Source organism: Mobula birostris, chromosome 9 (genome assembly GCF_030028105.1).
Source record: "Mobula birostris isolate sMobBir1 chromosome 9, sMobBir1.hap1, whole genome shotgun sequence".
NCBI classification, from domain to species: Eukaryota; Metazoa; Chordata; class Chondrichthyes; order Myliobatiformes; family Myliobatidae; genus Mobula; species Mobula birostris.
This window is the reverse complement of record NC_092378.1, coordinates 12,197,322-12,269,410: the sequence shown is the minus strand read 5'-3', so window position 1 is coordinate 12,269,410 and position 72,089 is coordinate 12,197,322. Positions and strand designations below refer to the sequence as shown.

The following is a 72,089-nucleotide window of genomic DNA, read 5'->3' as shown; positions in this document are numbered from 1 at the left end:
TATATGTTAGAGAGGGTATCACAATGAAGTTAAGGATGGTAGCTAACTTAACAGGCTCCAAAAGCAAGTCAGAGACTAAAACGGAAGGTGATTGAAAATATATGCAGAAATTATAATGTGGGTTTGACTCTAGCCTATCACTTCCAATTCCTGACCATTTGCAAGATGTCCGTGTGCTCGGTTCAAGGCTTCAGCAGGTGTTCAGATTTCTGAGTGGCTGGTACCACATAAAATGTACTTATACCATTTTAAACCTGCTCTCTTAACAGTGTTAGAGTGTTTTCTGGGCAGGCACATGCGGTATAGCAAATAATTTCAGCAACTGACTTCAGTCACTTGTCTTTAGATTTGAATATGAACTGTGGATTAAATTCTAAAATGTAGGTCTGAACAATGTAGTCCTAAAACCGTGAACCACAATTAACTGGAAGATCAGACACTGGCTACTTAAATTTGTTATTTGGGTGTCCGTAGTGTGGGTGCAAAGAGTGGGTGTGAAGGTGGTATGTAGTTTAAAGGAAGCATAGTAAATATGGAATTGTCCTTTGATCTTTAGCTTATAAAATGTTGGGTCAAGCAGATCTCTCTGTTGTTCTCTCTCCATCTTCTCTCGCTGTCTTTCTGTCTCTGTCTTTCTCTCTCTCTTTCATTAAGTGTGTATTGACAGATAGACTACACTGCAGATATTAGACAAGAAAGTAAACTAGTTTTTGAAAGTAGGATGATACATTGAGAGTACCTGTAAATCCTATATCTGATAGGGTGTAAGATCTCCTTTTGACCCTGTAAGGCTTTGCCATCAGGGAACCCAATACCATCACTGTGAAGTCCTGAGGAATTCCTGCTACAGCACACTGCATGAAGATCCCTAATATACCAGGCTTCTGCCTCACATTGATCTGCCACACAAAGCAAAGAATCACAACAATCGTACAATACATCAAGGATTAGTTTTGCAGAAATGCTTGTGCTTACGTGTTGAAACTCACTTTTTTGATTCACAGAGAAAATACAATTAAGTAGCTGGAACACGATTGGTGCTTCCCAGCATGAGTCCTGACTTCCAGGAAAAACACGTTAAAACATGAAGGTGAAAGGAGAAGCTAAATGTAAATCAAAACGCTGCTTACCGAGAGCATTAATCACATCTTGCAGGGCATTTTTTAAATGTTTCTGATCAAAGGAAGTTATCACAGTGTGAAATGTTTTGCTGAAGAAAACAAAATGCTCCTGGCATTATATAATTGGTTACATGAAACAGAACTGCCCTTTGTTACTCGGTTAATGGCTCATGCTATCTTGGTGTAAACAGGAGGGAATTAGCTCAAGGAATAAATTTAATTTTAGAATATTAACGATGAGTCATTAAAAATTGACCGCAGGATAAGTTATTATTACGTTAGAAAATTAGCTCCAATTTACTGAAGTAGAAAAGGGGTTGAATAATGACCAAAATAGTATGGATTAAAAATTAAGTTTGAAGATCGGAATATTTATTTTATTCTAAGGAAAAATTTTCAATTTTTTTTAGAAACAATACATTGTAATAGTGGAACACTGTGACAGCAAGGTGGTGATATTATAAAATGTATTTTTTTGCATGTCTAAATGAGATTGATTTCTTTGGTTACAGAATAGGTTAGTGAATCAGTTGATCGTAGAGGGATCAGAAGTGGAAAGGGTGAGCAATTTCAAATTCCTGGGTATCAACATCTCTGAGGATCTGTCCTGGACCCAACATATCGATGCAGTTATAAAGATGGCACAACAGCAGCTATATTTCATTAGGAGTTTAGGAGTTTGAGGAGATTTGTATGTCACCAAAGACATGCACAAATTTCTTCAGATGTAGTGTGGAGAGCATTCTAACTGGCTGCATCACTGTCTGGTGGTGTGGAGGAGGTGGGAGTGGGAGGGGGCACTGCACAGGATCAAAATAAGCTGCAGAACATTGTAAACTCAGTCAGCTCCATCAGGGGCATTAGCTTCCCCAACATCCTGGACACCTTCAAGGAGCGATGCCTCAAATCGGCAGCATCCATCATTAAGGACCCCATCACCCAGGGCATACCCTCTTCTCGTACCATCAGGGAGGAGATACAGGAGCCTGAGGCAAGTACTCAATGATTCAGAAATAGCTTCTTCTCCTCTGCTATCCGAATGGACATTAAACCCATGAACACTACCTCACTAACAAGAGAAAATCTGCAGATGCTAGAAATCCGAGCAACACACACAAAATGCTGGAGGAACTCAGCAGGTCAGGCAGCATCTATGGAAAAAAATACAGTCGAAGTTTCAAGCCAAAACTACATTCTTTGCAGTACTTATTTAATTTAACTTTTCATATATACAGTATAAATACTAAAAGTTAAATTTACAGTTTTTAGCATTTAGTATTGCAATGTGCTGTGGTCACATGGCAACAAATTTCATGACATATGATGGTAATATTAAACCTGATTCTGGATCATTGGATGGACTATCAAAGAGATAATGATACAACACTTTGGTCAGAATTTTTTTTAGAGCTTTAGAATTGTTCTTATCAATCATTAGCGGAGATAATCCAGACACCAAAATGAACTTTTGACTCCTCTCTAATAGCGTTCTTCGCACTAGGACATAAATTGAATCCAAACCAGTTAACTGGCTTTGGTCAGGTCAGGTCAGGTCACAGCATGGTTAGTAACCCCATTAAGACCTATTAAAACAGAACTCTGGAAAAATTGGCTGCAGAATCCTATTTTCACACTTGAAAGTCCAACCTTTTAGATTAATAACTGCTTGCTGTCAATTCTTCTGTCCCCAGTCTAAATGTTCATCCATCAGAGGCTATACGTTTCCAACATTAGGAAGAAAACAGTTACTAAAGTAGTTCGAATGTAAACAATTACGCTTATTAATAAGGGAGAGAGGCTATGACATAACTGTGCACAATATCATATTTTTGCACACATATTGCAATCTTTGAATCTAAAATCTGTGTTAGGGAAGCAAGTTTTTGACAAAATCAATAGTACACCAATACTATTCCTTTGCTGTCTGCCATCATCCTTCCAGCAATGAATGGAACTGATGGGAGCTTTGGGAAAATCAAATTTCCATCTGTTTCAGTTAAAACCAGGAATGTTAAATACTGATCCAGCTGCTACTAGTTCTTGAACACTCACTCTTCAGAACAACGTAGCGCGCATAGAAAACATTACGCACACTTGTACTTTTACATTTACAGGCTACAATAAAACATCAATCATAGCAAGGCTGTTTTTCTGCTCCTTTCTCACCAGCAGCCATTCCCATTACACACACTTATTTCTGCTTCGTATTTAATCAGAAACAGGGAACATAAGCTCAGACTGTGACGTACAGAAATTTATTGTGTTTCTTGCGTGAGGAAAGATATGCCTGCCATATGTGATCCATGGAGAACCTATTGCTCTGCTCTTCTATAACTGTGGTGTCCTTATGCTCTTAAGACCGCAGGAGGATTTTGAAGTAGGGGTGAGTTGATGAGATGATTGTGGACTTAATAAAGGGTAAGACACACCAATCTTCACAGAGGGATCAGAAGCGGAAAGTGTGAGCAATTTTAATATGTCAGTATCTCTGCGGATTTATCCTGGGCCCAACGGATGCTCTTGGCAGTGTGGAGGATCAGAGGGATTTTGGGGTCCATGTCCAAAGGACACTCAAAGCTGCTGCGCAGGTTTACAGTGTTTGTTAAGAAAACGTATGGTATGTTGGCCTTCATCAACCATGGGACTGAGTTCAAAAGCCATGAGGTAATGTTAGAGCTATACAAGATCTTAGTTAGACCCCACTTGGAGTTCTGTGTTCAGTTCTGATCACTTCATTACAGAAAGAATGTGTATATTATAGGGAGAGTGCAGAGAAGATTTACAAGAATGTTGCCTGGATTGGGGGAGCATGCCTTATGAGGACAGGTTGAGTGAACTTGGCCTTTTCTCCTCGGAGCAACGGAGGATGAGAGGTGATCTGATCGAGATGTATAAGATGATGAGAGGCATTGATTGTGTGGATAGCCAAAAGCTTTTTCCCAGTGCTGAAATGGCTAACATGAGGGGATATAGTTTTAAGGTACTAGGAAGTAGGTACAAGGGGGATGTCAGAGGCAGGTTTTTCACACAGAGAGTGGTGGGTGCGTGGAATGCACTGCTAGCGAAGGTGGTGGAGGTAGATACGATAGGGTATTTTAAGAGTCTCTTGGATAGGTACATGGAACTCAGAAGATAGAGAGCTATGTGGTAGGGAAATTCAAGGCAGCTTCTAGAGTAGGTTACATGGTCGGCACAACATTGTAGGCCAAAGGGCCTGTAATGTGCTGTAGATTTCTATGTTCTTTAACGATGCAGTTAAAAGAAGGTGCAACAGTGACGATATTTGATTAGGAGTTTAGGGAGATTTGGTCTGTCACCAAAGACACTCGCAAATTTCGACAGAGTATTCTAATAGGCTGCATCACTGTCTGTTATGGCAGGGTATGAAGGGGGTTATGGAGGGGCTACTTCACAGGATCAAACTGAGCTGCAGAGAATTGTAGACGTAATCAGCTCCATCATGGCCACTAGCCTCCATGGCATCCAGGACATCTTCAAAGAGCAGTGCCTAAAAAAGGTGGCATCTATCATTAAGGACCCCCATCACCCAGAACATGCCCTCTTCTCATTGTTACCATCAGGAAGGAGGGAGAGAAGCCTGAAGACACACACTCAATGATTCAGGAACAGCTTCTTCCCCTCTGCTATCACATTTCTGAATGGTCGTTGAACCCATGAATGCTACCTCACTACTAGATTGGGGAAAATCTCATCCAGCTCACTAATGTCTTTGAGGAACAGAATTTTGCAGTCTGTGTTGTGTTCTGTCCTCTAAGTGATCTCACACAATCACTCCTAATTGAGCTCCTGTACCTTCGTTGTGATGGCAGCTTGTTTCTGATCCTTTCATTGTGAGACTTCTCCATCTATGATGATTGTGGTACTGGGGGAATGTTGGTTTTGGAATTCTGGGACTGCAACCCCCACCATGAACTAAAATATTATTTACCTTTGACAGAATGACACGAGTTGGGGTAAAGGTGCACCTGACGGCATACACATGGTGTCAGGCTTTCCTAGTGGTAGATTTCATGGAGAGGGAGGTGCTGGGACAAGTAACTCTGTGAATTTGCTACTCTACCTATTTTATAAATATCTCCTGTCTGCAGCAACCACGGTGCAACTGTGGGGGGACCGCTTCGTCGAGCACCTCTGCACCACCTGCCACAAGTGGAACTTCCTGATGACCAAATATTTTAATTCCCATTCCCATTCCTGTTCCGGCATGTCAATCCATGTCCTCCTCTTGTGCCAAGATGAGGCCTCCCTCAGGGTGGAAGAGCAGCACCTTATATTCCATCTAGGTACCCTCCAATCCGATGCTGTGTATATCAACTTCCTCCGGTGAACATAATTCACCACCCCCTTCCTCTATTCCCCACTCTGACCTTTCATATCTTCTCACCTGCCTATTACTTCCTCCCAGGTTCCCTCCTCCTTCCATTTCTCCTATTGTCCACTCTTCTGTCTTATCAGATTCTTTCTTCTTCAGCCCTTGACCTTTCCCACCCATCTGGCTTCACCTATCACCTTCCAGCTAGCCTCTTTCCCCCTCCCCCCACCTTTTGATTCAGGCACCCCCCCTTCCTTCTATGCATGAAACGTTGACTGCTTACTCTTTTCCATAGATCCTGCCTGACCTGCTGAGCTCCTCCAGCATTTTGTGGATGGTGCAACATGATTTTTAATCCATCAGCAGGGTACAACTATGTAGCCAACTCTCCAGAAACTTTCCAAATTCCTTTCAAGTTTGCACCAAGACGATGGAAGAGAAGTTGTTTCATTCTGTTTTGATAGCCTTCAAGATGGTGGGTAGGTTTTAATGGGTCAGACGATGGGCTTTTCAGCAAAGCTAGCTGAAAACTAGCTCACATGTTTTCACGTTTTTTCTGTTGGTGCAGAACTTTGCATTATATGTGCTCTTGGATAGTCAGAGAACACTTGGGCAGAATTGTAACATAGTGGTTAGCACAATGCTTTACAGTAGAGGTGACTTTGGTTCAATTCCCGCTTCTGCCTATAAGGAGTATGTACGTTCTCCGATGAATGTGTGGGTTTCCTTCGGGTGCTCCAATATCCTCCCACAGTCCAAAGATATACCAATTGGCAGGTTAATTGGCCATTGTAAATTGTCCTTTGATTAGGCAAGGATTAAATAAGGGGGATTGCTGAATAGCATAGTTTGAAGGGCCGGAAGGGCCTATTCCAAGCTGCACCCCAATAAATAAATAAATAAATAAATAAATACTGGCCCGTTTTATGTCAAGTAATAATTAAAACCTTTTAAAACCAAATTTTCATTGCATCATATTTCCCCATTTTTTGTCTTCATGACTGAAAGGAACAGAAGTCACTTTTTGGGAAGATGTTTTAACACGACCGTAACTTATTCTTCAAATCATAACTAATCTAAGATTTAAATGTCATTGTCTCTGGAACCATATAAACTGGTAATAAACATCTGAAATTTTCACTTCAGGAATCCTTACCTTGTAAGTGAGCCAGTTCACAATAAGTCTACTAACGTTTGACCTTTCCTTTACTATTGTGGTTCCTTCTCCCATTTACTACCAAAACTGAACACAAATATTTCAGTCTGGTTTGAATACTCATGCAACTTCTGACACAGAGCTTTTAATGGAAACATCTGGGTGATTGTCTCACTTTTATTGGCACTTCAGAAAATTATTTGGCAAATATCCACTTTAAAAAATTTTGGGCACTCTCTAAAATGCCAAAACAGACGTATTAGCTTGGCCCTAAAAGGAAACAGTTTCTTGGACAGAGCAAGAATTTGTCCAAGTGGTTATAATCACAGTGACAGTTCTTCAAGACAAAGATGCTTTATCATTTGGTGGATAAAGGAAATCTGGAAAGGAGGAATAGGGCTGTTTTCATCAGCTATAAAAATCATAGATTATTGATGGTTACTAATCTTGTAGTGCAAATATTTCTTTTACTTTTCAGCTTTGATTGCAGATTCTAATGTAACTAAAGATGATCAATTTTGTGAACACGAGATTCTGCCGATGTTGAAAATCCAGAGTAACACACATAAAATGCTGGATGAACTCAGCAAGTCAGGCAGCATTTATGGAGGAGAATAAAGAGCTGACGTTTTGGGCCGAGGCCTTTTATCAGGACTGGAAAGGAAGGGAGAAGAAGTTCAAGCAATGCACACTAAATGCTGGAGGAACTCAGCAGGCCAGGCAGCATCAATGGAAAAGAGTACAGATGACATTTCAGGCTGAGACAGTCCTGTTGACGGGTCTCGGCCCAAAACATCGACTGTACACTTTTCCATAGATACTGCCTGGCCTGCTGAGTTCCTCCAGTATTTTGTGTGTGTTGCTTGGATTTCCAGCATCTGCAGATTTTCTCTTGCTTGGGAGAAGAACCTCCAATGTTTTGTGCGTGTGATCAGTTTGGCAAATTCGTATTGTCATTGCGCGCTGCAAGGAAGAGTATTCTGCAGTGCATAAACATTACCACAAGTAGTTTATTATGAATATGCTGGAACAAGCTGTCTTATTAATTTGCATTTCTTAAATTCCGATACATATAGAATTTGTTCCTCTCTGTGCCTTGTGGCGCATCGGGCAGCAACTTTGCCGTTTCTTTAGCATTTCGCTGTTTTTTACAAGGCTGAATTGCTAGCTTAACCCTCAGCCTAGCACAGATGGAAAGCGTTCAAGGAGCCTGCTAGAAACCGTCCAGATTCAAACCCAGGACCGCTCTCCTTGAAGTCTAGTGTGGATGCCTCTACACCCCCGGCTGGCTATACATGGAGAATAATGAGGTGTTAATACTGACCCAGTTCAGCCAAGTTCTTTAAAGACTATCCAAGATCAAAGTGGGACTATTAACCTTAAGGGAAGTTTCCAGGCAGATATCCCGTTTAATAATCGAATTATTAAGAGAAAATAAGATTAGTGTATCACCTGATCTTTATGGTTCGCTATTGAAGTTTGAGCACCACTGTCAGAGATATTGTTAGAGAAACTGACTAATATGAGGTTCTGAGTCCGATCATGTCTGTAACCTGAATTAACCTATACTATTTAAAAGTTTGAGATTTCACAGATCATGTTGTTTTGATAATTTGTTTTAATTTAGTTTTCTCACACATTCAGAAATGATGAATTAATTCAGTCACTTAATAAAAGGTCCAAGGAAAAATATGTTAAAAAAATTCACTTGAAGTCTGAACATGTAAAAGGAAACATGTTAACACTTCAGGTGAAGACAGTGATGTATAACAGTTCACGGTCTAAAAGGCTGTTTATTTCTAATACAGTAATATTATTAGTAAATTGAGTAAATTTAACTGTTACAATTAAACATTAAACATTGGGTAAATTGAATGTCATTCCAATGTGTTGCCATGGTAATATCCTGAAGTCACCTCTATTTATTATAAGATTGTTTGAAGATATATACTGTGTAGATTTGCTTCAAAGGTGATCCCAGAGTCTATTAACTGGAAAGAGGTGGCAGTGCAGATAAAATCTGTAGCCATGACAAAGATAGAACATCAGTAATTGCCCAGACAAAGGGGAGAAGCTCACAACTTGCAGATCTCTAATATGGAATGCTGAACTCTCCCGTACTCCTTGGCAACTCAGCAAGAACACATTTGATGCTTGTGTCAAGCACAGGAATTGGGTGATTACTGCCAGAGACAATAGTCAGAAGATTTATCTTTAAATTGTTTGTCAGTTCATAATCAAGACCTGTAGCTTGGGGTTCTGTGCACCTGATGTAAGATATAGCTGAGAATAAGCATGAACAGAATGGAAAACATTTACTTAGTAGAACATTAATTTTTAAGTGCTTTCTGCCTGCAAGGAAAGGTGAGCTGTGATAGTTTTGAATTTGGGCATATTTACTACTGCTCTGTCTGTTACTAAATCAACGTTAAGATGTGCTCCAAAGAACTGATCATATTGTGCAGTGGATAAAAAAAATTATATAAGTAGGCCATTAAGCATGAGGTGACTGAACCTCTGTGCCTGTGTAATGAACTTGCATTGACATTGTAATTGTGGATTATAGTCAGACCACTTCAGTGATAACCTTGTGTATCTCAGAGAAGGTCACCTCTTGTCTCAGTTCTCAGTTCTAGTAACGCTATACATTTAAGCTCCCTCCCAACTGCTATAGCTTTTGTGCTGTCCTTTCTTATAGATGTTAAACACCACTGACTTCCTTCAGAACATATGCTTTGATTCTTAATGTCATTTCCAAAATTTGATAAAATCACGATACTGTGCTTAGGTACTTTAAAGTAAAAGAAAATGACATAAAAATTTGAAAATGCCGAACCTCTTTTGTGCTTGTCGATTTAAATTTATTAATATTTGCTTCTATTCTCTTTCTGTCATATGTTTTTCTATATTCCTCTTGTGTCTGTCCATGCCAATTATCTGAAGTGCTCCATGTGGTAGTAAAATCCAGAGATTTACCTCTTTCTAGGTATGTCACCATTAAAACATTGGGTAAACATTAATCCCCATATCAAACTCTGCTCCTCGGGCACTTCCTACACTCATCTCCTGTCACCTGAACAGAAACTCGATGATCCCAAAATAACCTGCAGTGTAGGTGTCTACCACATTATTATGACTGCTTCCTTCATAACATTTCCCAGCTCTGCCTCTATCTTGCGTTGTAGTGTGAATAAAATCATCAGAGACACTGAAGCCAGTGGATATTGAAGTATTTTATTCAACAAAAGTGAGCCACAGGCATCTTATTGAGACCCTCTTGTAGGAAAAGGCTTCCTGACCCAATATTCCATTACATTCTTAAATGCTAATGATCAAAGGTAACAGCAGGACAATTCTATTGTTACAATGTATCTGCAATGCTTCCTTTGAATTACATATAGTTTTCACATAACCCCTTCATCGCACCCACACTCCAGACACCCAAAATGAATGTTAATCAGTAATGTCTGGTTTACAATTAACTCCAGTCCACAGCTCCAGGAAAACTATTGTTCAGGGCTGCACTTTAAATTCAATATACAATTGACATTCACGTCTGAATATTGGTTGCTGATGAAGTTAATATTTGCTACACACACAAAAATTGCTGGTGAACGCTGCAGGCCAGGCAGCATCTATAGGAAGAGGTACAGTCGACATTTCGGGCCGGGACCCTTCGTCTGCTGCATTCACCAGCATTTTTTGTGTGTGTTGCTTGAATTTCCAGCATCTGCAGATTTCCTCGTGTCTGCATTTTTAATATTTGCTGAATACCCTAACTCCAGAATATGGCCTAACTGTAAACATGAATCCCCATATGAATCTATTCCCTTGGCACTTACTACACTCATCTTCCTGTCATCTGAGCAGTAACTTGATGATCTGCAGTTTAGGTGTCTCCAACATGATTATGGCTACTTCCTCCATAACATTGCCCAGCTCTGCTCTATCTCAGCTCACCTGTTGCTTACACCCTCTGGCATGCCATTGTTTACTCCAGACAGAACTGTTCCAATGCACTTCTGGCTTAAATTTATGCCTCAGGTTTTCTCTTCCTAACATGTGGAAATGTTCTTTCCATGAACTCTTTCATTAAAATGTCTACGAGACATCACTTCCATTGCAATTCTGTTAAAAGAGCAAAAGAAGAATCCTCAGACTATGTATCCTGTCCAGACATTTCTAGTACCATCCTTTAAATTGTTTCTGCAAAATTTCGCAGATTATATCCCTTCTCATTATATCTAGATCTTTACACATTACCCAGAATCAGAATTAGGAGTTTGAAGAGATTTGGTATGTCAACAAAAACACTCAAAAAGCTCTATAGATGTACTGTGGAGAGCATCCTTACAGGCTGCATCACTCTCTGGTATGGGGGTGGGGGAGGTGCTACTGCACAGGACTGAAAGAATCTGCAGAGGGTCATAAATTTTGTTGGCTCCATCTTTGGTACTAGCTTACAAGGTAATCCCAGGACATCTTCAAGGAGCGGTGTCTCCAAAAGCAGCATCCATTATTAAGGACCCTGAGCACCCAGGGCATGTCCTTTTCTCACTGTTACCATCAGGTAGGAGATACAAAAGCTTTAAGGCACACACTCAGTGATTCAGGAACAGCTTCCTTCCCTCTGCCATCTGATTCCTAAATGGACATTGAAACCTTGAACACTACCTCGTATTTTAATATAAATTATTTGTTTTTTTACTATTTTAATCTATTCAATATATGTATACTGTAATTGATTTATTATTATTTTGTTTTTTTTCTTCTATATTATACATTACATTGAACTGCTGCTGCTAAGTTAACAACTTTCATGATACATGCCGGTGATAATAAACCTGATTTCAATTCTGATTCTAATATCACCAGAATATGTCATGAAATTTGTTGTCTTTGTGACTGCATGCCAATGCAATACATAATTATAATAGAGGAAAAAAATGTGAATTACAGTAAGTATATATAGATCCATTTGCTGCATCTAAATATTATGCTTCCTCTGAATTCAGTGGTCCCTGCAACTTTACAAATCTAATATCTAAATTATTAAAATAATTTCTGGAAAAGGATATTCTCTGATTAAACTCTTCTCAGTCTTCCAGCCAGGTACAGGTATCAGATATAACCGATGTTTTGATGAAAAACTCTGCCTTCTTCAGGATTATTTGTAAAATCCAGAGAAGTTATCATTGGTAACACACTGTCTGTTACCAATTCCAATAATTCAGTGAGTTAATCGTGCAAGACCAACTTTACTGAATTACCTGTTTATTTAATCATTTGACTTAAATATTCATTTTTTTTATTTCTACTCTATGGATATTTTCTGTTTTCATCTTTACTAGAAATATCATAATACATGTTTTTGTTAATATTGGTTATGAACTAATTAATGTACTAAATCCAGATATAACATAGGCTATACATGAAACATCTGTACCTAAATATTGTTTGAATGAATTATTCTTCCCTTCCCTGTTTCTTTTAAACATGTGGCAAAGTGATTGGTCCTGTCAGGATTTCTATCTCTTTGAGTGTGAAAACGTTATGCACCTCTTCCATTTCCAATTCAATCATCTCAGTTCTAATCTCATCACCTCATAGCTGATTTGGTGTGAGATGAATGTGTGAGATAAGTATGTGTCTATCTAAGATATATAATGGAGAACGGAGGGATATGGGTGATATACTGTTCAGGCAGAAGAGATTTAGGGTTTAATTTAGGTAGTGCAGGCGTAATGGGCCAAATGACCTGTTCTACGTTTTATGTTATAAATGCAATATTCTACGTTTAATTCCCAGTTCTGATTTTTTTATATTGTTCTGATTTTTTTTATATAACCTTGTTCCAATAAATGAACCATACCTATTTCCTCCCATTGCTCCAGTTTCTCTATTATGGATATAGAGTGCATTGCTGAGCAGACAGTTAAGTCAACTCCTTTCCTGTTCCCTTTTCATATCTATTTACATCTGGCCACTTATCCCTTCCTTTAATCCATCCCAGGCGCTCCCTTTTGCTGTCTCATTACAATGCATTTGTTTCAATGTCTGTAAACAATTCTGATTGTTCTCCCCATACCCTCCATGCTTGGAGCCCAATTAATAGAGAGGGAACAGACTAGGGAGCATCTCTGAGTATTTGCCTTGGAATGAAGAGATACATTATCCCAGCAGATGAAAAGGGCTGTGAATCAGTACGATGATCCACATTGAAGCAGACTGCTGAAAAGTCTACGTGCCAAACCATCCAAGCTGCTGCAGGATAAATAATGCAACACACTCTCCAAGGGAGGAAATTCGATGCTGGAAAAGAAAAATTTTCTTTTATGAAAATATTATTTTAATAAAATGATAAATCCAAACTGTCATTTAAATAGTGTGTAAAAATGCCACAGTTCATAAAGTTAAGTAGTGGAAAGATCCAACTGCAGCCTATAGTGGCTGTCATCCCAGCATTGTCTGTCATTCAAATCCAGTTGTCTCAATTAAAGACACCGTGCCAGATTTTGCCTCAGTCACAGTCCAAGATTTTAGAATCATGATGCCTTCTGTCTCTGTGGAGGAAAAACCTGAAGATATCTGGATTAGTAGTTTAATGACTAATAACGATGTGGATTGCGGGCAGAGGTGGGATAATTGTATTGGCATAGACAGCGAAGCTCACTAGTACATTAGTAATAAATTATTTATGATGGTTTGTCACAAGTAGTTTACCTTCTGTAATCTATCATGCCCAAGCTGCAGCTGCAATTAATGTCATTATTTCGAACAATAATACTATACTAACTCAGGCTTTAAAAATCAATTAGCAATGGTCCTGTAAAGCAAAATCTGACCATGCATGGTCAAATATCTTGAAAAGTTCTGCTATTACTGGGTACTTTGTGATGTTCTAGATATCTAAAGAATTCCTTGGAACAAATTTGTAGAGTGAAAGAAAAATAAATAGTCCAAAAAGAAATGAATAATTCAGGAAAGAAAGAAAACAACCAAAATGCCTTATTATTATGTTTGAGGGATTTTTCTTTTTGTTCGGCCGTGTGGTATTCAGACCCAGGTGCATGGGTCACAGTTGGTGGCAGCAAATCTTCAAGCAAGGAGGTCACAGTGAGAAATGTTACTTGTTAACAGTGGCGGGGCATGGCTTGTTCAAGCTCTTTAGTTTCCCCATCTAGTATAATATTTTATCATACTGAATTAAAGTTTGCCAACTGAGCCATTTTTCCCGCCATATACTCGTTTACAACCAGTTAGGCTTCTCTGACCAATCATAAACACCTGTCTTTGGATTAGCGTCCCTGCTGTGGTACAAAATTGAACATGGTGATGTCAATATCAAAGATTAAAATGTAAAGGCAAATACAGATCTTGCTGAGAAGACTGGAAGTACAATCTTTAATTTATGCTCAGTGCAGGAGAATCTGCTCAATATATAATAATTTTATCGTCCATTTGCAGAAAAAAAATCAAATGACTAAATCACCGGGCAAAATTGACTTGGTCTCCTTGAGATCCCCTTCAAGTTGCTGTCTCAAGCATTAACTCAGCCATAGAGCTTATGTCTCAGGTGAATAGGCATTAATCAAACTGACACCCGGTTAATTAAATGCATGCAGTAAGGTGACTAAATTTAGTTTTTATTGCATTGCAAATTTATTTGGTAAAATTTGAGAGGATTTGCCTTGATAGATATACAGTTAATCTGATTATACACGCATTTGATGGGATGGTCTGCAAGGCATACAGTAACCATAGGGCTGTATAGTTGATAATGATTGCGAATGTGGCTTGAAAATCATATAACTATGATTAGCAGTCTACTAAATACTTCCATGGTCTATTATCCAAGGATATTCTGATACCCTGACCTATGATAATTAGCAGTGCTGTTTATCTAGTGGTTCTCCCACATGATTAGAACTGTAGATTCTGTTTGCCAGAGTAACATTATAGCAGATGCTTGCCTAGAAATCATTAAACACTGTAGATGATAATAGCAACTATAGAATCAGATTTCTGAAGTAGAGTGTAACCCACTCTTTCCTCAGTCTAGCTGTTTAGTGCTATTGACAACAATTGAATTTCCAGACCATGAGATAATTCAGTCAACAAAAGATGAACAAGTATATGCAAACATGTGGATTATAATCAGTTATAGCCTCACCCACCTCTTAGTCTCTTCTTCTATGTAATGCAGTTATATCTGATTTGATTAAAATTCAATTTTGCATTCTGCACTGGCTACAGTAGAAAGAAAGATTTTGCTTCCTGAATAATTTTGGGTATATCTTATGGATTTTGAGCTGCTAATCATGAAAATCACCATGAAATTTCCCTCTCATGCACCATTTTATGAAGTCACCAATATTTTTGTTTCAATTTATATTTCAAGTTAGAATAACTGATGCCAAGATTGAGGAGGCAGTAGTGTTAGTCCACAAATCAAACAGGTCAATAATGACGAGCAATTTGAAGAACTTCTCATGGGACTGGAGAAAATCGCATGGAAAGCATTCAAGGATATTGTTTAAATATTATTTTGGCAACGACAGAGCACTAAACTACATGCAGCTGGTTGACAACATGCTTCCAGCATACAAACCCATGAAGTGCAACATGTCACTAATGATTCATCTTCTGCATTCCCATATAGACTTCTTCCCTGTTGTCAGTGACAAGCATGGTGAAAGGACAACTGGAATCCATCAATGTTGGCTGATTATTGTTGGACACTTAAGCCAGAAGCCTCAGAAACTGAGTGCAAATGAAAATCATCAACAAAAAACATTTTTAGCTTAGTTGAACTATTGCAAAGTGCCAGGACCATTATATAATTAAACATTGTATTCAATGAAAGGTATTTTCTTGTTTCTCCAAATTCCTATGTGATACAAGTAGTATGAAATTATATTTGTATTAAGCTTCAAGTGGTCTATCATAAACATTTCTGAGGAAGCAGCACTTTTGAAAAGATTTGTTGTCTGGTACTATCGATGGCAATCTTTTACCCTTTGTTCAGCAAATATCTATTCACTCTTGCCTGAAAATATTAATAGACTCTTCTCAATCACCCTGAGAAAGAGGGTTTGAAACTCACTACTTTCTGAGCAAATAAATAAAGCTTAATTTTCATCTCAAGTGGGTAACCCCATATTTCTAAAATGTGACCTTATTCCACATCCACCCTGTTAAAACCCTACAGGAACATGCGGTGTATGTGTGTATTGTCATAGTCATAGTCATACTTTATTAATCCCGGGGGAAATTGGTTTTCAGTACAGTTGCTCCATAAATAATGAATAGTAATAGAACCATAAATAGCTAATAGTAAAATGTAAATTGTGCTTGTAAATTATGAAATAAGCCCAGGACCAGCCTATTGGCTCAGGTTGTTCTCCGCTTTTCCGCATTAATTCTCCGCTTGTTCTTCTGAACCGTAGTGAATACAAGTTAAGCTCTTTCAACACAAGAGATTCTGCAGCTGCTGGAAACCTAGAGTAACACAGATAAAATACTGGAGGAACTCAGCAGAGGAGGCAGCATCCATGGAAAGGAGTAAGGAGTTGATGTTTCAGGCGGAGATCCTTATGAGGTGCAGTATGTGGCTAGGCTGCATTAGCTTTTCAGTTCAAGAAAAGCAATTTTTCTGCCATGTAACTCTTCACAATGTATCATGAATAGATTTATATATACCTCCTTTCTTTTTTTTTTGTCCTTACATGAAAGCTATTTGTCTTCTGAAAGGTGAACATTGACTTAACTTGACTGGAGTAATCTGAGTCCCAGTAGCATGGTGGTTAGGGTGGCACTTTTACATCTCGGGGCATTCCGGAGTACAATTCTATAAAACGTTTGTACGTTATCCCCATGAACCGCATGGATTTCCCCTGGGTGCTCCAGTCTCCTCCCACTACTGGTTAGTAGGTTGACCAGTCATTGTAAATTTTCCTCTGATTAGGCTAGTGCTAAATAAGTGAGTTACTTTGGAGCATAGCTCGTTGGGCCACACAGGCCTGTTCCATGCTGTATCTCTGAAGAAATAAAGCAGGGGTTCTCAGCCTTTTTTATACCATGGACCAGCACCATTAAACAAGGGCTCCATGGACTCCATTTTGGGAACCTCTGTGGGGTTTGTGGCTTTGAATAGCCGTTATCTAAATTTGAAGGCCTTTGACATTCATACGTATAACTGAGCAAAGTATGGATTATATTTTTGTTGAATTATGATCATTCAGATTTTGTTGAACTAGAGTGGCACAGTTGTATAGTAGTTAGCATGGTGCTTTATAATGCCAGAGATCAGCAGATATGGGTTCCATTCCCATTGCTGTCTGCAAGGAGTTTGTACATTCTGCCTGTGACTATGTGGATGCTCCGGTTAGGGAGAGTAAGTTCTGGGCATACTACGTTGGCACTAGACACATGGCAACACTAATGGACTGCCCCCAGCACATCTTTGGGCTGTTGTCTATGATGCAAATTGCACATTTCACTACATGTTTCAATGTACTTGTGACAAATAAAGCTAATTTTTATCTTACAGCTGTCATCTCCCAGAGCAATGTGAATTGTCCTCAAGCCAGATGAAGTTAAGGGCTTTTGCTTTTCAACTCATTTGTATATATAACCAATTCAAAGGAATCATTATCAATGTTAAACCAATGAGTTCTTGCCTAATTAAAAGTTACTTTTTCTCACTTTGACTCTTTTCTTTCTCAGTTATCTAATTCGTTCCTATTTTTATTCAGGTCACCTTTGATCCCCTCCACTATTTTGACAGTTTACGGTTTCCTGTACCTCAAATGATTAAGCTTCATCAAGGACATCTAATTCCTCTGCGTCTTTTTCAAACACCAGGATGACTGGATGGTCCTCCACCTCTTCCTTGAGCAGAGACACAAACAGTGCCCCTCCACCAAAACGCTTATTTGCCTGGCTGAGCTCAACTTGCATAAAACACAAGAACTTCATCACCTTTGCTGCCAATCTCACTTACCCATGTCCACACGTGGATTTTTCCATCCCTGCCTTTCCATCTCAGGAGACAGTTTAACATTCAATACCCACCTTCTTTCAGCTCTGGTATCTCAGGTTCTGTTGTATCTATTCCAGCAACAAGACTTTGTGTGCTAGTGATTCCATTTCGCTTAATCACATTGTTCACCCTATGATAATTAACAGGGCTCTCAACCATGTTTGGTTCATTTCCTGAACTTTTCTCATGTCCTTGATCCTCTCACTCAGTGTAAGCAATAGGAATCCATGTCCTCTCTTTCCATTTCACTAGCTCACCAGATCAATTCAGTGGAATTTTCACAATCTTAAAACCTGAAGTCACTGCCTCAAATAAATCACTTCCATTTCTTCCAGTATTAGTGATCGAGTCATAGATCTGTATGACACAGAAATGTCCATGTTGGTATTTTTTGCCACTCTATATTAAGCACATTTTCCTTGGTCTGTATACTTATATGCCTTGCCTTTTATAAATGTCTGAAACATACTTATTTTGGGATAAGCTGTGTTTGTCCATCGTCAACATCGATGAGGACCTGGACACCATTATGATGGTGTCGAGACTATCGCGTGACTTGGATTTAAGTGAGGGAGAGTTGTGCAGCGTCAGCCTCACTCTCTCTTCCCAATTCCCATCTGGATCCAGTGGCAAGACAGAGTCGAGACAGCTAGAGCTGGGACTAGGTGCAGTGGATGACCAGGACGTCTTCTGTGTCTTGTCCTGCTCTACACATTCTACGACACTTTCAGAGAACCGCCTTCTTGACCGTTGGAACTTCCATTGGTCTCATCCGCTCAATCCGCCAATGTCTGTCTTCACATGCTGGGATAGACAACTCCCTATCTCACCGAGGGTTTGAGACCTGTCAACTATCCTCACCTGGTTTAGCCGACTTGTTGAAGCCATTGCCCGGGGTGTGGCTGCTGTCGCATGCAAACAGCTACGAGGAGCCACAGGTGAGAGCAGAGTGCCAGGTGGGGACCAAAGGTGGACTAACCACCTTGAAAAGGACGTGATATGTTCCCCCACCAGAGGTGCTACCCTCCCTTAAACCCCATACACCCCTTGGGATAAGCTACTGTTGGAGGCGAGGGAGGAGATTGCTTAGCCTCTGGTGATGATTGTTGCATCATCAATGGAGATAGGAGAGGTTCCGAAGGATTGGAGAATTGGAGGGTTGTGGACCTTGTTCCTTTATTCAAGAAAAGGAGTAGGGATAGCCCAGGAAATTATAGACCAGTGAGTGTTAGTTCAGTGGTTGGTAAGTTGATGGAGAAGATCCTGAGAGGCAGGATGTTTATGAACATTCGGAGAGGTATAATATGATTAAGTCAGCATGGCTTTGTCAAGGGCAGGTCGTGCCTTATGAGCCTGATTGAATTTTTTGAGGGTGTGACTAAATACATTGATGAAGGAAGAGTAGTAGATGTAGTGTACATGGATTTCAGCAAGGCATTTGATAAGGTACCCTATGCAAGGCTTATCGAGAAAGTAAGGTGGCATGGGATCCAAGGGGACATTGCTTTGTGGATCCAGAACAGGATTGCCCACTGAAGGCAAAGAGTGGTTGTAGACAGGTCATATTCTGCATGGAGGTCGGTCACCAGTGGAGTGCATCAGGGATCTGTTCTGGGACCCTTACCTTCGTGACTTTTATAAATGACCTGGATGAGGAAGTGGAGGGATGGGTTAGTAAGTTTGCTGATGACACAAAGGTTGGAGGTGTTGTGGATAGTGTGGAGGGCTGTCAGAGGTTACAGCGGGCCATTGATAGGATGCAAAACTGGGCTAAGAAGTGGCAGATGGAGTTCAACCCAGGTAAGTGTGAAGTGGTTAATTTTGGTCGGTCAAATATGATGACAGAATATAGTATTAATGATAAGACTCTTGGCAGTGTGGAGGATCAGAGGGATCTTGGGGTCCGAGTCCATAGGACGCCCAAAGCAGCTGCACAGGTTGACTCTGTGGTTAAGAACGTGTACGGTATTTTGGCCTTCATCATTGTGGAATTGAATTTAGGAGCCGAGAGGTAATGTTGCAGCTATATAAAATCCTAGTCAGACCCCACTTGGAGTACTGTGTTCAGTTCTGGTCGCCTCACTACAGGAAGGATGTGTAAGCCATAGAAAGGGTGCAGAGGAGATTTACAAGGATGTTGCCTGGATTGGGGAGCATGCCTTATGAGAATAGGTTGAGTGAACTCAGCCTTTTCTCCTTGGAGCGACGGAGGATGAGAGACGACCGTATAGAGGTGTATAAAATGATGAGAGGCATTGATCGTGTGGATAGTCAGAGGCTTTTTCCCAGGGCTGAAGTGGTTGCCACAAGAGGACACAGGTTTAAAGTGCTGGAGAGTAGGTACGGAGGAAATGTCAGGGTGTTTTACCCAGAGAGTGGTGAGTGCGTGGAATGGGCTGCCGGCAATGGTGGTGGAGGTGGAGACAATGGGGTCTTTTAAGAGAATTTTGGGTAGGTACATGGAGCTTAGCAAAATAGAGGGCTATAGGTAAGCCTGGTAACTTCTAAGGTAGGGACATGTTCGGCACAACTTTGTGGGCTGAAAGGCCTGTATTGTGCTGTAGGTGCTCTATGTTTCTATGTTTCTATGTTTTGTCTTGGTTTACCATCTCCTCCAGCAGCAACTTCCAGATATTAACATTTCTCTTTGTTAACAGGAAATTTGCCCCTCAGCTTCTTTTAAAAATTCCTTTTTCTCATCTTAGTCTGCAGCTTCTTGTTTTTATTTTATATTTTTTATTTTATTGAGATACAGCACAGAACAGGCCCTTCCAGTCCTTTGGGCCAAGCTGCCTAGCAGTCCCCCTGATTTAACCCTGGACTAATCATGAGACAATTCATAATGACCAATTAACCTACCAACCAATACGCCTTTGGACTGTGGGTGGAAACCGGAGCACCCGAAGGAAGGCCACATGGTCACGGGAGAACGTATAAACTCCTTACAGACATTGATGCGAATTGAATGCAGGTCATCTGTACTGCAGAGGTTGTGGTAACTACTACACAGTCATGCCACCCCTTCAATGGGAGAAAGATTTTGATAATCTGCACTAGCTAAGTTGCTCATGATTTCATATATCTTTCTCCGGTCACCCCTCAATATCCTTTGCTCCAGGGAAAACAAAACCAGTTTCTGGAATCTCTCCCCATTCTGAAGTCCTCCAGTAGTATCCAAGTGACTCTTATCACCCAATTTTACCCAAATTTACCCAATTTCCCTCGGGATCAATAAAGTATGTCTATCTATCTATCTGCACTAACACATCCTTCCTACCGAGTAACGACCAGAACTGCACACAATGCTCCAAGTGTCATCTATTTAGTGCTCCATAAAACTGCAATGTAGCCTCCTGACTTTTATATTCTGCCCTGACCTATGAAGGCAAGCATGCTATATGCCTTCTTCTTTCTAAAGGGGCCTCTCCCTCAGTGGCTCCCTAGTGTACTCTTGCAGCTGCTCTCAGCTGCAGAGATTTGCTCTCTAATATCATTGCTATAATTTCTCTTGAAAGCAGACCTTATCTGGTGGTCAGCATCTTCTGTTATTAGAGAGTTCAATGCAGTTCAGTGGGTGTCCAAGTGTGTACACTTTGAAATGGTTTCCTTATCACTGATCACAGTTAATCTGAACTGGATACCTAGTTCTCACCTTCTAGCTAGCCTGCTTTCTCTCCCCCCACCTTTTTACCCCGACGACTTCCCCCTTCTATTTCATTCCTGAGAAAGCGTCTCAGACCAAAATGTTGACTGTTTATACATTTTCATAGATCTGGCCTGACCTGCTGAGTTCCTCCAGCATTTTGTGTCTGTTGTTTTGGATTTCCAGCATCTGCAGAATTTCTTGTGTTTAAGAATTAACACCGTCAGAACAATTCTCACCCTGAATCATTAACACAAGAGATTCTGCAGATGCTAGAAATCCAGTGCAACACACACAAAATGCTGGAGGAACTCAGGAGGTCAAACAATATCTATGGAAATGAATAATCAGGACTGATGAAAGATTGAATGGTCTCAGCCCGCAACGTTGATTATTTATTTATTTCCATACATACAGCCTGACCTGTTGAGTTCCTCCAGCATTTTGAGTGTGCTGCTGTGGACACCCAGTTATGTCTGCACTGAAGCGCATTTGTTGGATGTGAGGGCAAAAATCACTAGTTTGACTGAAATTGATGACAATGCAAAAGATGCCAAAGAAGCATGCGAGTACCTGAAAATGCTGCTGTTATCTTGTTGCCCTGTTCTCTGCAAGTCTCCAAGATGAAAGGAAGACATGCATGGTTTTGGGGAAATGGAACAGGATTACAGATTACCAGAATAAAGAGGAAGGAAAAGTAGGAGACAGAAAATAGTCGAAGACGAGACAGAATTTAAATGATGCAGTAAGCAAGGGAGTGAGATACATATGAACAACTGTTTTAAAGTAGTTCCAGCAGTGGAATGTGAAACCTGTTAACCATTGAGTATTAAACACTTATTTACATTCAACACATGCATTACATATAATATCAAACTACTGAAGTCCCATTTTATCATTTAAAATCTTTGTTATTTGCTTCAGTTTTTGAAAGCACTGATTGCACAGACATTAATTGCAGTTTACTTCTGTGTTGTCAAATATTTCTAATTAAAGCATTCTGCCAAGTGCCTTCATTTCCTTTAAGTGGGATCAGATTTCACTCCCTGCAGTTTCCAATTGGTTTCGCTGCACGGCATGAGTGTTTTTCTGTAAATTCTATCCCACACATCAATGTGAAGGCCAGCAAACGTCTCTCAGTGTCTGAAGCTCAGATACTTATGCAGTTGCTCCAGTTCTTTATAGCCCGAATGAGCAGTTTCAACACCAATGCAAGGTGGAAATAAATCCTTTCCGATATGCAGCATGGATTCGAATTGGAAATAATATTATTTTAGAACTTCTGGTCGCTGCCATATATCACACTGAGAGTTTATTCAGGATTGAGTGACTATCTATTTACAATATTTGTTCTTCAGTGGTATTCTTTAGCAGTGACTTTTTTTTAAAATACAGGAATTTGCTTACAAAGTGTGGGAGGTAACAAAGGACACTCGAGAAAATATTGGAACTAGGTACTACTAGGAATTTTACGGAGAAGAATGGTCTGAGGATATATTACTCAGTGAAGAAATATTTCTATGACACCTAGAGTAGGTTTTTAAAAGAATTGTCCTCATTTTATTGAGCAGATCTTTTTTGAGACATTGGAAATCATGACTTCAAAATTAGTGAAGAAGAGAATTCAAGATTTTCCTTTCCATTCGGAACTGATGCACAATTTCCCTGAGAGCTAGTTAAGATACAAGATGGTAAATAGACATACTTCATTCCAAATTGGTTCTTTTATTAAATAGAATCATTATTCTATAGGTCAGCACACAAAAAAATGCAGGAGGAATTAACAAGTCAGACAATATCTGTGGAAGGGAATAAAGAGTTGATGTTTCAGGCTAAGACTCTTCATCAGGACCACAGAATCTCTTGTGTATGTCCTATATGGCATTTCTTCTGGCTAATTTTGCCAAGATCACAATCATTATTCAGGTGTGTTCTATACTTACTCCAGAATTTTGGCTTTTCAAATTCTTAATGATTAGATTATCAGTTGCTATGCCTAATGCTGGAGTAAATGTAAGTTCTTAGTGATAAATTGGAATGTCTAAAAGAAAGTTGTTCATTAATTGCCAGAATTATCCAATGCATCCATAAGCTTCATTTTGTGTCTTTACATAGTGGAATGTCATGAGAAAACCTCTGCTCAGTATCAGAAGTTCAATGGACCAAAATCATAACATGCCACATCTATTTGCTGTGGACATCTTTCAATTATTTGATTGAGAAATGCAAAAGGAATGCTAATTTGCTTCTATAAGAACAACTTTGATGCACACCCAGATTGTTTATTCTCTTTAAGAAAAAAAAACAAAAGATACTGGAGTTCAGAAAGAAAAACAGAAAAAGCTGGAAACACATACCAGACCCAAAGAATTAACTCTTGATTCCCTTTCCATAGACTTTGCCTGACCTGTTGAGATTTTCCAGAATACTCTATTTTTGTCTTACTACAATAGTAGTCAGAATAATGTCTTTTGCAAATTTCTGTCTGACTCTTTGATTTGAACTGTTAGTCCTCTTTTAAAAGCCCACTGGGTATGGATTTGGGTATCTGTTGAATACACTTAAAAAGGACCAATTGTCCAAATGACCAAATAACTCACAGTCAGTGGTTGTTCAAGTGCAGCAGTTTCAATTTCAATTACAGATAATTTTACAATATTTGTACCAAGTTAGACTTCAAATATATTTTTGTATGAAGCTCATTTTATCAAAAGTCCACATTGTAAGTGGTGAAGTGATAAGTTATCTATAAATAGCTAATACAGTGCATAAGATCTTTATATTGATAGTGATGAATATTCCCTGTCCAGTCAGCATCAGTGGAAAGGGTTAAAGTCAACATTTTGAGCTGAGACCTTTCTTTAAGACCGGAAAGGAAGGGGGAAGATGCCAGAATAAAAATGTGGGTGGGGGGAAGGGAAGAAGGATTGCTAGAAGATGATAGAAGCCAGGTTGATGGGAAAAGTGAAGGGCTGGAGAAGAGAGTGAACCATAGGAGAAAGGAAAAGAGGAGGGGACCCGGGGGGAAGTGATAGGCAGGCCAGAAGATGTAAGAAGACAAGGTGGGGAATAGAAGAAGAAGGGAGAGGGAGGGAAGACATTTTTACTGGAAGGAGAAATCGATATTTATGTCATCAGGTTGGAGGTTACACAGATGGAATATAAAGTGTTGCTCCTCCACCCTGAGGGTAGCCTCATCTTGGCACAAGAGGAGGCCATGGACCTAATCTTCAGAAGGGGAATGGGAATTGGAATTAAAATGTTTGGCCACTGGAAATTTCCGCTTTTGACCAATATTCCTTGTTCAGCTTCATGTCATGAAGAAGTGAACAACGAGAGTTGTCATTAGTCCATTATTTACTCAAGAGAAAACAATAGGGCCTGCTATGGGTTAACTAAACAATGCACTCACCTGGCCTGACAAATAGACATAATTGAAAAACATCACTTAAAGTCACCAAATGGCGAAAAACAATAGAAATGTTAGAAAACAGTCAGACCTGTTAGGAATGGTGAAGGAATGACAAGACAAATAGAAACATAGAAACATAGAAAACCTACATCTTGTCATTCCTTCACCATTCCTAACTTCGGCCCACAAAGTTGTGCTGAACATGTCCCTACCTTAGAAATTACTAGGCTTACCCATAGCCCTCTATTTTTCTAAGCTCCATGTACCTATCCAAAAGTCTCTTAAAAGACCCTGTCATATCCACCTCCACCACCGTTGCCGGCAGCCCATTCCACACACTCACCACTCTCTCAGTGAAAAACTTACCCCTGACATCTCCTCTGAACCTACTCCCCAGCACCTTAAACCTGTGTCCTCCTGTGGCAACCATTTCAGCCCTGGGAAAAAGGTTCTGACTATCCACACGATCAATGCCTCTCATCTTATAAATACACATCTTATAAATCATCTTATAAATGACAGAAAGACGGTGTGAACCAGAATCTATTCCTCTGCCTTAGATTTCTGTGATGGACATTTTGTTCATCAGCAACTTGTTGATATGTCCTTTTAGCTTACAGGAATTGTACTTGTGTTTTGGAAATGCTTTGTGCTTTAGAAATCATTTGTAATTTGAAAATCTTTTACAAGATAAAAATCCTCTGAGTTGTAAATAAATGATAACTTTATTTAAATTTAAATGTGCATTACTAAAATTAAATGAACTGTGTTCAAAACTACTTTGTTAGCTGGAAGTATCTCCTCCTTGGTGGAGGGGGTGGGCGGGGGGAACACCACTCAAATAGTGGGTATTGGCAGCTAAACTGGCTGTGGAGGATTAACAGGCAAGTGATGTAGCCTTTGAAGCGTAGGTGGCTACAGTATAACCTTCCTTTAGTGAGGGTACCTATATCGGTTAGGGCTTATGATCTTCGTTTGATTTCAGCACTTCGCGGACAGCAAACCAAATACCATCACAAAGTAATAGCTTTTTAAAAAAATTATTTTATTGAGATACAGCATGGAAGTGGCCCTTCTGGCCCTTCAAGCCACGCCGCCCAGCATTCTCCCGATTTAACCCTGGCCTAATCACGGGACAATTTACAATGATCAACTATCCTACCAACCCGGTTTGCCTTTGGACTGGGGGAGGAAATCGGACGCCTGGAGGAAACCCACACAGTCCCAGGGATACATATAAACTCCTTACAGACAGCGGTGGAAATTGAAACCAGGTTGCTGGTACAGTAAAGTGTTGTGCGAATCACTACGCTGCAGTTGAATTGATCATATCTTTTGCCTGAATATTTTCAATACTATTATTCAATAATAATTTTCAGGATGTTCAGGCAAAATATATGATCAATTCAATGCAGTATTTCCATGAGGTAATTTTTGCTATTATTTTCTTATCCACAATCATGGGTCACAATTGTTCATGATGATTAAACAAATCAGAATGAAAGAGATACTTTAAATACAATTAAAACATGATTGTTTGCAGTTTCTTAAAAAAATGATTTTGGGCTGCTAGGTAGTAACTGTTTTTGGCGTGGTAATTCATCTTGATTCTATTTGTATAAAATATATTAAGTTGATTGTAAAATCCATCCTGTGACCGTCTTGAGCTATGTTTCCCATTACATTTGTTCCTCTTTGAAGAAGGCATTTCAGTGTTTAATTTCAGCAATCCACTATTATTCTTTATTACAGGGATCATTAATCTTTTCTATCAAACACTATGAATCCAACAGATGAAATTTCATATGCCTATTACTTATGGAATATCTGAATACAATATGTTAAAAAATATTCTTGGGGTAGAAAAGTCTTTAGTTTTGAAGTGTATACTTAGGTAGTCAAGTTGCACAAATGTTTATTCATTGACAGAGGGTGGACTGACTCAAAGCAATTATGGATTGCCTTTCTTCTCGTATGTTCAGATTCTGCTAAACCAACAGCAGGTTTTAATCAAAAGGGGAGAGTTGAGATTGAGTACCAAGTGATTAATGGAATATAATGAAACTTACTTTAAGACATAGAAGCTGCAGAGTTATCATCGCTAATGTCAAAGAAAGAAAGAGAGTGGGAATTAAGGCCAGGTTCAGAGAAAAAAAAAATCAAGATTTCCCAACAGTGGTCAAATAAAGTCAACCAGTGGAAAAAATAACTTTGCTTCAGTTATGAAGCAGATGCGTTGGTTGATCTGTTATAATGGTGAGAAAGGCATAGATGGCTTAGTCACACACCTGGAAGAACTTTTGCCTCGCCGTTCCAGTAACCTGTGTTTAATGCTGACCTCTGGTGCAGTTGGTCTGGAGTTTGCATTTTCTTGATGTGGTGCATGAGTTTCCTCCTAGTGCTCTGGGTTTTCTCCCACATTCCAAAGGCATGCATGTCACTGGGTAACTGGAAGCTGTCTCTTGCATGTAAATGAGTGGGAGAGTATTGAGAGAGTTGATGAAAATGTGAAGAGAATAAAGAAAAATGAGTTTTGTGTCACTATGGACTTAATAGGTTGAAGGGTATGATTACACTCTGTGTAAGATTATAGAATAGGGAACATCGAAGAGTACAGCACAGGAACAGACCATTCAGCCCACAATGTTGTGCTGAACCAACTGAAAAGCAAATCAAGAACTCCCAAACAGTAATCCCTCCTACCCAGCACTCACTTACTGTTTACAAATGCAAGAAAATCTGCAGATGCTGGAAATCCAAAGCAATACACACAAAATGCTGGAGGAACTCAGCAGGTCAGGTAGCATCTATGGAAAAGAGTAAACAGTCGATATTTTAGACCGAGATCCTTCATCAAGACTGGAAAAGAATGATAGGAAGTTAGAGTAAGAAGGTGGGGGAAGGGGAGGAAGAAGTACAAGGTGGTAGGTGATAGGTGAAACCGGGAGAGGGGGAGTGGTGAAGTAAAGAGCTAGAAAGTTAAACGGTGGAAGAGGTGAAAGGCTGGAGAAGGGGGAATGTGACAGGAGAGGGTAGAAGATCATAGAAGAAAGGGAAGAAGGAGGAGAAACAGAGGGAGGCAACGGGCAGGTAAGGAGATAATGTAAGAGAGGGAAACAGGAATCAGAGTTGGTGAAGGAGAAGGGGCTGTGGGGGGCAATTACCAGAAGTTCGAGAAATCAATGTTCATAGAATTAGGTTGGAGGAGACTCAGATGGTAAATAATCAGAATCAGGTTTAATATAACCAGCATATAGAAACATAGAAAATCTACAGCACAATACAGGCCATTCAGCCCACAAAGCTGTGCTGGACATGTCTTTAACTGAGAAATTACCTAGAGTTACCCATAGCCCTCTATTTTTCTGAGCTCCATATACCTGTCCAGGAGTCTTTTAAAAGACCCTATCGTGTCCACCTCCACCACCGTCGCCGGCAGCCCAATCCACACATACACCACTCTCCGCATTTAAAAAAAAACTTACCCCTGATATCTCCTCTGTACCTACTTCCAAGCACCTTAAAACTGTGCCCTCTTGTGCTAGCCATTTCAGCCCTGGGAAAAAGCCTCTGACTATCCACACGATCAATGCCTCTCATCATCTTATATACCTCTATCAGGTCACCTCTCATCCTCTGTCACTCCAAGGAGAAAAGGCCAAGTTCACTCAACCTATTCTCATAAGGCATGCTCCCCAATCCTGACAATATCCTTGTAAATATCCTCTTCACCCTTTCTATGGTTTCCACATCCTTTCTATAGTGAGGCGACCAGAACTGAGCATAGTATTCCAAGTGGGGTCTGAACAGGGTCCTATATAGCTCCAACATTACCTCTCGGCTCTTAAACTCAATCACATGATTGATGAAGGCCAATGCACTGTATGCTTTCTTAGCCACAGAGTCAACCTTGCACAGCCCAAGATCCCAAGATTCCTCTGATCCTCCACACTGCCAAGAGTCTTACCATTAATACTATATTCTGTCATCATATTTGACCTACCAAAATGAACCACCTTACACTTATCTGTGTTGAACTCCATCTGCCACTTCTCAGCCCAGTTTTGCATCCCATCAATGTCCCACTGTAACCTCTGACAGTCCTCCACACTATCTACAACACCTCCGACCTTTGTGTCATCAGCAAATTACTAACCCATCCCTCCACTTCTTCATCCAGGTCATTTATAAAAATCACAAAGAGTAGGGGTCCCAGAACAGATCCCTGTGGCACTCCACTGGTGACCGACCTCCATGCAGAATATGACCCGTCTAGAACCACTCTTTGCCTTCTGTGGGCAAGCCAGTTCTGGATCCACAAAGCAAAGTCCCTTTGGATCCTGTGCATCCTTACTTTCTCAATAACCCTTGCATGGGGTATCTGAATCACCTTCAATAACTCCAAAAGACTGAGGTTTGGTAAAATACCAAAAGGTTTTATTCGCTGTACAATACGACCTCCATGGTGAATGTCTGCCCCCGGACCGCGGCGGGAAGGGGCAAGGCGAAACACATTTATACAGGAATCTCTGGGAGGAGCCACAGGGGCAGTCAGCAGAGGGGCGAGTCCAGACAGTTAACCCAGTTACAACATACATATGGTTTACCACATTTACCCCTCCTTTTTTTAAAAGGAGTCCCGTAGGGTGAAGTGACTGACAATATTTACAAGTATATTTACAGGTCAAGTCTGTCAGGCGGTCGAGTCCGTCGCTGTGATTTACGTAGCACCAGTGGTGATTGCATCGGTGACGGCGGTTGTGCTGGCTCTGGCCTGACTTGAGGTGCCAGCACGTTAGGCATTGTTAATCCCTTGTGCATGTGCGTTGCGCCCGGTATGGGAATGTCGTGTGGTGTCTCGTGGGTACATACATCGGTGGGTACGGGGTCAGTAGTCACCATGGAGTGTTCAGGGTAGGGGCCCGGTACTCCTGCGGGCGCCAGGTCGTGGATGGAGACCGTGTCCTCCCGCCCATCAGGTAAAACCACATAGGCATACTGAGGGTTCGCATGAAGTAAGTGAACCCTCTCGACCATCGGGGAGTATTTATTGCTCCTCGCATGTTTCCGGAGGAGCACTGGCCCCGGGGACATCAGCCAAGTTGGTAGGGTGGTCCCAGTGGTCGACTTTCTGGGAAATGAAAAGATCCGCTCATGAGGGGTGGCGTTGGTGGCCGTGCATAACAGGGAGCGGGTGGAGTGCCTCGGGAAGGACCTCCTGCCAGCGAGAAACTGGCAGTCCCTTTGACCTGAGGGCTAAGAGTGTGGCTTTCCACACCGTGCCACTCTCCTTCTCCACCTGTCCATTCCCCCAGGGATTATAGCTCGAGGTCCTACCAGTTGCAACTCCCCAAGCCAGTAGGTATTGGCGCAGCTCGTCACTCATAAACGAGGACCCTCTGTCACTGTGGACATAGCATGGGTATCCGAACAGAGTGAAGAGCTTGCGCAGGGCTTTTATAACTGACGTGGTAGTGATGTTGGGGCAGGGGATGGCGAAGGGGAACTGCAAGTACTCATCGATTACGTTAAGAAAGTACACATTGCGGTCGGTGGAGGGAAGGGGGCCCTTAAAGTCAACACTCAGTCGCTCAAAGGGGCAGGTGGCCTTGATGAGTTGTGCCTTTTTGGGTCGGTAGAAGTGCGGTTTGCACTCTGCGCAGACTTGGCAGTCCTTGGTCATCGTCCTGATCTCCTCAAGGGAATAAGGCAGGTTCCGGGCTTTCACGAGGTGGAAAAGCTGGGTGACCCCGGTTGGCAAAGATCTACATGTAGGGCGTATAGCCGGTCGATCTGCGCGCTGGCGCACATTCCCCGGGATAGGGCATCAGAGGGCTCGTTGAGCTTCCCAGGCCTGTACATGATGTCATAGTTGTAGGTGGAGAGTTCGATTCTCCACCACAGAATTTTATCGTTTTTGATTTTGCCCCGCTGTTGGTTATTAAACACGAATGCGACTGAGCACTGGTCAGTTAGCAGGGTGAACCTTTTGCCGGGGAGATAGTGTCTCCAGTGCCTAATAGCTTCCACTATGGCCTGTGCTTCTTTCTCCACTGTGGCGTGCTGAAGTTCAGGGCCTTGAAGGGTATGGGAGAAGAACGCCACTGGTCTTCCCGCCTGGTTGAGGGTAGCAGCCAGTGCAAAGTCGGAGGCGTCACTCTCTACTTGGAAGGGAATGGCCTCGTCCACCGCATGCATTGCTGCTTTGGCAATGTCCCCTTTTAGGCGGCTGAAGGCCGCGCGGGCCTCGACAGAGAGGGGGAATATGGTGGACTTGACCAGGGGTGGGCCTTGTCTGCGTAGTTAGAGACCCATTGGGCGTAATATGAAAAGAAGCCCAGGCACCTTTTGAGGGCTCTGAGGGTACTGGGAAGAGGGAGTTCCAACAGGGGGCGCATACGGTTGGGGTCAGGGCCAATGACTCCATTCTCCACGCCACACCCAAGGATAGCAATCGGGTGGTCCCAAATACACACTTGTCCTTGTTATAGGTGAAATTGAGAGCTTTAGCTGCTTGGAGAAATTTTTGGAAGTTGTTGTCGTGATTCTACCAGTCGTGACCGCAGATGGTGATGTTATCCAGATATGGGAACGTGGCCTTCAGTTGGCACTGGTCCACCATCCTGTCCATTGCCCTCTGGAAGACAGATACACCATTCGTGACACCGAAGGGGACGCGCAGAAATTGATAAAGCCTGCCGTCGGCCTTGAAGGCGGTGTAAGGGCAGTCCTCCGGGTGGATAGGGAGCTGATGGTAAGTGGATTTTAGGTCTATGGTCGAGTACACCTTGTAGTGTGCTATCTGACTGACCATATCCACGATGCGGGGTAGAGGGTACGCGTCGAGCTGCATGAACCTATTGATGGTCTGGCTATAGTCCACGACTATCCTATTCTTCTCCCCGTTCCGAACAACCACCACCTGCGCCCTCCAAGGACTTGTGCTTGCCTCAATATCCCCCTCCCTGAGCAGCCGCTGCACCTCCGACTTAATGAAGGCTCTGTCCCCCGCGCTGTACCTCCTGCTTTTAGTTGCCACAGGTTTACAGTCGGGGGTCAGGTTGGCGAACGGCGGTGGGGGAGGGATCCTGAGGGTGGAGAGGCCGGAAGTGGTGTCGGTAGTGTGGCAGTTGGCATGATGTTGGGTGGGATGTGCGGGTCGGTGTGTGTGTGTGGTCAGTAGCGGAGTATGTGATGTATCCCTACAAAACTGGGGATTTACAACAGTAATTGGTGAGGGGCCTATCATACTTCATTGTCACGCTTTTCAGGTGGCTCTGGAAGTCGAGCCCCTATAGCACAGGGGCACACAGTTGAGGCATAACCATTAAAGTAAAGTCTCGATATTCTGTGCCCTGCACCGCTAGTGTCGCTACACAACCCCCCCTGGATGTCTGTTGTATGCGACCCGGAAGCCATGGTGACCCTCCGACGGACCGGCTGTATCACGAGTCCACAATGCTGCACCGTGTCCGGGTGGATAAATCTCTCCGTGCTGCCTGTGTCAAACAGGCAGCTTGTCCTGTGCCCCTCCACCAGGATGTCCATCATTGACCTTGCGAGCTGGTGGGAAGCGCTTTGGTTGAGGGTCACGGAAGCCAGGGTTGGGTCACTGTCTTGTCCGGCGTGGTGGGGTACCCCGTGAGCACCCGTTGGTCGTAGGCGGTGGGAGGTGGTGCCGACCAAGATGGCCGCCCCCATGTCTCGCACGTGGTGGCGGCGTGCAGGGAAGATAGCGACCCCTATATCTCGTACGTGGTGGCGGCATGCAGGGAAGATGGCGGCAGGCAAGATGGCGACCCCCATGTTTCGCACATGGCGCTGCTCGATCCCGCTCGCTGCCTGGACCTACAGACCTTCGCAAAGTGGCCTTTCTTTCCGCAGCTGGAGCAGGCAGCCTCTCGGGCCACGCAGCGTTTCCGGGGGTGCTTCTCCAGTCCGCAGAAGTAGCACTTCGTGGACTTGCGACTGGCGGCAGCCGAGGTCGATTCACTGGCGGGTTGCGGGGTCTGCGGCACCCACGAGGCCATTGATGGATCGCGTGGCTGGAGAGCCTCAGAGTTGTGCAGAGCAGCCTCCAGCATGTCGGCCATCTCGATTGCCAAACTTAAGGTAAGATTGGCTTTTTCCAACAGCTGCTGGCGCACGTACACTGACCTGGTCCCAGTGACAAAGGCGTTCCTCACTTGGAGCTCTGCATGCTGCGCCGCCGCCAGCTCCTGGCAATTGCAGGCCCGCACGAGTGTCTGTAGGGCTGAGACGAACTCAGCACTTGATTCCCCGGGCCGTTGTTGCCTTGTTGCTAAGCGGTGCAGAGCAGAGACCCTGTTTATCGGCCGCAGGTATTGTCTTTTGAGGGCGCTCATTGCGCCGTCGTAGCTCGGCTGGTCTCTAATCAGCGAATAGACCCGTGGACTGGCCCTGGAGAGTAAAACTCTGCGCTTCACTACGGGGTCAGTCACTTTAATCTCCTCTAGGTACACTTCGAAGCAGGCCAGCTAGAGTTCGAAAGCGTTTCCAGCTTCAGGTGTTTGCGGATTGAGGTCTAATTTGTCGGGTCTCAGTGCGTGTTCCATGCTTTAAAATGTACAGTGAATAAAATTGAAGCACCTTCAATAACTGCAAAAGACTGAGGTTAAGTAAAATACCGAAAGGCTTTTATTCGCTGTACAATACGACCTCCATGGTGAGTGTCTGACCCTGGACTGAGGGGGAGGGGCAAGGTGAAACACATTTATACAGGAATCTGTGGGAGGAGCCACAGGGGCAGTCAGCAGAGAGGCATGTCCAGACAGTTAACCCAGTTACAACATATATATGGTTTACCGCAGTACCTTAACAAATGCCTTGCTGAAATCCATATACACTACATCTACTACTCTACCTTCATCAATGTGTTTAGTCACATCCTCAGAAAATTCGGTCAGGCTCGTAAGGCATGACCTGCCTTTCACAAAGCCATGCTGACTGTTCCTAATCATATTATGCCTCTCCAAATGTTCATAATTCCTGCCTCTCAGGATCTTCTCCATATGTTGTGAAATCTGTTGTCTTTGCAGCAGCAGTTCAATGCAATATATAATAATTGGAAAAAAACTATGAATTACAGTGTGTGTATAATGTATATATATAATAGCTTAATTGCATAAGCAGCACAAAAACAGAAACCAAAAAGTAGTGAGGTGGTGTTCATGGGTTCAACGTCCATTCAGAAATCGGGTGGCAGAGGGGAAGAAGCTGTTCCTGAATCCCTGAGTGTGTCCTTAGGCTTCTGTACCTCCTTCCTGATGGTAGCAATGAGAACAAGGCATGGCCTGGATGATGGGAATCTTTAATGATGGATGGCACCTTATTGAGGTATCGCTCCTTGAAGATATCCTGGATACTGCAGGGGCTAGTGCCCATGATGGAACTGACTAAGTTAACTACTTTTCACAGCTTATTTCAATCTTCTGCCTCCCCCCAAACCAGACAGAGATGCAGCCGGTTAGAAGGTTCTCTATGGAACATCTGTAGATATATGCGAGTGTTTTTGGTGACATACCAAATCTCCTCAAACTCCAAATGAAATATAGTCTCAGTTGCTCCTTCTTGGTAGTTGCAACGATATATGCATGAAATGCAGCCCTTGCCTTCCGAAGCTTGATCAAATTATTCTTCAATAAATACTTTACCATAGTTTTGGACCATGAGACCATGAGATAGAGGAGCAGAATTAGGCTATTTGGTCCATCAAGTCTGCTCCACCATTCCTTCATGGCTGATCCAATTTTCCTTTAGCCCCAATCTCCTGCCTTCTCCACATGTCCCTTCATGACCCAACCTGTCTTTACCTCAGTTGTCACTGTAGAAGATACTGGCAGTGTGCCAGAGGTCCGTGAGTGTCAGGGAGAGGAGTGAGTGCCATTGCTAGTGCAAAAGAAAAAAAAGTGCTACGCAAACTCAAAGGTCTTAAGGTGGATAAGTCACCTGGACCAGATGGACTACATCGCAGAGTCCTGAGAGGGTTTGCTCTTGATCTTTCAAGAATCACTCGATCCTAGCATGGTCCCAAAGAACTGTAAAATTACACATATCTCTCCACTCTTTAAGAAGGGAGTAAGGCAAAAGAAAGGAAATTATAGGCCAATTAGCCTAACCTCAGTGGTTGGGAAAGTGCTGGAGTCTATTATTAAGGATGAGGTTTCAGGGTACTCGGAGACTAATGATAAAATAAGTCAAAGTCAGCATGGTTTCTGTAAAGGGAAATCTTGCCTGACAAATCTGTTACAGTTCTTCGAGGAAGTAATAAGCAGGGTGAACAAAGAAGAGGCAGTGAGTATCATTTACCTGAATTTTCAGAACGCATTTATAAGGTACCACATATGAGGCTACTTAACAAGAAAAAATCCTATGATGTTACAGGAAAGATACTGGCATGGATAGGAGAAAGGCTAACAGGCAAGAGGCAGCGAGTGGAAATAAATAGGCCCTTCTGGTTGGCTGCCAGTGACTAGTGGTGTTCTTTGATTGGTCAGTATTGGGACCGCTACTTTTCACATTGTTTGTCAATGGTTTGGATAATGGAATTGATTGCTTTGTGGCAAAGTTTGTAGATGATAGGTGGAGGGGTAGGTAGTGCTGAGGAAGCAATGTGATTGCAGCAGGACTTGGACAAATTGGAAGAATGGCCAAAAAAGTGGCAGATGGAATACAGTATTGGGAAATGTGTGATAATGCATTTTGGTAAAAGGAATAATAGTGCAGACTATTATCTAAATGAGGAGAAAATTCAAACATCAGAGGTGCAAAGGGACTTAGAAATCTTCATGCGAGACCCCCAGAAGGTTAATTTACAAATTGAGTCTGTGGTAAAGAAGTCAAATGAAATGTTGCCATTTACTTCAAGGAGAACAGAATATAAAAACAAGGAGGCTCTATAAAACAGAAGTCAGGCTGCAATTGGAGTATTGCCAACAGTTTTGGGTCCCATATTTCAGCAAGGATGTGTTGTCATTGGAGAAAGTCCAGATGAAGTTCATGAGGGTGCTTCCAGGAATGAAGGGGTTAACCTATGAGGATCAACATAAGCCTATGTTAGTTGATTTGTGAATTAGGCTGGTACCCCTTTGTTTTTTTGTTTGCAAAGCTGAACATCATCCACTGTGAAAAGAACTGAAATAGACAGAGTATTCTGGTGAGGCAAGTTGAAGGTTTAGAGGAATAACAAAATATACTTGCGCCTTTGGTAATTTATCCTGTTTAATGCTTTTCTGTTCACTGTGACTATTGTTACATGACATATTTCATGAATCCTTTGAGATCATCTCATTGCAACAGACAAATCCGTTTCTGTTTCTTCCAAGCTTTAGCTTAGCAGTCCCGAGAAAATGCAATTAGTTTACAGAGACATTGGCAAGGCAGGATAATTTTAGTCATGCAATTGAGATTTTGTTAGGCTGGGTTTACTTCCTTTCAAACAGTGGAGTCTGGGCGTGGGAAGGGCGTGAGGGTGCGGTCAGATTTAAATGTGCCATTTAAAATTGTGAAAGAGCGAGGTTTGGTGAGGAGTAAAGACCTATTTTCCCAAGTAGAGGGACAATAGTGAAGATCAGGAAAATAAAATGCTTCGAGAAAGGTGGAAGTTTGGAGCATTCCATCTGAAAGCCAAGTCATGATATTGTCATGTATGGTGAGGTACAATGAAAACCTTTTTGCAGCATCATCATACATTGGTCCAGACAATGCACAAAGCATAAAATAAATAGAGAAAAAAATACTTTTTTCCACTAATGTCTTGTTTTGCGCAGTCAGAGACAGGTCCATAGAAGTGCAAGAGTATTCCATCCCCGAGGCAGGATTAGGGTTGTGCAGGTCGGTTCAGGAAGCTGATGGTTGTAGGAAGGAAGCTGTACCTGAACCTAGTGGTGTGAGACCTGAGACCTGAGGCTCTGCAACTCCTGAAAGAAGAGGCCATGACCCGAATAGTGGGAATCTTTGATGATGACAAGTGATGGAAGCAAAAACTCTAAGCATATTTAAAAATGTGCCTGAGAAACTACTTGCCTTGATTTTTTTTTTTGTAAACTATCAGGTTTGTAGGAGACAGAGAAATGAGAAATGAAATCAGCCTTAAGGAGTTTTCTTTATGAAAGTCTTCTGAATATAATGTCTTTCTTTCGGACCCTAAATATCTTTGATTCTATCATCCTTGTTTATTCTAGTAATTTAAAGTGATGCAGAGATGGCATTAGGTCAGTAATAATCTAAGGAAAAATAAAATTTTATTTCTACTTTCAAATTATTACTGATAAAAATGCATATGTATATACCGTGAAAGGGAAGTTGGACGACCTTAAGTTTAAGTTACCTTTGTGGAGGCAGATTATAACAAAAGATCATGGAACTGAAGATTACTTCTGATGACTTTTCCGGTATCCTGTGGTTACTATGCTCTATTCCTTACTCTGGCCTCTTACCTCTTCTCACCTGCCTATCACCTCCCCCTGGGTCTCCTCTTCCTTCCCTTTGTCCTATGGTCCACTCTCTTCTCCTATTAGATTCCTTCTTCTCCAGTCCCTGACCTTTCCCACCTACCTGGCTTCACCCATCAACTTTCAGCTAGCCTCTTTCCCCTCCCCCACCTTTTTATTCTGGCACCTCCACCCTTCCTTCTCAGTCCTGAAGAAAGGCTTCAGCCCGAAATATCGACTGTTTGTTCGTTTCCATCGATACTGCCTGACCAGCTGAGTTCCTCCAGTATTTTATGTGTGTTACTATGCTCTGTTCTTAAAATGTATTTGGAAGGCTGGACATTATAAAAAATGAGTATTTTTATATTTTTGACAATTAATTTTTAACATTTATTTAAACTTGAAGGAGCTCATTCCATGATTATATTTCTGTTAATCCTTTGTCTGGAAAGATGCTTCTGAAGTCATTTTTGTTTTTCTTAACAATGTACATGACTCATTTCTGAGAGAGTGAGAGTGAGTGTTTGGCAAGTTTCATTCACTCTATCTACAATCAGAGATTATATGCAGCTGTAAAGAATCAAAAAGCAAGCCTGGCACTCAGACGGTAATGATCTGTTGCACTATCTGTGACTGCCTTGAAAAGACAAGGCAAGGAAGGCACTGGCTTTAGGTAACGGTATGCCAGAGAAATGTGTTCCTGTTCCCAAGATCAAAAGGAAGTTTTTATTGTAGCTATTAAAAACAGGGCTGAGATACAAGGGAGATTTCTTCAGAAAGGTTAAAGACGTGTCAGACGACATGTTGGAAACTAATGACTGATTTCCCTTGAGGTCTAATTCAATGTTCACAAACAGCTGAAGTTCAGAACAACTTTCTCCAAATTTAGTCACCTGGCTTGTTTTCATTCATTGCGTCAAATCCATGGAAACAGCTGCACCAAAAAAAAATGATCGCTGAAGCGATAGTAGGTTCATTTGTCCTTTTCCACTCACACCTCAGGCTCATGGTTAATGTGGAAAGTTTTTATTCTCTGTGCGATGGTGCCTGTTTTGGATTGAAATGCATAGGAATGTTTGTGTAATGGATTAATACTGTCACAGACGATGTACAGCTGGAGGCATTGAATTGATCTCCTTCTTCCAAGTAGAGACTCTTCAGAAAAAGTTTATGATTAAGACTAATGGAGGCCATAGGAATTACAATGAATTGGATGTTTATGTAACCTCTCTCCTAACCCAGTGTGATGAAATCAATTTTAGGTTTTGGGCATTATTTATTTCTCTAACTCTCCCCCTATCCTAATCTCAAATCTTCATAATTGTATTTTAATGTATCTTTACATCAAGCAGTTACAATCCCTCTCATTTTCTGTCAGTACGCATTCCATTTACATCAGCTCTTCAAGAGATTGTACCTTTGGGATCACAATACTTCATAAGAAAGGACGTTCAAACTCCAATTTGAAGAGGTAACATTTACTGCCCCTTGGGCTGGGAGATGCTAAGTGCAATCTCACATTGCAAAAGGGAAAACAATGCACTGCAAGTTGGAAACATTTTTGCTAAGCCTGAAATTGGTGAGCTGCCAGGAGAAATATTGGATCAGCACACACACACATGCACAGACTGCTGGAGGAGCTCAGCAGGTCAGTCAGCATCTATGGAGATGTTGACGTTTCAGGCCGAATCCTACTGAAGGGACTTGACCCTCGACATTGTCTGCTTATTCATTTGCACAGATGCTGCCTGACCTTCTGAGTTCCTCCAGCATTTTGTGCATGTTACTCTGGATTTCCATAATCTGCTGAATCTCTCGTGCTTATCAATCATTTTCCTGGCCTTTGAGATGCCAGTTAAGATGCAGCCTTTTGGTTTAGTATGACGAGGAGAGTTTTTAATTTGAGAACCTGAGATTGGGAAATGTTATCTTAAAACTATCAAAAAATTGGATTGACTTATTGCACAGGATGGCACCCTGATTGATGATTCCTTCATCTGCTTATTGCCATGAAAATGCTTTCCATTTTATCAAACTTTCAAGTGAACAGCATCAATTGCATTCATCTTTGAAGTTCCCTTTGTAAATGGTTCTGACCTGATAAGGTGAGAAATGAAAGGTGCAAAACCAGCTGCGGTAATACAGTGCACTGAACACAATCTCACAGGCACATACCCCTGCCTCAGATATTTCAGACACTAAGGTTAGGTTTCAAAGAGTCTTTGCTGGGATGAATGCTTTTTTACATGCAAATTATTATTACACTTTGCAGTTTGCTGTAACTGTTTAAAGCCAATGAAAGCAAACTGACATCCAGATGACTAAGCTTAACGATGACTAAGTGTACTGCTTTTATTAAAGCTGTTGTAAACAGTGAGAATATCCATATATGTTAGTTTGGCCTTGTTGATAAAACCTTTGTCTTTGAGACAGGAAATGATGTATGAATGACTATCAGCTTCCCAAAGGACATAAAATAAATGGCCCAGCACCCTGCCCAACTTTCACTCCCAGTGGTTGAAATTGACTGAACCACTTCACTTTACACCTTGGTGGAGGTGAATGTTCTTCCCATGGGATCAGGACTTGAAGGTAAGCAGATAAGAATTATGGAGGGCTTTGCTGAATAGTTAGGGGGACTTCTGCCGAGAAATTGGATTTTATTCTTTTTGGCACACAAAATATTTACAGTGTTTAACATTTAACACCCATTTGAGTCATTCCCAAAAGAAACTGAAATTGCTCCAAGAAAATTAAGAAATCTCCAGACTTAGGAACCCAAATGGAACATCTGTTGTTTTCACTGAGACAAAGCTTAACTGAATGCAACCTTTGACAGTTTGCTTCACCTCCATGTGAGAAGAATATCAGCCCTTAAGAGACATAGTTCCTATGGCAACCAGACATTATAGTAGACAGTGAAGAGAGTCAAGAGAGAGAGGGCAACAAAGTTTATTAAAAAAGACATGGACTTTCTTATCAGTGAGATAAAAGCCAAAATGGGGTCCTGCATTCCAGAGAGCTGGGGAAGCCATATTGGGTACCATTGAAAAGGTCCAGCAGAAAGTAGTTCCATTTGCCTTCTCCAGTGAGAATCCCTACTCGATCAACCAATGTACCAGTAAATCAAATGGTACTGTTAGAGCATATTCTGGAGATGTGGAACAGAGCAAATATTAATTTCAACAGTAACCAGTCTGCAAATCTGAATATGGATTGTAGATTGAATTTAAAATGCAGCTCGGAACAATGGTCTTCCTGGAACTGCATTTTGGGATTAATTGCAGACCAGGAAACACCCAATTGACTTGAGATATCTGCATGTGCATGAATGCAGCTCAGAGACATAGGTGTTTAACACTCATCTTGGGTGTATTGATGTGAAGAACTATGTTTTTGAAATTACGTGCAACTCAAAGGAAGCATAATGAATGCATTGTAACTGTAGAAATTGTCCTTATGTTACATTTGTTTCTCCTCCCCACATGAATATGCACACAATCACTTGAGTGGCTGTCTGAAGTAAGGGAAGCTGGCAAAGCTGACTTATTTATTTTTTATGGGGATACAGAGTAGCCTAGGCCCTTCTGACCCTTCAAGCTGTTCTGCCCAGCAACCCCTGATTTACTCCTAGCCTAATCATAGGACAATTTACAATGTCCAATTAACCTACCAACTGGACTGTGGGAGGAAATCAGAGCACCTGGAGGAAACCCACTCAGTCACTGGGAGAATGTACAAACTCCTCACATATAGTGGTGGGAATTGAACCCGAGTCGCTGTTACTGCAAAGTAGTGGTCGCCAACCCATTGATCAAGATCAACTGGTTGATCTTTGAGACTTTCCCAGCAGATCTCGAAAAAAATGAAAAATAAATACACAAATGTTGTTGTAATGTGAGCATTATAAAAATAAGTAATACTAATTAGGATCATGGTAATGTAGCAATACTCCCGCTACTGAAAGCTGTTTGTAAAGAGAGATTGTTTCCAGGTTGCGGGGTTTTTGTTCCGTTCTTTCTGCCCAGTGCGCATGTGTGTATTGCTCCCCCGCCATGCGCCGCGGTAGAAAAACCCCATCCCTTCCCACTGATCTCCCTCCTGTAAGCGGAACAAGTGCTACACATGCCTTTACACTACCTCCCTCACCACCATTCAGGGCCCCAGACAGTCCTTCCAGGTGAGATGACACTTCACCTGTGAGTCGGCTAGGGTGATATACTGCGTCCAGTGCTCCCGGTGCAGCCTTCTATATATTGGTGAGACCCGACACAGGCTGGGAGACTGTTTCGCTGGACACCTACACTCTGTCCACCAGAGAAAGCATAATCTCCCAGTGGCCACACATTTTAATTCCATGTCCCATTCCCATTCTGATATGTCTATCCACGGCCTCCTCTCCTGTCAAGATGAAGCCGCACTCAGGTTGAAGGAACAAAACCTTGTATTCCATCTGAGTAGCCTCCAACCCGATGGCATGAATATTGACTTCTCTAACTTCCGTTAATGCCCCTCACCCCCTACACACCCCATTCCTTATTTATTTATTTATTTAATATATTTTTATATATTTTTTATTTTTCCCCCTTTTTTTCTCTGTCTTTTTTCTCCCTCAGTCCCTCATACTATAACTCTTTGCCTGCTCTCCACTCTCCGGGCTCCCTTCCCCCCCTTGTCTTTCCCCCCAGGTTTCCCGTCCCTTAATCCTCCCCCTTCTCCAGCTCTTAAATCCACCCCTCTCCTCCTGTCTTCTCTTATCATTTTTGATCTCCCCCTCCTCCTCCCACTTTCAAATCTCTTCCTATCTCTTCTTTTAGTTAGTCCTGACGAAGGGTCCTGGCCCGAAATGTCGACTGTACCTCTTCCTATAGATACTGCCTGGCCTGCTGCGTTCACTGGCATTTTTTGTGTGTGTTGCTTGAATTTCCAGCATCTGCAGATTTCCTTGTGTCTAAATTTTTATTCATTTATTTTTCGTGTTGAAATAAAATTAAATAATGAAACATAGACTTAAAGGTGTTGTAATGTAAGTATTATAAAAATAAATAATACTAAATAAGATAATGGTAATATAGCAATACTCCCGCTACGGAAAGCTGTTTGTAAAGAGAGATTGTTTCTGGGTTGCGGGGTTTTATTTCCAGTCCTTTCTGTCCGGTGCGCATGCGTGTGACTAAACGATTTAATAGGTCGATCTTGCCTTTCACTAAGGCCAAGGTAGGGGATCTTGGGCTTAAGAAGGTTGGTGACCACTACTGCAAAGTGTTGTGTTAACCACTACGCTAAAATGCCACCAAGTACTGAGATTCAGTGTTGTTCACTGAAATTTCTGTAACTGAATTACTTGCTGTGTGGATACAATGGTTGGGTGACCTCCCCGATACTGCAGAAGACAGCAAGAAGTGGCCTCTAGGGAAGAGCTTGTGATGAAGAGGTTAAGAATCAATGTGACCTTGACCTCCTTGAAGAAAATGGTCCATGCAAGAAAACATAGTTGAAGCTCAGATTAATTACTAATGACAGCTTTGGAAAACGCAAGTCTGTGGTTGTACGGTTCATCAAAAATTCTTAGGTAGAATGGTTTATCTCTGAAGGCATGTTGATGTTTGCAGATAGTCATGCCCATGCCATGTGTCCGACCCATGTCGCATAGCTGGTCATTGCCTTAACGAAGTCTGTAGTAAAATACCCTTTCAATGTTAGTGTAGAGGCTGATGTGGAATAAGTAAGTGCTGAGACAGCCGCATCCTGTTAGGTTAAACAAAATCTGTGAATGTTGAAGATGCTTGAACAAAGTACTGTGACTTCCGAACATGTTTCTAAACAAATTCAGGGCTATGGCAGCTGGATAGATTTGGACATGGGGAAAACCATACTGTGTTCCAGGAATTCATCACTAAAACTGGAACTGGCTTCATCCAGTGAGTGAGATGGAAAAGATTTGATAGTTTCATGGTAAAGCGCCTTGTTTTCCATTGATTGCAGAATCTGGGCACAGAGCACTCTGTAGCAGAAAATGATGGGGGTATCTGCCTAAATTAAATATCATATTGGCATGTGCAAATACATACCTAGGAATAAAAGCATTTATTTACTTTGAGTCCACAAGGTAGGATAGACCATGTTATACAATCAGTTTCTGCAATCAAGAGGCCCTTTGAACCTCTTTCAACGCTCTTCAGGACTTCTCATAGAATTCTTCCAATTCTCCTCACGTGTGTACTTGTTCTACTTACCCTTACTACATCAATACCTATTACCTCAACGACTCCTCTGACAAGTTCACGACCCACAGGTGGTGGGGTAAACATGGGCAGGTGGCATAGGAATGTGGACTTGTCAGAGGAGTAGTTGTTAGTTTTTGTGTGATTTTCTTGCACATGGGGGCAGGGTTTGATGTGTTCCTTTGAAAGTGTTCCATTGTTCTTTTTTGTTTCGTGGCTATCTGTGGGGAAGATGAATCTTAGGGTTTTACACCGCATACATACCTAAATAATAAGTGTACTTTGAACCTTTGGAATCTTGTCCCTTGTTAAGCCTCTCCTCCCTTTACTGATAAAGCTCAACCCTTGTAATAAAGTCTAAGGTCTGTTGAGTCTTCCATTGCTGACCGTATCTGAGTTTTCATGATGTTGTGCCTTGAAAATGGATGGGGCACCACATCGGGCATCTCTGCCCAATCTGCCACAAGCAGGACTTACTAGTGGCCAAATATTTTAATTCTAATTCTGAGTCCCATGGTGCCAAGATGAGGCCACCCTCAGGGTGGAGTCACATCACCTTCTATTCTCCTTCCAGTGAACAAATTCACGCACCCCGCTTCCTCTGTTCCCCACTCTGACCTTTCACTTCTTCCTACCTGCCTATTTCTTCACCCTGGGTCTCCTCCTCCTTCCCTTTCTCCTATTGTCCACTCTCCTCCCCTATCAGATTCTTTATCCTCCAGCCCTCAACCTTTCGCATCCACCTGGCTTCACCTATCACCTTCCAACTAGCCTCTTTTCCCTCCCCTCAAGAAGAGTCTCAGCCCTAAACATCGACTGCTTACTGTTTACTCTTTTCCATAGGTGCTGCCTGAACTGCTGAGTTCCTCCAGTGTTTTGTGCGTGTTGCTTTGGATTTCCAGCATCTTACAGACTTTTTTGAGTTTGGGATGGGGTACAAAACTGGGGATTTTATTTAGGATGTATTTTGAAACAGACCAAATTAAACTAGTTTTATGTAATCCAATAAAAAGAAAGAACATATGTAAACCTCATAAATTTTAGCTAAATTGTTCCTATCTGATAAATCTGCTTCTATCTTGCATCTCCATTCCAGATGTTGCCATTATTACAAGCACTCTTCAAGTTGAAAAGTTCAAAGTACATTTATTATCAAAGTATGTACACATTCTACAATCTTGAGATTTGTCTCCTTACAGGCAGCCATGAAACAAAGACACCCAAAAGAACCCATTAAAAAAAGACCAACAAGAACTTAATGTGCAGGGAGAGAAAAAAAAGCCATCATGCAAACAATAAAAGTAAGCAAGTAGCATATGGAGCAAAAGTGAATCATCAGACATGAAACCCGGGGCAGCCAGAGAAGGCCCTCAGCCTCAGCCTCAGATCAGCACATAGCAGAGTAACCGTCATGGAGCCTACGGACGTGAAGCCCAGAGCACCCGAAATAGGTCCAAGGCCACAGCCCCAGTTCAGCACATCGTGGAGAAGACTTAAAGCAATTGCATCTATTGTCTGGCCATGCCACTTGCAAGTATATTTCAGATTGGAATATTTTCTCTAAAATACTTTCTCCTGATCTGTGGCCTTTCCTGCCGTGAATTTTAATATTATTCATAAGAATTCTTTAAATACGTAGGTTAAATAAACTTCCATGTATATAGATAATTCTGATCTGAAACTGAAGCTAACTAGAAAATTATGAATTCAGTTTGGCAAAATCCTTGGCATTTACTTCATGAGAGACTTTGAAAAGGGTCAACAGGTTTTTTTTCTCGCAAACACGAGCATCGGACAGGGCTGTACCCTCGTATGATATTGGCAATATGTGTGTGGGCACGTGGCCAAGTGGTTAAGGCATTCGACTAGCGATCTGAAGGTTGTGAGTTCGAGCCCCAGCCAAGGCAACGTGTTGTGTCCTTGAGCAAGGCACTTAATCACACAGTGCTCTGCGACGACACCGGTGCCAAGCTGTATGGGTCCTAATGCCCTTCCCTTGGACAACATCGGTGTTGTGGAGAGGGGAGACTTGCAGCATGGGCAACTGCCAGTCTTCCATACAACCTTTCCCAGGCCTTTGCCCTGGAGAGTGAAGACTTCCCAGGCGCAGATCCATGGTCTCGCAAGACTAACGGATGCCTCTCCACATTTCTTCAAACAGAACTGGAAGACAAATGAATGGGAGGAGTGTGCTCGTGAGGGTGTGTATGTGTGTGGTAGGTGGGGAGGTGAAGGGGAACTCACTAAGTAATAAATATACATTAAAGATGAAGCTCATTGAATAATAATCAGCCATGTTCTCTGGATGTTTTATGTTCTCTATTGTGTTCAGAATGCACAACTGGTGTCGTGGCACCCACACCAGACTTCGAGGTGCATGGTACTGGGTCTGAATTCGACCAGCTCCTTGCACAATTTCCATCCATGCTGAGTTGAGTGTCAAGCTAGCAACACAGCCTCATAAAAAACAGACAAAATTTCTAAGTAAACAGCAAAAGTTGCCGCCCAATGCATCACAAGGTGTGGAGTGGAACAACAATTGTGTTCAGATTCTTTCACTAACTTGTACCTCAGACTATAAGCCCATGAGACCATATGAAACATAGAATTCTAAAGCACATCACAGGCCCTTCGGCCCACAATGTTGTGCCGCCCATGTAACCCACTCTAGAAACAGCCTAGAATTTCCTGGCCATACAACCCTCTATTTTTCTAAGTTCCATGGATCTGTCTAAGATTTTCTTAAAAGACCCTATTGCATCCACCTTTACCACTGTCCTTAGCAGTGCATTCCATGGACCCACCACTCTCTGCGTGAAAAACTTACCTCTGACCTACTTCCAAGCACTTTAAAACTCTGCCCTCCTCGTGTTAGCCATTTCAGCCCTGGGAAAAAGCCTCTGGTTATCCACACAAACAATGTCTCACTGCCTCTCATCATCTTAAACACCTCTATCAGGTCACCTCTCACCCTCTGTCACTCCAAGGAGAAAAGGTTAAGTTCACTCAACCTAGTCTCATAAGGCTGCTCTCCAACTTTACCTTCTTAATGACTTTTTTAGTTACCTCCTGTTGGTTTTGAAAAGCTTCCGAATCCTCTAACTTTCCACTAATTTTTGCTCTACTATATGCCCTCTCTTTGGCTTTTCTGTTGGCCTTGACTACTCTTGTTAGCCACAGTTGGGTCATCTTTCCTTTAGAATATTTCTTCATCTTTGGGAGGAATATATCCTGTGCCTTTTGAATTGCTTCCATAATTTCCAGTCATTGCTGCTGTGCCGTATCCCTGCCAGTGTTCTATTCCAATCAATTCTGGCCAACTCCTCTCTCATGCCTCTGTAATTCCCTTTACTCCACTGTAATACTGATACCGCAGGTCTAATCACAACACAATTTACAATGATCAATTAACCTACTAACCAGTATGTTATTGGACCGTGGGTGGAAAACCACCTGATCACAGAGGTCACTTACAAACTTCTTACAGACAGCAGTGGGAATTGAACCCGGGTCATCTGTACTGTAAAGTGTTGTGCTAACCACTACGCTGCTGTGCTGAACAGCTCAGAATAGGACTTACGGGTGATTTTTTTTCAGATGGACTATATAAAGATCATTTAGTATTGCTTTTACTTTAATATAAGCAATGCTTAAGATTTTATACCTTTGCCTTCTGATCTTTATATCCTTCCCTTTTTCAAGTGAGGAGCAAGGGGGAGTAATATTTTTGCAGTGCTTGAAGGGTACTGACTCATTTAAGGTTCTTATTTCTTTATAAGGTATCTGTTTATATAAAAACGATGTGCTGGTATTAGAGAGGATTCGGAGGAGGTTCACGAGAATGATTCCAGGAATGAAAGGGTTAATATATGGGGAGCATTTGATAGCTCCAGGCCTGTACTCACTGGAGTTTAGAAGAATGAGGGGGATCTCACTGAAACATATTGAATACTGAAAGGCCCAGATAGAGTGGATGTGGGGAGGATGTAACCACTAGTGAGCGAGTGAGTCTTGGCCCAGAAAACACAGCTTCAGAATAGAGGGATGTCCACTTTGAACAGATAAGGTGGAATTTCTTTAGCCAGAGGATAGAGAATTTGTGAAAGTCATTGTCACAGATGGCTGTGGAGGCCAAGTCATTGAGTATATTTAAAACGGAAGTTGATAGATTAAACAAGGCATCAAAACTTATGGAAAGAAAGCAAGAGAATGAGATTGAGAGGGATAATAAATCAGCCATGATGGAATGGCAAGCAGACTTGAAGGACCAAATGGTCTAATTTTTCTCCTATGTCATGATTTTATGGTCTTATGCGAACTAGACCTTGTTTTTTGTTATTATAGGAAATGATTCCCTTAAATGTTAGGGTTACTGACCCTCTTCAATAAGCTCTTAGCTGAGCACAAGGCTTTGATTATTATGAGACTATCTCTGAATGTTATTTTTTTCCTCTGTTAATTAATGATAATCTTTTTGGAACTCTCCAATTGCTAGTTCAGATGAGGTTCATCTGTGTCTTGTACAATTTATTTACAGGATGTTATAGGCTTTGAAATTCTATTATTGAAAATTGAAAATAAACACAAATTGCAGACATAAACTTAGTCAGTTAAATTTGCAGAAAGCAATATTTGGCTATTTTGCTAAATTAAATTTATTATATATATTTAATGGTTGCATTGACTCAAATTTCCAATCAGCCATAAGTTTAATGCTGTCTGGTTTACATGGCTCATATTTGTCTTTCCCATTCCAGCAGTCAGACAATTCCAACACCCCGAAGTTCCCTGTCTGAATCTTCTACAAATGCTTTAATCCCCTGCAACACACACAGAATGCTGGACGAAACCAACAGGTCAGGCAGCATCTATGGAAATAAATGAACTATCGACTTTTTGGGCTGAGACCCTTCATCAGAAATGGAACAGGAGGGAGAAGACACTAGAATAACAAGGTGGGGAGGGGAGGGAAGGAAGATAGGTAAAGCCAGGTGGATGGAAAATGTCAAGGGCTGGAGAAGAAGGAATCTGATAGGCGAGGAGAATGGACCATAAGAGAAAGGGAACTGCGAGGGGACCCGGGGGAAGTAATAGGCAGGTGAGAAGAGATAAAAGGCTATAGAGGGGAATAGAAGCAGAGAAGAAGGGAAAGGAAAAGATTTTTAACCAGAAACTGGAGAAATCGATGTTCATGCCATCAGGTTGGAGGCTCCTCTATCATTAGAGTAGCCTCACCTTGCACAAGAGGACCGACATGTCAGAATGGGAATGGGGATTTAAATATTTGGCCACTGGGAAGTTCTGCTTTTGGCAGACGGAGTGGAGGTGCTCGACAAAGCATTTCTCCAAATTACAACGGGCCTCGCCAATGTAGAGGAGGCTGCATCAGGAGCACTGGACACTGTAGATGAGCCCAGCAGATTTGCAGGTGAAGCTTTGTCTCGCCTGGAAGAACTGTTTGGAGGTGAGGGAGGAGGTGAATGGGTAGGTGCAACACTTAGGCTGCTTGCAGGGATAAGTGCCAGGAGGACGATTAGTGGGAAGAGATGAAACAAAAAGGGAATCCTCTGTTCCCTCTGTTAACTGTGCTCTCATATTGTAACCTCTTAACTACCTCTAATTTCCATTGACCATCATTAATAATATGCTTTTCATTTTCACTTTTTTTCTCCTCTGGTAAGATCCAAGCTTTCTTTTTATTTTGAACAGTTGCTTTGTTACCTTTGCAAGGACATGTTTAAGCTCCTGCTTTGGGATATTTTATCATGTTAAAGGAATTGGCCATAAGGGGCAGCAGTCAGGAGAAATTCCTTCGAGGGCTGTAAATTCTTTGCCCCAGGTTTCTGTTTATTTTGAGCAGGTACTGTATGCTCAAAAGAGCTGATAGATTTTGGGGTGTCAAGGGAATGGAAAGGAGCAGGAAAGCATTCCCAAAGCACTAACCTGCCTCCTTAAAGAATGACCGAACAGCTTCTGATGGGTCATAAAGCCTCTATCTGCTTCTATTTCTTATATTATTATAAAGATCCTGCATAATATCTAAGTATTGTTATTATTTTGAATATTAATTCTATATTTTTTTCTTTAGGGTTGGTGAATTGCTGATGGAAAAAGTATGACAAATACTGACACAAAATACTTCCTGTGATATATGGCAACAATAGATTATACTGGGAAATTATTGGAGACTAATTAGATGCATCAAGTGTCTAATTTTCCAGGTTAGTGTGCTGGCTTAGAGTATTCTGCGATGTAATTGATTGATATCTGATTTTACTAACCTACTTGTTAATGCAGATATCTACTCATTAATGCAAATATCCACTCAGCCATTCATGTGGCTACAACTCAATGTATAAAAGCATGCAGACATGGTCAAGAGGGTCAGCTGTTGTTCAGACCAAATGTCAGAATGGAGAAGAAATGTGACCATGGAATGATTGTTGGTGCCAGATGGAGTGGTTTGAGTATTTCTGAAACTGGCGATTTCCTAGGATTTTCATGCAGAGCAGTCTTTGGAGTTTACAGAGAATAATGCGATAAACAGAAAACACCCGGTGACCGGCAGTTCTGAGGGCAAAAATGCCTTATTAATGAGAGAGCTTAGAGGAGAAAGGCCAGGCTGGTTCAAGCTGACAGGAAGATGAAAGTAACTCAAGTAATCACCCGTTATAAGAGTGGTGTACAGGAAAGCATCTCTGAATGCACAACACATTGAACCTTGATGTAAATGGGCTACAGCAGCAGAAGACCACATCAGCTACCAAATTTGTACCTAATAGAGTGGCCATTAGTTGTATGTGTCAATGGTGAAAAATCAACTGATACTAAGGGAAACCTCCAAAAAGGACTGGAAAGATTGTAAAGAGTTGTTTGTGAATAGTAGATGCTTCAATTAGATATACTAGTTCTGAGGCTAAGGTGGTGAAATCGAATTTTTGAACATTACCCTGCAGAAGGTGTCACATCTATGGAATCTCTTTGATGGAGCGCCTCAGTTAGTTCCACTCATTTGATCTTGTTTCAGAGCCTTATAAATTCTTCAACTATTCATCAGTTCCCTGAGGGAAGTTATTCTTACATCTGCTTTGACTGGCCTTTCAAGCAGTTCATTCCAGAACACAATGAATTGTGTATTTTTTTTCTCTGTCGCCAGTGTTTCTTTAGCCAATTATCTTCAATCTGTGTCCAATGGTTCCTTACCCTTCGGTCAATAGACTGAATTTAATCAAAATGCTTTATGGTTATAAACAATTTGTTGAACTTCTCTGTTGCCTGAAGATGCATATTCAATGTTTAAGGAGCAGCTCCTTGCCCTCTGCAATTGATTTCTCAATGATCCATGAACCCATGAACATTACCCCACTATTTTGCTCTCTTTTTGCACTATTTATTTATTATTTTATATACCCTTATTGTAATTTATAGTAATTTTTATGTATTGCATTGTGGTGAATGTCCATTGTGTATGACGATCACAGGAAGCTTGTGTGGGAGAGTTTTAAAAGTAGGAAGAGCCATTGCATTGGGGCAGTTTCACTCTCCAAACCTCAGAACTCCAACTTCAGTGGTATGAAGAAGCATCACAAACTGGAGTCTTCCTTGGTTTCAGTGGATGACCAGGATGTCTTCTGTGCCTTGTCATGCCCCTCGCGCTCCACAGAGCATTGCAGAGCAGCCTTCCTGACCATCGGATCTCACCGTAGATCTCATCCGCCCAGTCCACCCGAGCTGACTTCGCATGCTGGGACAGGCATGCCCCTATCTCACTGGGGCCTGAGGCCGTCAGCTACCCTCACCCGGTTTAGCCCACCTGTCGAAGCGATGCATGGGGGTGTGGCCACTATTGCATGCAAACAGCTACTATGGGCCTCAGTGTCTGTGAGGGACCAAAAGTGAGTGAGCTGCCTTGGAATGGACATGATAAGTCCCTTCACCAGAGGTGCTATCCCTCCCTGGACACCCCATACACCCCATTGCATTGTACTGCAACAAGAAAACAATGCATTTCATGACATATGTCAGTGATAACAAACTTGAATCTGATAACATTTCCAATTCCTCTTGATTCTCTACATAACTGGTACCATTCTATTAAATCTCTTTAACACCCTCCCTAAATCCTTGACGTCTCTCCTAAAGCGTAGTGTCCAAAGTTGACTACAGTACTGCAGCTGGGACCTATGCTATTGAATAGATAGCTTTACTGCTGACTCACATTTCTTTTGTTTGTTATTGCAATTGCATTAATAACACAGCAGACTGTTGTAAAGGTTTGTGTTTATAATTTGCCCCACAGACTGAGAAATTACTGAGCCAGCTGGCCATAGATAAGACAGATCCCTAGGAGAAATTACATGAGCAACTAATCTTGGCACTCTACTGGTATGATGACTAAACACTGAGCCTTTGCCAATATAGTATAACACAAGCTTACTGGAAAGTAAGTGAACTGAGCCATGGTTGAAAATATTAGCAAATTCAGTGAAACTAGAAAAATAAATATGATGGATTTTTAGTTATATTCATTTCATATTAAGATTGTAATTATAAAACCAGGTTATTACATTATTAATTATAAGATGGAGATATAATACAGTACATAATTTCCATTTGCTAAACTTACATGGAAAGATTGAATGCAATATGCTGTAATTCCACACTCCACTCCCAATTTTTCATTTGCTGTTTTTTTGATGAGATCAATGAGTGTTTTGTGAAAGAGAGGGCAAATCCTTTCCTGGAAGGGCTTGTAAGTTGAATTAATGGACTCCATTTTGTACACCGTCCTTGGTTTTATTTGCAACTTTTTTTGGAAGCTCATTTCATTGTTTAACTTGCATATTTTAAATAAGAATCAGAATCAGGTTTAATAACGTTGGCATATGTTGTGAAATTTATCTTTGCCACAGAATTACAATGCAATATATAATAATAGAAAAAGGACATGAATTGCAGTAAGTTTATGTATTTAATAGTTAAATAAGTAGTGCTAGTTAATTGAATTTAATTTAAATTTTTGAAATACAGTAAGGAATAGGCCCTTCCAGCTCTTCGAGTCACACTACCTAGCAATCCTCCGGTCTAATCTGAGCCTAATCACAGAACAATTTACAATGAGCAATAAACCCACCAACCAGCATGTCTTTGGATGTGGGAGGAAACTGGAGCACCTGGAGGAAACCCACATGGTCACAGGGAGAACATACAAACTCCTTACGTGCAGCAGCAGGAATTGAACCTGGGTCGCCTGTACTGTAAAGTGTTATACTAACCACTAGGCTACTGTGCTGCCCCAAATAGAAAGAAAAAATATAGTGAGGTAGTGTTCTTGGGTTCAAAGCCCATTCAGAAATTGGATGGCAGAAGCGAAGAAGCTATTCCTGGATTGTTGAGTGTGTGCCTTCAGGCTCCTATACCTCCTTCCTGATGGCACGACCTGGGTAATGGGAGTCATTAATGATGAATGCTGCCTTTTTGAGGCATTGCTCCTTGGAGAAGTCCTGAATACTACAGAGGCTAGTGCCCATGAAGGAGCTGACTAAGATTACAACTCTCTGCAGTTTATTTTGATCCCCTGCAGTAGCAACCCCACTCACCCCCCCCCCCCCCAACTACCCATACCAGACGGTGATGTAGCCAGTTAGAATGCTCTCCACGGTACATCTGCAGGTCAAGAAATTTGTACTTTTCAGCTTTAGTAGCTCTATTGAGTGTGGATATTACTCATGGATTGAAGTCATTAACGGTAATTGTACACAGGAGCGTAGAACAAGTGAGGCATTATTATTATTCCATTTCTCCTGTAATCACTAAGCCAAATATCGCTACTACTCTAATAATTATGGATATGCAACCAAACACCATGGAATGGCAACCATTAATTGATTATTATTTGCTAAATAAACTGCTGTTGTAGAGAAATGTTTTGCTAATACTCTCAGTTTATGTTTCCAGCAAGAGCGATACATCTCATGAGCAAACTTGTACCACTTTCATGCTAAACCTGACACATTTGTATGAGGTGAATGCGCAGGAGAAAACCATCAGGCAGGAACTAATAGTGTAATGCTTGAGTTGCACAATATTTGAATTTTTCCAAAAAACAATAAGCTTTCCAAAGTTTTTTTTTGTAATTCTTTGCCTTTTTTTTTGTAATTGGACGTTAGTGTGCACACAATAATTCTGTAGGAGCCCATCTTTATTGTCTTAGAAAGAGCTAGTCAAAATAAGGAGCCGAATTTTCAGGGAAGGGAAAGATTAAGTTCAAAACAATGTTTTCTGCAATACTCAATAAGTGTTATATAAGACATTCAACAAGGTATTGGCAGGGAGGACTAATGCATTCTTGAAGCTGTAACTCTGGAACCAATATATGTATCTGGAAATTTTGAAAAGCATCAACATTTTCCTAACAGACTCAGCATGAGAAAATTTCAGTAACTCCACTTCAAAATTATACGGGGTCAATAGAGTAATGATGGTTAAAGGCCATTGCCTGAATTGCATCTGAGCAAGTATTTGAGTTTGGACTTGTCCTTCCAAATCAAGGTCAAAATCAAAGTAAATTTATTATCAAAGTATGTATATGTTACCATGTACTTCCTTGAGATTCATTTTCCTGTGGGCATTTACAGGAAAATGAAGAAATACAATAGAATTTATGAATGCTCCATTGGACCCTGTGGGAGGCAAGTGAAGAAACTGCAGGGGTTCTAGCAAGATACTTAAATCATGCTTAATGACAGGTGAGGTTCCAGAGGATTGGAAGATGGCTAATGTTGTATCACTGCTTATGAATTCCTCTAAGAATAAATCAGGAAATTGTAGGCAGGTAAGCCTAACATCAGTCGTGGGAAAGTTATTTGAAGGTAATCTAAGGGATCAGATACGTGAACAATTGGATAGGTGTGGACTAAGTAAGGATAGTCAGCATGGCTTCGTGCATGGTAGGTTGTGTCTAACTAATCTTAGACAGTTTTTTTAAGGAAGTTACCAGGAAAGTTAATGAAGGCATGGCAGTGGATGTTGTCTGCATGGAATTTAACAAGGCATTTGACAAGAACCCACATAGGAGGTTGGTGAGGAAGATTCAGTCACTTGTCATCATGATGAGGTAGTACGTTGACTTTGTGTGGAGAAGCCAATGTCTCTGACTGGAGTGCTGCTCGGACTCAGTGCCTGGTCCAGTGTTGTTTGTCATCTATATCAATGATATTGTTGATAATGTGGTTAACTGCATCAGCAAGTTTGTGGATGACACCAAGATTGGTGGTGTAGTGGACAGCGAGGAAAACTATCAGAGCTTGCTGCGAGGTCTCAGTGAACAGTAGGACACTGAGAGGTGGGGTAGAACAAAGAGATCTGAGAATACAGGTCCAAAATTCATTGAACGTGGAGGCATAGATAGGGTTGTAAAGATAGCTTTTGTCTCATTGTCCTTCATAAATCAAAGTATTGAGTACAGAAGATGGGATGTTATGTTGAAGTTGTATAAGAGATTGGTGAGGCCTAATTTGGAATATTGTGTGTAGTTTTGGTCACCAGCTACAGAAAAGATGTAAATAAGGTTGAAAGAGTTCAGAGAAAATTTACGAGAATGTTGCCAGGTCTGGGTGACCTGGGTTATTTATTAGGAAATATTGAATAGGTTAGGACTTTATTCCCTGGAACCTAGAAGATTGAGAGGAGATTTGATAGAGGTATGCAAAATTATGAGGGTATAGATAGGGTAAATGCAGGCAGGCTTTTCCAGTCTGGTTGAGTGGGACTACAACTAGAGGTCATGTATTAAGGGTGAAAGGTGAAATGGTTAAGGGGAACAAGAGGGGAAACTTCTTCATTCAGAAGGTTGTGAGAGTGTGGAATGAGCTGCCAGCACAAGTGGTGCATGTGAGCTCGATCTCAACATTTAAGAGAAGTTTGGAGAGGTACATGGGTGGGAGGTGTACGGAGGGCGATGGTCCAGGTGCAGGTTGATAGGAGTAGGCAGTTTAAATGGTTTGGCACAGACTAGATAGGCCATAATGCCTGTTTCTGTGCTGTATTTGTTTTATGACTCTGTGACTCTAAAAGCTATATGTAAACAAAGACTGACAACAATACACCAAAGAAGACGAACTGTGCAAAAAACAAACAAACGCTGAGAACATGAGTTTTAGAGTCCTTGGAAGTGAGTCTGTAGATGTATATTGCAGAGACTGAATCATTTAATTATTCAGAATGCATTGGGTCTACTTTCAAAGGCATTAGTATGTTCAAACCTCAAATGATAGACAGCCATTTCCAACACCATTCTTTGTTAAATAAGAGGAAGAATTAAGTTAGCATTTTTTTCGTCTCCTGATAGAACAATTTTCAAGCATTTTGAAAGTAACTGGCTCTCACTGGAGTTAATTATAATTCTGCAGGGAACACCTGGACCCAGTTCTGTGGTCTCAGTGGGGGTGGGGGTTGACGGATGGGGTCAGGGTCAGGGAAGGGGCTTTATGCTAACTGGTGATGTAGAGGCTGTTAAATTATCCACTCCTTCTGTTTGTGAGGAACATTTATTGTGATATTGCCATTGATATAACCTTTGCTGTAAAATTTGCCTTGTGCTTTCTTCAGAAATTTCAGTAGTCAGTTTACAGTCTAAAACATCTTTCATTGTACTAGCTCTATAATCTACTAGCATTGATCATATTATCCTGTTTGAATAAATGTGTATAAAATAAAAACATAGCAATAACCTTTTTGAGATTTAAATGGAGTTCTATTTTCATCACCGCATTTGAGACTACAGCTGCTTTGTGAAAACATTATTTCTGGTACTTTCTTATGTTCATCATTAGTTATTGCCATTTGGTATTAAAGATTTGCTAAAAAAGAAGCAGTTTTATTTCCTCAAATTTATCAATGATTTCAAAAGTACTTTTTAAATTTATTTTATTAAGATAGTGCGGAATAGGCCCTTCCGCCTTTGAGGCATGTTGTCCAGCAATTGCCCAATTGAATCCAAGCCTAATCACAGGACAATTTATAATGACTGATTAACCTACACCTTTGGAATGTGGGAAGAAACTGGAGCACCCGATGGAAACTCACGTGGTCTTGGGGAGAAAGTATAAACTCCTCACAGTCAACAGTGGGAATTAAACCCAGGGTTGTTGGTATTGTAAAGCATTTTGGTAACCACTAAAATATCGTGCCGCCCTCTTCTCAAGGCCCCCTGTTGGTCAGGATTGCCCATGGATGCTGCATCCCAGCTGTCTACGTGAAACACAAGCCAGGCAATACGATATGGAGAGCAAGCTGTTGTCCTCGCAGCATGCATCCTCCTCCAAGCAGCTGATGAATCTGAAGGAGCGGCAGAGACTAATGGTTTGGTACCAGCAACCAGTGCCATCGCTGACACTAAACTGAGCCTAATAATAATAAATGCTAAAACTGAAAATCAATTGAAAATGAATTAATCGTCATTCCTTCAATCCTTGTAAGGGAAAAATACAATAGTTTTCTCAATAAGGCAAGAAAGACCTTTACTACAATCTTATGTCCCAAATGTGCTGAGGATCTGTCTCACTAGTTTTGGCAGATTAATGCAAAGTGGACTAAATAATGATCAACAAGGTTATGACTTTCTTTTTCAGTTTTAACTTTTACCTTCTGCAGATCCTGATAATTCAAAGCAGTAAGACACTGTAAACTCCAGAAGATGAATGGTGCCTTGATAATAATTTTAACAGCATCTTAAACCTGTCTTCAGCAATTCTGTTGTAATTGAGAATGGGGTCATGCAAGGTTTAAAATTTAAGATGAAGTGGATGTGCTGTGAGGATTCCCATGATGTCCTTCATACCAGAAACAATTGAAAAATAACATTACCATGTGAGACAGTGCACAGGCTGGGCTAGTCTGACAAATTGCCTCCTTTCCTATCTTCTGTTTATACTCAATTCCAACTTCGTGTTGGTCATTATCAGTGCTCCCAAGAGCTACAGGGAGTGTCAGTGTTGCAGCCCTAATTTAGATGGTAATATGCCTTTGCTATAAACCACAGAAGAAAATCTAGATTTCTCAAGATCCAAGGAAGTGAATACCTTTATTCGCAACAGTATAATTTTAGTGGTGTTTTTACTTGTAATTAGTAATTGGATATACCTTTTGGAAATGTTCATTATAGCAGGATTATCATGAACAACAAATCTGTCAAAACAGCAATTTGCTATTAACACAAAAACTACATAGAAGTTCTAGATTTGAGAATAATGAGAACATTATCCTATAGACTCCTCAGAATCAGATTTAATTTCACTACCATACACTATATGTCATGAAAGCTGTTGTTTTACAGCAGCAGTACATTGCAATACATCATAATAAAAATGATAAATTACAATTATATATATAATTAAATAAGTACTTCAAAAAGATAGGAAGAAAAGCACCATTCAGGAATATGCCAGCAGAGGGGAAGGAGCTGTTGCTGGAACATTGAGTGGGTGTCTTCTGTCACAGTGTGTTGCTGGAAACGGACCCAAATGCAAGACATAGACACTGAAGTACAAGGAACAGGACTTGACTAGAGTAGGGACATGACAGAATTCAGGCAAGGAGCAGGGACAAGAACACAGACTTGGGCTAGGGAAAGTGGGACCAGGACTAGGAACCATGGACTAGGAGACAAGCCTTGGACTCCGAGCTCGAGACTGGACAAGGACCTTGAACCTGGGTCTTGCCTCAGGCTCGGACCCCGGAACCGGGCAAGGACATGACATGGCTTCAGGACAAGACGTGGCTGGAGTCTAGAGGCCTGAGCTTGGAGACAAGACAAGGCTCGGACTCCGAGCCCGAGACTGGACAAGGACCCAGAACCTGGGTCTTGCCTCGAGCTTGGACCCCAGATCCAGGCAAGGACATGAAATGGCTTGAGGCTGGGGTCTTGGGTCTTGAGCTTGGCTTGGGATCCTCGAGGCTTGGGGTCTTGAGCTTGGCTTGGGATCCTCGAGGCTTGGGGTCTTGATCTTGGCTTGGGATCCTCGAGGCTTGGGGTCTTGGGTCTTGAGCTTGGCTTGGGATCCTCGAGGCTTGGGGTCTTGGGATCCTCGAGGCTTGGGGTCTTGATCTTGGCTTGGGATCCTCGAGGCTTGGGGTCTTGGGTCTTGAGCTTGGCTTGGGATCCTCGAGGCTTGGGGTCTTGGGTCTTGAGCTTGGCTGCAGGCTGGGGTCTTGGGTCTTGAGCTTGGCTAGGGATCCTCAAGGATTGGGTTCTTGGCTTGGGATCCTCGAGGCATGGGTTCTTGGAGCTTGGCTGCAGGATCTTCATCTTGAAATACGGAGGCTGAAGCTGAGAGAGAGACTGGGAACTGAACATCAACATAGAGCTGGGACTTATCCTTCGACAAGCCAGGACTCATCTTTAACACAACACTAACATGAGACAGGACAGAACATAGACATAGAACTGGGACTCAACTTCATCTCCACACCAAGGTGGGACAGGTCTCTCCGTCAGGTAACGGCAGAATGGCCGGACTTACCCAACAGAGGCAAGGACAAGACAAGACAGGTCCCCCCACGGGGCAACAGCAAAATGGCCTGGCTTACCCCATGGAGGCGAGGACAAGACAAGACAGATCCCCCCACAGGGCAACAGCAAAACGCCCTGACTTACCCCACAGAGGCAAGGACAAGAAGAGACAAAACCAAAGAACAACAGACACATCCACCTCTGCTTCAGGGTTGCTCTGAGTCGCAGTTACACCCAGCAACCTCCACTGGCTACAGAAACAGCCGGATCCTCACCTAGCTTGGAGTGGCTGACAGTCACTTAGCTGGCCCGGGAAACAGCTGAATTCATACCGCAAAGACTACTCCAACAAGTGGCAACAAGGGTCCATGAAACGCTGGTCCTACTACCAGGTCTAGAGATCATGAATGTTTTCACCAGCCTTCCATCAGCAAGTTGCTCCAAGGGGGACTGACAAGACAAACCAGCAGCCCATACTACTTTTTCTTCTTCTTCTTTGTTTTATGGCGGTTGGCAACCAGTTTTCAGTGCATTACCGCCACCTGCTAGACTTGTGGTCTTCCAACCAAATATGTCCTGGAGTTCTCTACTTTAGACAATCTAGTTCAGCCTGCAGTTCTATATTAGTATCATTCTGTAGTTGCAATTCCTTGTGAATGCTTAATGTGCTCATTAGATAATGCCACAAACTGCTATTCTTCCCTAATTATGTCACGTTTTCGTGTAGTTGCATTACCTCAATTACATTGATTTCATCTACATCACTTGTAAGACTAAAATCATCTTGTTAAAGAAGAGTAATTATCGCACATTATACTTTTAAACTTGTTGTTTTTCCAAGTCTATCTGCTTTTTCAGGTTTTCCTTTTCTTGGATCGTAGCCTGCAGTTGTTTACTGAGACCTTGGAGTTCTTCTTCACTTGCTTCAATGTTTACATTTTATAATCTGAATGTAGATAATTCACTTTGCAACAAATTCCTTTTGTATCCTTGTAATAATTTCCTCCATTTTCCAATCTCTTTCCAACTCACCGTTGTTCTTGTCGGGTACTTCTATTTGTTGTTGCACATTTACCGTGGGCTTCAATCATAAAATCTGAGGATTTTCCTTAAGTTCTGAAACATTTCTTAAATTCTTGACCATTTGCAATAAGTATACTGCCATTAAGATTCCATCTCCCCTGCCTGTGAACTGTTGGATCCTCCATTCAGCATTTCTTTGACTTCCCACCTAATTCCTTTAATACCAAGATACTTTTCTGCAGACTTGATGATAATTTTATTTCTCAGATCTTTTGCTTGCTTGTGCTGAACAATTAATTGCATCCACCATAAAAAGCACAAACTCCTTTCTACTCAGTAAGTGTATCCTTATTTTTCATGTTACAGCTCTCACAATTCACCAGTTTATTATTCCCTGTATTTGTTTGCTTGACAGCCTTTTTTTCCATCAACTCCTTTCACTGCCTCTGCATAACTGATTCCTTGAGTTACTTTTACATGTTGTATCTCAGCCGCCTTCTTGCTATAAATGCACCCTCGATAAGCTGCGCTGTGTTCCTCACCACAATTGCAGCATTCCAGCCTAGCTCCCGCTTCACATTTCCCATATTCATGTTCTCCAGCACATCTCCCACATCTTTGTTTTCCTCTGCAGACCGCCGCAATGTGCCCGAATTTCTGACATTTATAGCACCTTAGAGGCAGTAGTATATATATTCTAACCGCATAACACATATACCCTAAGTAAGTGTTAGTTGGCAATCTCTCTTCATCCAAGTTAATCATTACCGATAAACTATCACACTTTTTCTCATTTCTTGTAACTTTCAAACATTTGGCCTCAATAATTTTTGCTCCTTTTATGTTCTGTTTAATCTCATCTATAGTAACTTTTGTTGGTATCCCCAAAATAACTCCTCTAGTCCACTTTCTATTGTTGGATATTGAGCATTGTACTTCTTTGCCGTCTATTTTACATAATCTTATCACTTTGCCTTACTGAGCACTATCCCAACAAATCACTAATAGGGATCCATTTTGTAAAATCTTTGCTCTTTTAATCTCGCCTATAATTTTGTTGAGCATCTTCATCAAACGAATTGGGTTCCACTCACCAGAAGACACCCCATCTTCACTTAGTTTTATAATTGCTTTAATTTTATCTTCTTTCCATTGTTTTGCTGTCCTGTTTTGATCATCCACTGATTCCTCAGAGTTTGATATCCCATACCTCTGCTTTGTTTTCTTCCTCTTTCCATTCCATTCCTCTTTCCCACTGACCTCCATCTCTAGTTCACTTCCACTCTCACCAAAAACTTCCCTCAACAGCTTGGCTTTTTCCTTGATGTTCTGTCTCTCCACCATTTTCCAGTCACAACTCAACTCAACTCCACCAGCCAGCAGCCCACACCCAATCCCAAGGCTACTTATATTGCAAGCCCAAAGATGGGAATCAGGTGCCTATGATTAATTCAAACAAGCGACAGCTGGAAGACCAAGAGTCCTGAGTCCATGGACCGGACCGTGAACCGGAATGCGGACTTCATGGACCGGATCATGACATCTTCAGGCTCTAGAACCTCCTCCTTGATGGTAGAAATGAGAAGAGGGCACGTCATGGGTGATGGAGTTCTTAATGATTGGTGCCTTGTTTTTGAGGCATCACCTTTTGAAGGTATACTGGATGCTGGAGATGCTAGTGCCCATGATGGAGCTGGAAGAGATTACACCTTCTTGCAGCTTTTTCTGATCCTGTGCAATGGCCCCTCCATATCCGATGATAATGCAACCTGTTAGGATACTCTCCACAGTATATCTGTAGAAATTTGCCATTGTCTTTGGTGAATCACCAATTGTCCTTAAACTCCTAATAACATTTAGCCTTTTGATCCCTTGATGAGGACTGGTGTGTGTTCCCTTCACCCACCCTTTATGAAGTCCATAATCAATTCCTTTGTCTTACTGATGTTGAGTGCAAAGTTCTTGCTGCCACACCACTCAACCAGTTGCACTCTTTTGTGTCTCCATGATTTTAAGCAGATGGACAGGGTAGATGCAGTGTATCTCCTGGCTGGAGTGTCTAGAAACAAGAATCACAGTCTCAGTGTAATGCATTGGTCATTTAGGACAGAACTAAGAAATTTGTTCACCCAGAGGATAGTGAATCTTTGGAATTGACTACTGAAGAGGGCTGTAGAGAGTCATTGATGTTACTCAAGATTGATATAGTTTAAGGACATCAAAAGCTAGTATGTTAGTACAGGTAAGTGGTACTGTGGGAAAAGATTGGCCATGAGCTTACTGAGTGATAGAACAGATAAAGAGGCCAAATGGCCTAGCTATGCTTCAAGATTGTTTAATGCCATTTCCAGTAAGGAAGTGTAAAGGAAAACAGAATAATTGTTACTTTGGATCTGATGCAGTACAAAAAATGAAGAAGGGTCTCAGCCCGAAACGTCAACTGTTTCCTGCTTTTCATTGGTGCTGTCTGGCCTGCTGAGTTCCTTCAGCAACCTATGTGTGTTGCCCTAGCTTGTATACGTATATTGATTGGATGTACATAAAGTGACCCTAGGTACAGGACTGTCTGTACATAAAGTGATTCTGACAGAAAAGGATAATGTAGAGCTGGTCGGGTATGGAGAGATGGGTTAGTGGGTGGAGTTGTTGATCGACCTTAAGAAATTAATTGCTTTTGAGTCTAGTGGTCTTATGAATGCTACGTAGCCTCCTCCCTGATGGGAGTGGGACAAATCGTTCATGAGCAGGATGTGCGTGATATTGCTGGACTTCTTTAAGTACCTTTCTGTATATATGTTCTTGATGGTGGGTAGGGCTGCTGCAGGTGATGCATTGGGCAGTCTTAATGTTTTAGAGTCTTCCTGTTTGCCGCAAGCAGTAATGCAGTATGTTAGGAAGCTGTCTACTGCGCAACTGTCTAAGGTGGGAGGAGAAGATGGCGGCGCGCCAGCGTGTGCGCAGCCCTCCAGTGAAAAATGATATCGTATCTGTTAAATAGGGGCCGTGGACAATTCTGATTTGATGGAGAATGGACGTGAAAGCACAGAGGAACATCTGGAGAAATTTCTGAAACGCCCGTTCGCTGCTGTCGTTACTGTGTGGTCGGGAATCATTCGGAGGGTAGGCCTCAAAATCCCCGGCCTTGCCTGCTTTTGGCGACTGAGAAGGAAGGTTGAATCGTTCAGACAGAGATGGCGCTCAGTACTCGGTGTCGGAGAGCTGATCTGAGCTTAAAGTTTTCAGATGACTTGGAGTCAGACTGTGGTCGGCATGGCAAGGAGAGTTTTTCTTCCTTCTCCTGTCTGCGTGAGATGTGGGACATTTGAGAAACTTTGAACTTTACTGTGCTCATGGACTTCATCAAGTTATGGTATTGTTGCACTATTTGTAACTATATGTTATAATTATGTGGCTTTGTCAGTTTTTTAAGTCTTGGTCTGTCCTGTGTTTTGTGATATCACACCGGAGGAAATAATGTATCATTTCTTAATTTCTTAATGCATGCATTACTAAATGACAATAAAAGAAGACTATGTGTCTTCATAATCTAATCTAATCTAAACTGAAGAAGGTTGTGAGTATCGATGTGCATAGTCCAGCTCTCTTCAGCATCAAAAAGTAGAGGCATTGGTGAGCTTTCTGAATTGTGTAGGATATGTTCTAGGACCATGAGAGGTTGTGCTTCTGTTCCTTATGTTCTTATGTTCTCATCAGAAGTTCTTCAAAGATGAGGAATTGTGAGAAGTGCCTCTCAGGTTACAGGCTCGAAATAATTTGTGTTACATTCTACTGCAGATGTAAGCCTGCAGCTTTAGAGTCAAACAAAACGGATTTTGTTTCTCAGTTTTGTTCTGGCAGAGATTATTAGGAGGTTCCATCACACAAATTAATTTCAATATTTACTATTTAGGGCAGTAATGATTAAATTAGTAGCACTCCTGGTTTTGCAGTAAGTAGTTTGTGGTTATAAGCCCCACTCTATAACAATCTCAGCTGTTGCTCCAGTGCAGTTCTGAACAATTGTTTCACTAGCACTCAGAAATGATGTGAAATTAAGTGCCTCGTTAGTTCACTTAGGTCAACGTTTCCCCAAGGTATATATCAAACGTTCAGTGGTTCAAATGTTTATTTATTATAGAAGTATCCAACTCCGAAATTCTTTAATTCTTCGGGTAGCCAGGAAACCAAGAAAGAAAGGCAGCACGATCATCAATCCCAAATCCCACCTCTCCGGAAAAAAAAAAGATAAAAACAGAACAGGCACATCAACCCCAAATTCCCCCTCCCGCACAAAAACCAAGCAAAATGGATCAGGCACATCAATCCCCAAATCACTCCACCCACGCAAAAAAAAAACAAACACAATGGAGCAGGCACGTCAACCCCCAAATCCCTCCACCTGCACCAGAGACATGAGCAAAGCTGATCAGGCACAGCCTTCCCCATAAGAATTATTTCATCCTATCAGATGAATTCCATCCTTTCCCATTTCTCACTTTTGAACAAGGGTCTCAACACTATAACCTTGACTTTTACTGTTTCTACAGATGCTGTCGGATCTTCTGTTTTTATTTATTACTGTTTTTTGTGAAACTTTACCATCTGTAAATTGGCTGATAGAATTCCCATATGATAACTGTCAATCTATTTCAAAAAAAGAACATCATTGTCCTTGAGACTAAGATAGTGATCGGCATTATTCAAAATCAAAGCAAGAAATACTGGCAAAACTCAGCGGGTCAGACAACAACTGTGGAAATAGGAACAGTCAACATAGTCGGTCTGCAAACCTTTGTCAGAAATCTCAGGCCTCCGTTGGTCAGGGTTAGCTAAGGATGTTGCATCATAGCTGTCTAGATACACAAGCCAGAACAGTACAATATGGAGAACATTGGCTATGTAGCAGGCTTCCTGTCTCCACTCATCTGACGAACCCAAAGGAATGGCAGAGACCACACAGTTTGGCACCAGCAACTATGCAGGAGTTGCCAGTCAGCGTTGAACTCAACACAGACTACCTTAGGGACTCCAGCTCTGGGTATTTTCCTTGGGGTTCACTCTGGCAGCCTTCCCCATAAGTGGGGCTAGCTGCAAGGCAATGAATGTTTGAGATCAGATTTCCCTTCTCATAGATGAGCTGCCAACCATGGTTGACAAGGCTTATCTGTCCAAAATTTATCAAAAATAGCTGTGTAAATTCATTTCTTTCTTTGCAAAGATTGCCATTTTTTTAGAGAAAGGAAAAGGTTAAGTTCATATCCTCTGTACATTCAATCATTGATCTTGAGACAAATACTAACTTTTTGTAAAGAATAATTTACTGTGTTGTAATGAATGAATTTACTGTTACTTATAAAAATGAAACAATAAAGACAACCTTACAACAGAAGAGCTTTCAAATAACACAGAACGCCCACTCCATTGAGAATACCAGAATAGTTCACTAGAACATTGTGTTAAAGCTGTTTTAACATCTAAATGATGTATTTAAAACTCCCAGATCTCCCATCAGACCCAATCCCTATGTTGACCAGTTTCTAGGATGGGTTCTGCTAATTAATACCAAATCAGACCTGCCCAAGATGCTCTTCCTACAGAAGATGAAAGTTACACTTTTATGAAAAAAAGCTGTGATTTCCTCATGCATACATTGATGTATGGCTATATAGAGCAACATTTACAAAGGAATTAAAACAATCTGAACTAGGTTCCCTGTTCTCTTTGTATAGCCAGACGTATGGGTTCCTGTTTAAATTGGAGAGGATCAAAGCTTTAATAACCTCATATGATAAATCAAATATCAAAAGCATTTTGTTGAGTCCAATTTAGACCATATGTACTGAATACCAATATTTGGATGGGCAACAATGAGTTACATTTAAGTATTATATTGTGATATATTTTCCTCATTTGGAGATATGTGTAATGTAGGTGGTTCCAGTGTCACCTGTTTTAAACTATCCCCAAAGATAAACATTATTCCTTGTGTATTTACTTTAGGTTCCCCTATTTTGTGGACAAATAATAAATGGCTATAAAAGTTAAAAACTATTATCAGGAAAATACTGTTTAGTTACAATTAGCAAATAATTGGTGATTACAACATGAATTTTATTAGGATGTGATTGGTACTTGAAAGCTGAAGAATTTCATGAAGATATGAAGATGAGGAAGATGAGCTGAAGTAGCTGTAGAGAATTAAAAAAAATTATCTAAATGATGTAATTGTCTCTCCTAAGGCCAGAAGTTATTATACTGGAATACGTAATATCAAACAACCTGCTGGAGAAACTGTCCTAGGCTTGTTGCAGTGTTTTGACCCAAAATGTCGAAATTTTCTTTTCTCCCACAGATACTGTTTGACCTTTTGAGCTCCTCCAGCAGACTGTCTATTGCCTATAAATATCATCTATTCATTGGCTTTCAAGTGTATGTTTCAAGTGTCTGAGGGCTCCGCAATGTTTACTCGACTCTGCACTGAACTGAGGCTAAGACTGTCAATGAACTCACTTTTGTTCTGAATGCTATTCGCTTACTTTCACTGTTTGCACGATTTGTATTTCTTTCTCTTCACACAGTGGGTGTTTGATGGTCTTTTCTCAGTTCTATTTGCTTTCTTTGTTTTGTGGCTGCCTGTAAGGAGTCAAATCTCAAGGATGCATCATGTATGCTTTGATAAGAAATGTACTTTGAATTTTAAAGATATCACCTCTTATTCTTCCAAATGGAAGAGATCTCAGGCCTAATCTGCAAAATTTCTCTACTCTCAAAAGAAACCTTCTATTCTTGAAATCAATCAGGTGAATCTTTCCTCTACTATCTCTGTCACAATTTTATTTTCCTTAGGTAGGGTGACAAGACCCATAAATATTTCCAGCTACCAACTACCCATGCCCTTTTATAATTTTGTCAAGTCGTCTCTACCTTTGTTGAGAGCAAAGCTGACTTGTCGAAATTTTCTGGAAATATGTGCAATGAAAATGCATTCTATTTGCTTGTGAATTCTGAATGGAATGTTCAATGATTTGTGTACAAGGACTCCCTCGTGCCTTTGAATACTAAAACCTTTTAAAGCTCTTACCTCTTAAAAAATACCATTTTGCCTTTTATCTGCTTTTCCATTTTTCAACTTAAGTGGATGACCTCACTTCTTTCCTCATCAAATGCCATCCTCTAGGTCTTTGGTTATTCTATTATCCTGCCTATATCCTCCTAATCTCTCAGTTACCCCCTTACATCCCATACTGCCAGCTCTTTTGTATACCTGGCTAATTTGGATATATTATACTTGATCACCTTATTTCATCATTGATTTCTGAAAACTCCCATATGCTCCAATATCCCAAGTTGAAAATGACCTACTTACTACAGTACAAAAGTTCTAGGCACATTTGTATATATATATATCTAGCGTACCTTAGACTTTTACACAGTACTGTAGTAATGCTATGTATTGCACTGTACTGTTGCTGCAAAAACAAAAACGAATTTCATGACATATGTGAGTGATGATAAACCTGATTTCAAATATAAGTCTCTATTGTGGATTGAGAGTGGGAAGGCATCAGGGAAAGGGGAATCATGGTTGGGAAAAGGGGAGGGGAGCGTGGAGGTTGCAGGAAGCACCAGAGAGACATTCTACAATGATCAATAAACCAATTGTTCAGAATCAAATGACCTTGCCTTGTGTCTCAGGGCTGGGTTTGTCTGCACCTGTGCCACCCCCTGCCCCTGGTTTTCCTTCTGTGCCACCTGTCTCACACCCCTCCCACGGTGTTCCACCCTCTCCATTCCTAACATCCTTTGTTCCCACCACATTTACAAACTCTATGTTAACAAATACAGTACTGTGCATAAGTTGTAGGCACCCTAGCTATATATATGTACCTAAGACTTTTGTACAGTCTTGAATCTCGACTGTTTCTTTTGTATTTATTAATTAATGCTGAATCTATGCAAAAAGTAGTATCTGCAAAATTGCACGGTCCAAATCTCCTGTATGACACCTTATCACAGACCTGTCTATCCAACTACACCAGCAATGTCATGCACCTCACTGGGGAGTGATTTCTTAGACCAACCCTAACCCAATTTTATCTTAACCACCACTGCCACAGTTCCCCAAATTAAATTATAAAACATTCCTCTTCTTTAAGAGTTCAGGCCACTTTTTGGGCCTTGACCATAAACCAAAGTTCAAAGTAAATTTATTATCAAAGAATGTATATGTCACCACATGCTATGTTGAAATTCATTTTACCTGAGATTATATGGTTCTTCAGAACACAGGCAAATAATAAAATGGCATTTTATTTGCTGCAGTCAATTAATTATGCTTTCCTTTTTGTGTGTTCTCTCAATGGTTTTGGCATGGACGAGATGGGCCAAAGGTTCTGTTTCTGTACAGTGCCTTTCTATAACTCTCTGCCTTTAAGGAACATGAGCACTGGGTTCTGTAGAATTACAAACCAATATTAAGTTTTCTATCTAAGAACCTTGTTATTTCTGATGAAAGCTGGCCGTAGTATCATGACATCAACACCCGCATATCATTTCTGAACTGAGAGAAGATGGTTGGTACATTTTTTACATGTATCAATGTACACCATACATTTCACAATTTATTTCAGATAGGGTTTCATGAACTTTCACATTCATGGAATGGTGGTTCAGAAGTTTATGTTTATTTGTACAGGCTTAGATTAACTTATTAGATCAGGTCTCGAGATATTCACTCCCCCACTTAGTCGTTTAGTGAACTCATTCAACCATTGGCCTGTAGGCCAATGAAATGATTTTCAATGTTTGTTAGCAAACGGAGAGAAGCTTTAATCATTCAAGCATTGCAGATGGTACAGTGTAGCAATACATTTAAAAATCCATGTTATACTCCTAAGTATCTATCATTTGCATTGTCTTGATGTGTTATCTGTGGCAGCTAACTCTGTAGTTAATTGATTAGAGCATTTCCTAATCCTTAGGATTGGCTTTTACACTGTAGAATGCTATAGATTGCAAACTTGTCCATTTTTCAACATTTTGTGTTTCCGTGTCCCTGCGTATCACTTTATTTGTTTATTTAATTAATTTATTGAGATGTGCTCTTCTGGCTCTTTAAGTGGTGCTGACCAGCAAGCCCCCTATTCAGTCATAGCCTAATCACAGGACCCTCCAAAAGAACCACAACCTTTTCATGGTTTGGAGCCTTATGTGTCTCTACAACCCAGACAGCCATGTTGGCTGGAGTCCAAAATCCTTCTACATCTGAGTGCTGGGTCCCCACCTGGGCCTTGTGTTCTGACAACAGTGAAAACTGACAGGAAGCTCCCGGCCTGATGAAAGAAGTCGTGAACACCGCCAGAGATGGAGGACTTTCATTGCTGCCCTACATGCCAGCAGCATAACGGGCAATAAGTAAGTAATCACAGCACAATTTACAATAATTAATTAACCTACCGACCGGTACGTCTTTGGACTTTGGGAGGAAACCAGAGCGCATTGAGGAAACCCATGTGCTCACAGGGAGAATGTAAAACTCCTTATTGACAGAGGTGGAAATTGAACCCGAGTCCTTGGTACTGTAAAGCACTGTGCCAACCACTAGGCTACTGTGACACCCCATTTCTCCTTAAATGAATGAAAGGGCACACATATCCCTCCCACAAAAAAATAAGTGTGCATTGTTACTTAAAATTAATTAAAACATTATGATCAATTTAATAAAGGATGGTGACTCAATATTTTAATCTGCAGAACCAGCATATGCCTTCTGGTTTGTCTCCAGTTGCATGGTTCAAAACACCAGTACAAAAGAGAGACATGAGCAGCTGAAAGCCAGTGATATATCTCAGAAATATCAGCCGAAGTTAGATATGATCCAACCCATTATGCAATTGAATATTTGCTTGGTTTAGTGCTCTCTCTTCTACACTGGGAGAAGCAAACACACTAATTTGCTTTTCACAATGTAATTAAATCTATTAATCTTTGAAATATATAACATTCAAACATCATACTCCATCTCATTCCAACTCAGACTCCTTTATCCCTGCCCTCCAAAATTGAATTAATAAATTTCTCAGAACCTTCATGAAAAGACCAATACCCTTTGATGAAGTAATTTGCAACTTGCTCAATGCAGCAACCTCAGATCATCACCATTGCTTGCATGATTTTATACAGCAGATACAGGTAAAGGTGGGTGGTGGGGTGGAGGTACATCTCTACCAAAGGAGGTGTAAGACACTCCTTCCTTCCGCTAGCCACTGCAGGTCACCCTTGGGAAAGGTGTAACACCTGCTTAGTTCCATGCCTAGTTTCACATGAAACCTTAGGAGATGGTCGTATGAGCAGCTGGTGCATATCACAACTCCTGGTTATGTGACCACTGATGACAGGCAGATAATCTCTGAAGAGTATTGATAATGGCTGGGGTCACTCATCTAGTAAAGACAATGTCTAGGAGAAGGCAATAGCAAGCCATTTCTGTAGAAAAATCTGCCAAAAATAATCATGGTCATGGAAATATCATGATCACCCATGTCATACAGCACAGAACAAAATGAATGAACTGGTAAAGGGTAGCAAACGCATAAAAAAATGGAACTAGCAAAATAAGTCTTTCTTCTGAGAAATAATAATTAAAATAGGGTGAAGCTCAGACTTAAAACTCATATTCGGTCTTCATCTTCACTACAAAATATTCAGAAAAAATATCAAAAATATTATAAATATTTAAAAAACTAAAACTCCTCTTTCCCTTCAAACTCAATTATAGAACTTACTATACTATAATAGTTAGTATATAATTATATAACTAATATTAGTAGTTATAGACAACCCTGATGTGTCTCCATTTGTTTCTACTTCCTTAGGAGTCTGTGGAGATTTGGCATGACATCTAAAACTTGTGATAAACTTCAAGAGATGTGTAGTGGAGAACGTATTGACTGGCTGTAGCCTGGTACCTTTGAATGGAAAATCCTAAAAAGGTAGTGGATTCGGCTCAGTGCATCACAGGTAAAGCCCTCCCAACTGTTGAGTACATCTACATGAAATGCTGTTGCAGGAAAGCAGCATCCATCATCAGAGATCCTCAGCACCCAGGCCATGCTTTATCCCCACTGTTGCCTTCAGGTAGAGGGCACAAGAGCCTCAGGACTCAACTCAACAAGTTCAAGAAAAATTACCATCCCTTAACCATCAGGCTCCTGAACAACGGGCACAACAACACTCACTTGCCCATCCATTGAGATGTTCCACAACCAATTATCTCATATTAAGGAGTATTTATCTTGTTATCGTATGTTGTCAATATTTATTACAATTTATTTAAATTTGCATTTGCAATGTTTGTTGTCTTCTGCACTCTAGTTGATCTTTCATTGATCTTGTTATAGTTACTATTCCAAAGATTTGCTGAGTATGCCTGCAGGAAAATGAATCTCAGGGTTGTATATGGTGACACATACTATACTCTGATAATAAAATTTACTTTTAACTTTGAACTTTGATTTTGCTGCTGGATTTCTTGTTCCGAAGGAATCTAGTGGATTTCTATAAATTTAAATCAAGCTCCCAGATGCACGGTGGAAAACTGATAAATCCATCCTCTAAGAGTCCCCAGCCGTGCAGGTTAAATTTCAACCTCCCAGAGTGAACCCTGCATAACTGAAGGTTTACAGTTCCATGTTTATCATGAAGTCAATGAAATCTTTTTTTTAGGTTCCAATATAATTACCACAGCAAGAATTCTAGTTGAAGAATTTAAGGAATTCTATATGGGGTTCTCAATTGCTCATTTATTTCTATGGCTATACCCACTGGAAGCTTCTCAGACAGCTTTCCCACTGAATCTTCCTTCCTTTCTTCAAAAAATGAATGTACCTGAGTACATGGCGTATCTACATTGATATTAATTCTTAAGTGATTGGGCCAGTGAAGGAGTGGAGTTTTGAGGCTTTGACTCGAGAGGCTTCAGCGAGAAGAGGCGGAGGACAAGCTAGCTCGCAGTTAGTTTTTACAATGTCCCCTGAGACGGTGATGTGTCTCTCATGTGAGATGTGGCAGTCTTGGGGGAATGCCCCTCTCCTGCAGAGTCACATCTGCCAGAAGTGCATACGGCTGGACGATCTGGAAGACCGTGTAAGGAATCTGGAGCAGCAGCTGGA

General features: G+C 41.3%; 1 long non-coding RNA gene across 3 annotated transcripts; it reads left to right on the top strand.

Annotated features, from left to right (window-relative positions):
• Positions 1-39,619: 39,619 nt before the first annotated feature.
• LOC140202533 (uncharacterized) lies at positions 39,620-71,378 on the top strand. Of its 3 annotated transcripts, none has more exons than XR_011887115.1 (4): positions 39,620-39,753; positions 48,143-48,241; positions 49,474-49,606; positions 70,794-71,378. It is a non-coding gene; the product is annotated as an uncharacterized lncRNA (long non-coding RNA). The 3 variants fall into 3 exon arrangements; XR_011887116.1 differs by lacking the exon at positions 70,794-71,378 and adding an exon at positions 51,685-51,840; XR_011887114.1 differs by lacking the exon at positions 70,794-71,378 and adding an exon at positions 62,918-68,285 and having other exon boundaries at positions 39,621-39,753.
• The last annotated feature ends 711 nt before the right edge of the window (positions 71,379-72,089 follow it).